This window comes from Oryctolagus cuniculus, chromosome 11 (assembly GCF_051225735.1).
Source record: "Oryctolagus cuniculus isolate XC-2025 breed Fujian yellow rabbit chromosome 11, ASM5122573v1, whole genome shotgun sequence".
NCBI classification, from domain to species: Eukaryota; Metazoa; Chordata; class Mammalia; order Lagomorpha; family Leporidae; genus Oryctolagus; species Oryctolagus cuniculus.
The window spans coordinates 46,768,201-46,839,133 of NC_142877.1; the positions used below are offsets into that span (position 1 = coordinate 46,768,201).

Below are 70,933 nucleotides of genomic sequence, written 5' to 3' on the forward strand. Positions count from 1 at the left end.
GGGTTCACAGCCCACAGCTGTTTCAGAGGTGAATAAAAGGAGTTATCACTTCCTTTTTTTAAAAGATTTATTTATTTATTTGACAGAGTTACACAGAGAGAGAAAGAGAAGCAGAGAGAGAGAGAGAGAGAGAGAAGTCTTCCATCCGCTGATTTAGTCCCCAATTGGCCGCAATTGTCAGAGCTGTGCCAATCTGAGTCCAGGAGCCTGGTCATTCTTCCAGATCTCCCACATGGGTGCAGGGGCTCAAGGACTCGGGCCATCTTCTACTGCTTTCCAGGCCACAGCAGAGAGCTGGATTGGAAGTGGAGCAGCTGAGACTCCATATGGGGTGCCGCCACTGCAGGCGGAGGCTTTACCCGCTACACCATAGCACCAGCCCCTCTGATGTGTTTAGTAGCTGGCATGAGGCTTAGTTTGATTACATGGGTATAGTATATATGCAATCATAGCTCTTGGCCTCAAAGCTCTTTTTGTCTTTGAAGGTGCCCCGTCCTAAACCACCCCAAAGCTGAGCTATCCAATATGCAAATTCAGCCGGTGAAGGGAGCTAACATTTTTTTAAATACTATTATTTGCTTATTTAAGACAGAGACAGATAGAGAGGCAGACAGAGCTCCTAGCCACTGGTTCACTCTCCAAACACCTGTAATGGTTGGGAGAGGGACCCAGTTGCTTGAGCCATCACTGCTGGATCCAGGGTGTGCATTAGCAGAAAGCTGAAGTCAGGAGCCAGAGCCAGGAATTGAACCCAGGCCCTCGGATGTGGGATACAATTATCTTAATCAGTGCCTTAACTACTAGGCTACATGCCCAGGCTGTGGTACCAACATTTTACACAATAACTTGTAATTTGACAGTGTTTTTCTTTAAAGATTTGTTTACTTTTTTGAAAGGCAGAGTTAGAGAGAGACAGAGACAGAGACAGAGAGATCCTCCATCTGCTGGTTCACTCCCCAAATGGCCACAATGACCAGGGCTGGGCCAGGCAGAAGCCAGAAACCTGGAGCTTCTTCCAGGTCTCCCATGTGGGTGCAGGGGCCCAAGCACTTGAACCATCTTCCACTGCTTTCCCAGGTGCATTAGCAGGGAGCTGGACCAGAAGTGGAGCAGCCAGGACATGAACCAGCACCCATATGGGATGCCGGTGTTGCAGGTGGAGGCTTTACCCACTATGCCACAACACTGGCTCCTATTTGATAGTGTTATAACACACCACGGATACTTCTCTGGCCCTGGGGAATTGGGACTGGACACCTTTGTCCTGTTACACAAGGGACTTCTTGGACTTGCAAACTCCCAGGGCCGCTCTCCCAGGGCCAATGCTATCTAGAGTCTGTGCTCACAGCGACTGAGGCCTGGGGAATGTTCTCTGCTGGGCTGCCCCGGGGACACGCCTTCCCTCCGCCCCTTTCTCCTTGGTCCTGAAGCTGGCCTGTCATTCCATGCCCTCCCCAATCTTCCCATCTGCCCTTAACAGGCCCGAGAGCAACTTCTGCAAATCTGTGATACCAGCAGCCGTCTCTGTCCCTTGTTAGACCCCTTCTGCAGGGCTCAGGAGAGAACTGGCAGCAAGGACGTCTATCTCTGCTTTGAAATGGGTATGGAGCCTTAGACTAGAGATGGTTTAATACAGTGGGTTTCCTAAGAGACGGCTTTACGGGGGCTTTTATTGATTCTATTTTCTATATCTTTATTCTTTTATCTTTTGAATAAATTTTTTATCAAGATCAGTTTTTTTCCATCTGCTCTTTTTTTTAAAAGATTTATTTATTTGAAAGGCAAAGTTACAGAGAGAGAGGGAGACACAGAGAACAAGAGAGAGAAGAATGAACCATTCACTGTTTCATTCCCCAAATGGTCACAATGGCCAGGCCTGGCTAGGCTGAAGCCAGGAGCCAGGAGCTTCCTCCTGATCTCCCATGCAGGTGCAGGAGCCCGAGCACTTGGGCCATCCTCCACTGCTTTCCCAGGCCATAGCAGAGAGCTGGATTGGAAGTGGAACAGCCGGGACTTGAACCAGTGCCCATATGGGATGCTGGAACTACAGGTGGCAGCTTTACCCACTATGCTACAGCGCTGGCTCCCATTACTTGTTTTTTAATAAACTGAATTAGTGGCCACATTTGCAAATCACCTAACCCATCTAGTGGATGTCTCCTGCAGTGCCTGTCTACTCAGCCTCCAGCATTTCAACTCCCCAGTCCCAGGCGAGAGTCTACCTCCATGAGCCTGGGCACTCTCTGACCACCACACACAGTCAGCATTCCTCCCCCTGTGTGTTATCTGCCCTGTCCCCTGGCGTGGGAGGCCTTGCTGTTACATAACCATGGGTGAGGGACAATCCTTGGCTCACCTGGCTCCCTAGAGCCGGGGACACACTGCCCCTGTGAGATCCATGGTGAGCGTCATGGTGTGAAGTCCACGGAGTACCTGCCAGGCTCACTTATTTGCAGGTGGGCGGGAGGCCATGTGCCTGTGCGGGGAGTTTCTTCCTCTCTACCACGAGAGGGGAGAGGAGTTTTGCCAGGAGTGGGGTCTTGTGGGTGGACCCAGCTGGAAGAATCCACTGTCCCAGTGCTGATCATTGATCCGCTGATGGCTGATTGGAAGCAAACCAAGCCCGCAGCTCTTTGCACATCTGTGGATCTCCAGTTCCCAGCCGGGATCTTTCGTTGTGGTTAAATGAAACTTAAACCTGCTAAATAAATGCGGGCACACACACACAAATTATCGGGTCTCGTTCACCCGGCATCAATCATTCCTGCCAGGGTGTTTCTCGTCTTGACAGTTTATGGTAGGGTGGGAGTCCTGAGTGCTCAGGGACAAAGGCCAGTGCAGAGAGAAGGGACAGAAGCAACGGACAGAGGAAACTTTCCAGGGTACGCTCAGGAAGAGAATTAAATGGAGGGAGACAGTTACCATCAGAAAAACAGATCCACAACCCGGCCGGAGTCGTTCTTGGCAGACTCTACACATGGGCTCTCCTTTCTCCTTTTAATTCAGGGCAATAAAAAGTTCTGCTTCACTGAGTACTTTCTGCAGCAAACATCGCCCTGGACAGTCATTCCTCTGGTCCTTCATTCATTCAACACATTCTTAGTGCTGGGAACACACAGGTGAACAAGGCCAGGCTCCTGCCGATGAAGGAGAGAGAACATAAAGACGTGAACACCTGAACACGTAACAGAGATGATAAAATCCAGCAAGGGCAGCAGGGTGGGGGTCAGAAGTCCCCATAGGCTAGAGGGTCAGAGAAGGTCTCTCTGAGGGGGAGAGTCTGGAGCTAGTCTGGAGCTGAGACCTAAAACAGCAGCTGCCATCGAATGACTGAGGGCGGGATGGGCTAGCCTAAGGACAGCAGGTGCAAGGGCCCTGTGATGTAATTGCACTGGGCAGAGTTCTGGTCTAGGGGTTGAATGGGGGTGGGGGGCTAGGGTCCTGACCTGCACAGAAAATTATGCCCATTAACATCCAGTGATTAGGAGCATCTAGAAGTCAATACCACCAATCTAAAGCCAGCATACTATTCTGCTTGAGATCAAGAGGTAGCCTTGCCAAGCTGAGTCCCTGTTGCTGCTCAAGGCTCATCATTTTTCTGTGGAATTAGCAGAGACACACACAGTCTGCAACAGGTGCAAACATGCTGATTAGGGGGATTCTCACCTGAACTCAGTCACGGATTTTTTCCCCAGGGTCTTAAGCACACTGTCAGCAGGGAAATTGAGTGAAACAGCACCCTGGTGTCTATATCAGGCTGCATCCAACTTTCTGAACCAGTGACCTAACTGTCTTAACCCTGGGGTCTCTGGGCTGTTCCCTCTGCCAGGAGGGGTTTGTGGTACTCATTCAGGAGGCAGCATGGGTGTCCCAGGCCAGCAGGTGGACACTCACGTGTGCCATCTTTCAAACACAAGTCTCTGTGAGACAGGTGTTCAGAGCTGCCTCTGGCACCTCTGGGGCAGGCGTTGTGGTGCAGCAAGTCCCATATAGGCCAGCATCCCAAATAGGAGTGCCGGTTCATGTCCCAGCTGCTCCTCTTTCCTGCTATTGTGCCTGGGAAAGAAGCAGAAGCTGCTCCAAGTGCTTGGGCCCCTGCCACCCTCACGGGAGACCCTGATGGAGTTCTAGGCTTCTGGCTTTACCTGGCTCCATCCTGGCTGTTGCAGCCATTTGGGGAGGGAGTGAACCAGCAGATAGAAGGATTTTCTCTCCGTCTCTTCTTCTCTCTCAGTCTCTCTTTCAAAGAACTTAAACATTCTTTTTTTAAAAAGTGCTACACCTCCCTGTCCTTGGCTGGAGGACTCTGAGAGCCGTTCTAGCAGGGCCCAGCCCCCGCCCTCCATGCTGGGACGTGAAGCACCACCCCGTCCCTCACTGCTTCCCTCTCCTGCCCTGTCTCATCTCCCTGCCCCTCTCTGATGCTTCCCAGGAGCACGCCCCCTACAGACTTGCTGCCCCCATCCCCTTGTTGCACAGTGTGCTTCTAGGGGACAATGAGCCCAAGATCCTGCCTTTTTAAAAAGATTTTATTTATTTATTTATTTGAGAGGCAGAGTTACAGACAGAAAGAGAGAGAAGAGAGAAAGGTCTTCCATCCACTGGTTCACTCCCCAAATGGCCGCAATGGCCAGAGGTGGGCTGATCCAAAGCCAGGAGCCAGGAGCTTCTTCCAGGTCTCCCACAGTGGGCTGGAGGAGGGGAAGGAGCCCAAGCACTTGGGTCATCTTCCACTGCTTCCCCAGGCACATCAGCAGGGAGCAGGATCACAGTGGAGCAGCCAGGACTCGAACCGGCACCCAGATAGGATGCTGACGCAGCAGGTGGAGGTCTAGCCTACTATGCCACAGTGCCAGTCCCTGCTCTTCTTTCTTTAGTACTCGACTTAAAAGTTAGCTCCTCCTGGCACCTTCCTGTGGCTGCTTCCCCTCCGCTCACAGTTGGGATCAAAAATTTTTTTTTGAACTCTTGATTTTTTTATTTATTTTTTTAAAGACCAAGTGACTTGGCCGGCGCCGCGGCTCACTAGGCTAATCCTCCTCCTAGCAGCGCCGGCACACCGGGTTCTAGTCCCGGTCGGGGCGCCGGATTCTGTCCCGGTTGCCCCTCTTCCAGGCCAGCCCTCTGCTGTGGCCAGGGAGTGCAGTGGAGGATGGCCCAAGTGCTTGGGCCCTGCACCCCATGGGAGACCAGGAAAAGCACCTGGCTCCTGGCTCCTGCCATCGGATCAGCGCGGTGCGCCGGCCGCAGCGCGCCTACCGCGGCGGCCATTGGAGGGTGAACCAACGGCAAAGGAAGACCTTTCTCTCTGTCTCTCTCTCTCACTGTCCACTCTGCCTGTCAAAAATAAAAAAAAAAAAAAAAAAAAAAAAAAAAAGACCAAGTGACTTGACAAACAGTGACAAGAGAGATAGAAAGATCTTCCTTCTGCTGATTCACTCCCCAAATAGCCACAATGGTTAGGGCAGGGCCAGGCCAAAGCCAGGAGCCACCATCCAGGTCTCCCACATGGGTGTAGGAGCCCAAGCACTTGGGCCATCTCTTGCTGCTTTCCCAGGTGCATTAGCAGGGAGCCAGATTGCAAGTGGAGCACCAACATCCTAAGGCACGGATGAATCCCCTACACCAGCACACCTGCCCCTTTCATGGGTTCTTTTAATACATAGAAGGCCATTGATGTTGTTCATGGACAAATGAGGTATTTCCAGATGATAAGCAAATGCAAGGGGTGGGACAGGAAACCAACCAGCACTTCCTCTGCCACCCCTACCCAGGTCTCTCCAGCTCCCATCTGTCCCAGCCCTGTGATTCGATTAGGATCCTCTCTCTTGCTGAGCACAAATCGGTTGGTGCTCTCCGGGAACTACTGTGCTGAGAACTCAGCTCTTCTCAGAAAAGCACAGCAAAAACAATTTTTCAGGTGTAGCCCAGCATCCATTGCTCAACGTGAGCTGTTTTTCCTGGAAATATCTGTCAGGAAAAGGGGTGTTAATTAGTGATAAAAGTCATTTCTCAGGCCGGCGCGGCAGCTCACTAGGCTAGTCCTCAGCCTTGCAGCGCCGGCACACCGGGTTCTAGTCCCGGTCAGGGCACCAGATTCTGTCCCGGTTGCCCCTCTTCCAGGCCAGCTCTCTGCTGTGTCCCGGGAGTGCAGTGGAGGATGGCCCAAGTGCTTGGGCCCTGCACCCCATGGGAGACCAGGATAAGCACCTGGCTCCTGCCTTCGGATCAGCGCGGTACGCCGGCCCCGGCGGCCATTGGAGGGTGAACCAACGGCAAAGGAAGACCTTTCTCTCTGTCTCTCTCTCTCACTGTCCACTCTGCCTGTCACAAAAAAAAATGTCATTTCTCAAACCGCAGCAGACATGTGGACCTGAGCACCCATCGGGTGGTGAACTCCAGCCTTGGAGTCAAGTCCTCTGTGTGTGCACTTGACCCTGGCAGTCAAAATATTTCTTTTTTAAAGGGATTTGTGCTGGCAAAGTGGCCCTCCTAAGTGTAAGGGATCTGAGCAAAGCAGCTTCGAGTCCCATCCCTATAGTTCAAACAGAAGTACCTAAAATAGATCTGCAGTGGTCTGAACTTGAAGTGACTATACCTGCAAACGATGTCAGATTCATTTCTTGGCCTGAATCCAAAGTAAATGGACTTGTGTTCATTGCATTTGAAGGCAACCGTGTCCCTTGCACATCTGCAATAGCTGAATGGTAGCAAAGAGCTGATAAGCCATTGACGGATTCATTAGTCATTTACAGAGAGCTTCTCTACCGGGAGGTCCATCTACTGATCAGAGCCAGCGTGTTCTCTGGGAGCTGAAACCATGTGAACAGGGAGATCCGTTACCTGGAAACAAACCAGGGCAAGACAAAAACACTCCATGATAACAACTGGGGGATGGCTTCTAGGATCTCGGGAGGGAAAGAAATATGATCCTCGATAGCTGTTTAGCTCTAGAGTGTCGGACACCGCACGCTGAGGTCTCCGCTGAATGTCCAAGAGGCAGACACTCTAGCTGGGGAAAAAACCTCTCCATGGGGGACCAGCACTGCAGCATAATAGGCTAAGCCTCCAGCATCCCATTCGGGCTCCAGTCCATTTCCCAGCTGCTCCTCTTCCAATCCAGTGCCCTGCTAATGTGCTGGGAAAGCAGCAGAAGATGGCCCAAGTCCTTGGGCCCCTGCACCCACATGAGAGACCTGGAAGAAGCTCCTGGCTCCTGACTTGGGATTGGCTCAGATCTGGCCATTGCGGCCAATTGGGGAGTGACCCAGTGGATGGAAGACCTCTCTCTCTCTCTCTCTCTCTCTGCCTCTCTCTCTCTTTGTGACTCTGCCCCTCAAATAAAGTCTTTTAAATAAATAAACTCATTCAATGCAGTGACTGTCAAGAGTTTCCCACAGAGACCAAAAGGTCAAATCACGCCAGCGGGATGCTGAGTGCGCCAAGATCCACGCGTCTGCCTGGGCACACGCACATGTGCAAAGAGACGCTGGCATTCGGGAGTGGGGTGAATGGACTGACAATAACTGGCTCTTCCACTAGCTTCACAAGGCTGCATCGGGGAACTCTCAATAGCAGGGCTGGTCATTGAGCTCAAAGCTTCCGAGGATCCGTGCATCTGTCCACAGTCGCAAGGCTTGGGGAACAGTAGCGAGGGAGAGGAAATGCCCAGGAAGGGAATGGGCGTATAGGACGGTGCCATTGTGTGAAGTGAGGGTCAGGCACTGGCTAGAGACTGCTGTGAAGGAACTCCCCGCGTAGGAGCTCAGAGATCAGCTGTCCAGAACATGATGGTCAAGCCACTGCCCGACCTGTGTAGTTGGATCTATGCAGAGGGTAGCCTGGGCATGCTTTATATGCCCTGTGTACTGGCCCAGCTGAGACTTTTCTTCCACAGAGCAGGGGCTTGATTCTCCACTCTGTCTGTTCAGAGCAGTTATGCGTTCTTTCAGAATTGGGGTGGCGGTGGGGGTTGTTACAGAAAATGGTGCAGTCACTGGATCGAGTTCAAAAGGACTTTGCCCTGACATTGGCCAGAGTATTGGGTAAGCGAGGTGACAAGGCTACCTACCGAAGCCTGGGCTCTCCCCTGTCTGACTCCACATCTCTCGTGTTAGTCAGTTGAGCACTTAGCAGAATGCAAGCTTGGTGTGGCCTTTTGCTGGCTCTCACAGAGGCCAAGGGAGACAGCAAGCAAACCTTGAAGACAGGATCTTCAGGCTAGAAAGTAGCGGCTCAGGTTACTCTTGCTCTTCAAAGGCATTTAATGTGGCGGGAGGGGTTATATACCAGAGTGCTTCAAAGTTCATGGAAAAATGAAATCAAGGGGCCGGCACTGTGGCTTAGTGCGCTAAGCCTCTGCCTGTGGCATTGGCACCCCATGTGGGTGCCGGTTTGAGTCCTGGCTGCTCCACTTCCTATCCAGCTCCTTGCTGATGGCCTGGGAAAGCAGTAGAAGATGGCCTAAGCGCTTGGGCCCCTGCACCCAGGTGAGAGACTCAGAAGAAGCTCCTGACTCCTGGCTTCGGATCAGCTCAGCTCTGGCCATTGCGGCCATCTGGGGAGTGAACCAGCAGATGGAAGATCTCTCTCTCTCTCTCTCTCTCTCTCTCTTTCTCTTTCTGTAACTCCATCTCTCAAATAAATAAGATCTTAAAAAAATAAAGAAATAAAAATCAAATCAAAAAATAAGTTTATTTTGGTGCAAAATTTTCTGAGCTCCATACATACAAGGAGTCTTCAAAAAGTTCATGGAAATTTATATTATGAAAAACTGCTTGGATTTCAATTGTCTTTTTACAAAATGCATCTTATTTTCTTTTAGTTTTTTATTTATTTGAAAGGAACATAAAGAGAGAGAGAGAGAGAGAGAGACTTTTCACTCACTGGGTCACTCCTCAAATCCCTGCAACACCTGGAGTTGGGCTGGATTGAAGCCATGATCAAGGAACTCAATCAGAGTCTCCCACATGGGTGGCAGGAACCCAGTCACTTGAGCCACCACCTGCTGCCTCCCAGGGTGCACGTTCCTGGAAAGCTGGAGTTGGGAGCACAGCTGGGACTTGAACCCAGGCACTCCATTCAATGTGGGGTGTGGCTGTCCCAGTGGAAGGGACCTTAAAAGCTATACCGAATGCTTCTCTCAATAATCCTAACTTTTAATTCCATTTTTTTTTTCCAGAAGTTTTTGAAGTCCCCTGTAGATCTGAAAAAACCCTGGAAGTTGAGATCAGGAATCAGGGAAAGGTATTCAAAAAGCCTATGGGAATGTAATAATGAAAAAAACATGCATGCATGTCAAACCATTTTTCACCAAAATAAGCTTCTCTTTTCCACAAAGTTTTTGAAGTACCCATGGATGACAACTTTTCTGGAAGACATATTACAGGGACTCTCTTCTTGCTGGGCTTTGCTGTAGCATCAAAAGAGAACATTCACAATGACCTGAAAAGACTATTGCCAAACCCTTGCCTTTTTCCAACAGCGATCTCTATGAAGCTAGCTTTTCTTCCTATACTTCAACCAAAGTAACATAACAGGTGGACTGCAGAGGCAGGTAGGAGGATCCAGCTGTCTTTTAAAAGCCAGACATAAAAGAAATCCACAAATACATAAAAAATAAAATGCTGTTCCTCTCCCTAACTGTTCTTGTTTAGGAAAATATATTTTGTTTAGGAAAACATATTTGTTTAGTAAAATATATTTAGGAAAATATATTTTAGAAAATTATATATTTATATAAGAGTGTGTTAGTAATGGTGACTTTTAATGGGTTTAGTACTTCAAGGTGAATTTAAAACAAATGTTTTATATTTTCTCCATTTTTAAATATCCATCTCAAAGAGTGTGGTGCATGTAAAATACTCTGAGTATTTTTTTTTATTTTGATCTATTTGAGAGGCAAAGTGATAGAGAGAGAGAGACGTAGACAGATAAAGTTTGTTCACTCCCCCCAAATACCTTCAATGGCTGGGACTGGGCTGGGGCTGGAGCTGGGAGCTGGAAACTCAATACATTGCTATCACGTGGGTGCCATATTCCTTGTAGTTTCTATAGGACATCATGAAACTCTTCTTGCACCAGATAATACATAGCATCTTTAGAGTGGTTGGTTGCTTTAATTCTCAGCAAAGACCCGAATACTTCTTATCAACATGATATGCATGTTTAGAAGCCATTTACATTATATGTAGGGGAAGGTGTTTATTCTAGCAGTTAAGACGTTTGTTAAGATGGCCGTATCTCATATGGAAGTACCCAAGTTTGGAGCCGGTGCTGTGGTATACTGGGTTAGACTGTTGCCTGTGAAGCCGCCATCCCATATGAGCCCTGGTTTGAGCATCGGCTGTTCCACTTCCTATCCAGCTTCCTGCTAATGTGCCTGGGAAAGCAGAGGAAGATGGCCAAGTGCGTGGGCTCCTACACACACATGGGAGATCTGGATGAAGCTCCAGGCTCCTGGCTTTGACCTGACCTGGCCCTGGCATTGTGGTCATTTGGGAAGTGAATCAGCAGATGGGAGATTTCTCTCTCTCTCTCTCCCATCCCTCTTTGTAATGCGGCCTTTCAAATAAATAAGTGAATCTTTTAAAAAAAAAGAAGAAGAAGGAGAAGTACCTGGTTTCAATCCCTAGCTCTAACCCCTAACTCTGGCTCAGTTTAGCTGAATTCTTTCCCCCTATGTGGGAGATTTGGATTGAGTTCCCTACTCTAGTCTTTGGCCTGGCCCAGCCTCTGCCATTGTGGGTATTTTGGAAGTGAACCAGTGGATAGGAACTCCTCTCTCTCTCTCTCTCTCTCTCTGACTCTCTGCCTCTTTGATGAATAAATTAGATTTTTAATAAATAAATAATATGTAAAGCAGTACAGATGGTTCCCTGATTTTAAAGGAAAGCAGACAAATGACAGAAAGCCACCTTTCTCAGTCAGGAAAAGGAACCTGGCAGTGTTCACAGTTTCACCTCCCGGGGTTCTCACAGAGTCTCGTTCATCGTGACCCCATTTTCGTGAATCTGCTCACGCATGTATTCATTTGTCCAGCACAGCACCTTCTAAGCAGTATACTGGAAGAATTTGAAAAGAATACTTCAAAACATAAATCATGTGCAATTTGATCAACTTTTTAAAAAATGTTTATTTATTTGAAAGTCAGAGTTACACAGAGAAGGAGATGCAGAAAGATAGAGAATTTCCATCTGCTGGATCACTCCCCAGATGGCTGCAACAGCAGGAGCTGCACCAGTCTGAAGCCAGGAGCCAGGAGCTTCTTCCAGGTCTCCCACGTGGGTGCAGGGGCCCAAGCACTTGGGCCATCTTCTACTGCTTCCCCAGGCCATAGCAGAGAGCTGGATCAGAAGTGGAAAAGCTGGGACTTGAACCAGCACCCATATGAGATGCCGGCACTACAGGCAGTGGCTTTACCTGCTACACCACAGCGCTGGCCCCTTGATCAATTTTTAAAGTCACAACTACTTCTTAAATGGAAGTTGGCATTCTACAAGGTAACCAGATTTTATTTAATGTACCCACTTTTGCAGATGATTGATTTTGAAAGAGGGATTTTTTTGGTAACCTGTCCAAGGTCACACCTAATTTTTCCAAGAATCTAAAAAATAAAAAAGATGCTGAGTACACATTTGTTTCCTTCATTTTCCCCCTGAATCCAAATCCTGTTTCTCTTCCATCAGATTTTCTATTTTTTCTTCTGTTCAGGGTCACACAGAATAGAGTGTTTATGATGAAGCAGACTGGCTGCCAGGGTCACGGAGATAAAAGATGCTGAACCCGCCGGCTCTGAGTAGGCGCAGGTGATGGATGGTTCCAGCTCCTGGGGATTGTGCTCAAAGGGATACACCTGCCTACAGGTGGTTAAGCAGAGGTCTGTCTCTATTCAAGGGCTGCCCATAAATCAGAATGAGATAAAAGCATTGAAAACCAACAAAGCAGGCAACATTTTTTGAGTCATTGAGTCTCGTTTTAGAAAACAAGAAATGTCTGTGTTAGCCCTTGTTTTTCAAACAGTATTCTCTGTTTGGTTAAGCTATACAAACAGCAAGACTCTGATGTAAGCAAGACATTTTCTTTTTTGTATGTTGTACATAAATGTCTTTCATCTTTGGAGGTAGGAATTTATTGGTGGAGGCTTCACGGGTAAAGTCAGCAATGCTCTGACATGCTTTTCCCAGAGAGCCAGGAGGAGGCAGAGAGAGGTCAGTGAGACCCAAAAAAAAAAAAAAAAAAAAAAAAAAAGAAGACAGAAAAAGCAGCAGCATTTGCCTGGTACCTGAGAGTGAGAGCCCAGTTGGTGTTGACCTAGCTTAACCTTGGGGCTTGGGTAATTGTAGCATGGGTCAGGTAGGGATAAAGAGACTTGAGTTGAGTGTGTCACTTGCAAATGACAGTTCATCTCTGGGATTTCAACAGCAGCAAAGAAGACAAAGCCGTCCCACCACAGCTGAAATCCCACCGCTCAGTTCTACCGCATGCGTGAGTTCTTTCTGCTTACCCTTCTCTGCCAGTGCCCCGTTCAAGGGCAATCACAGTGTCCCTGGGACCTGGGACTCACCCACGTCTCCTCTCATTTGTGGGCTGCAGAGAAGTGGTTTACAACTTGATGGTTGCAGGGGTGGGGGGCAGGAGAGGGATCAGTGAGCAAAGGTCAGAAGAAGCAGAGGCGGCTGCCCAGTGTCCCCTCCCCATCTTGTCCTGCCCCCAGCCCCTGTCCTTGCACTCTTGCACCTGCCTCTCCAGGGCCAGAGGCCACACGGAATGTTTGCAGAAGGCAGTTGGACTCGTGGCCGTTCTGCTGCCCTGTTTTAAAAGAAGGGTGAAACCTTCATGCTTAAGATACATTAAAAAAATATGATCCCCGAGATTTTTAGAATTTGCACTTTTGAAGGCATTTTTGCAAGATAACCATGAGGTGTAAACCAACGGACTAAATGTAAATGTAACATCTGGCCATTTTGGAGACTGAAATACGATCTAAGCCTGGCTAGGACCAAGTCCCTCTGAGGTGAGGGACGCGGACTTCACTCCGTGCCTCTGCCCTCACATCTGGTGGTTTCTGACCAGCTTTGGAGTTCTCTGGCTTGTGGTTGTAATGCTTTGCTGGCTCTCTGCTTTCCGGTACACAGGACGCCTTCCTTGTGTGCAGCCATATTGAACAAGGAGCCTGCCCCATCCAGCATGACCTCGACCTAGCTAACTACAGCAGCAATGACCCAATTTCCACATAAGGTCACATCCTGGGCTGCTGGAGGCTCAGTCTTCAAGGTATAGATTTGGGGGAATGCAATCCAGCCATAACAGCCACATCTGCAACAATTACCTTCATAAAACCCACAGTTCCGGGCTGGCACTGCGGCTCACTAGGCTAATCCTCCGCCTGTGGTGCCGGCACCCTAGATTCTAGTGCCGGTTGGGGTGCTGGATTCTATCTCGGTTGCTCCTCTTCCAGTCCAGCTCTCTGCTGTGGCCCGGGAAGGAAGTGGAGGAGGGCCCAGGTCCTTGGGCCCTGCACCCGCATGGGAGACCAGGAAGAAGCACCTGGTTCCTGGCTTTGGATCCGTGCAGCGGGCCAGCTGTAGCAGCCACTTGGGGGGTGAACCAACGGAAAAAGGAAGACCTTTTTTTTTCTCTCTCTCTCTCTCTCACTGTCTAACTCTGCCTGTAAAAAAAAAAAAAAAAAAAAAAAAAAACAGTTCCTGCCTGCCATCTTCACACTCCAGCTATCACTCCCAGACTTTCACCTGCAGTCACAGGTACTTCACGGGTCTGGGACCTTCGAGATGTGTTGGAGGAGCTTGAAGGCTGGGGATGGGAGTCCGGGCCTGTCGCCAGCAGATGGGACACATCGTCAGCACGAGCCTCCTTTTCGTCACCTTCTCCAAGAAACCAGTGAGATATGGTTCCTACCAGGAAGTGTAAGAGTCACAGTTTGGAAAAAATAAATTACATTTAACGAGAGTTAGATAAAGATTAAAGATTTGCAGATTGGTGAGTGTGCCAGTGTGGCACAGTAGGTAAAGCCGCCACCTGCAATGCTGACATCCCATTTCTTGGCTGCTCCACTTCCGATCCAGCTCCCAGCTGATGCATCTGGGAACGCACATTAGTGCTTTCACCCCTGCCACCATGTGGGGAGCCTGGCTGCAGCTCCTGGCTCCTGGCTTCAGCCTGGCCCAGACCCACTCTTTGCAACTATTTGGGGAATCAACCAGTGGATGGCTCTCGCTCTCTCTCTCTCTCTCTCCCTCTCTCCCTCTCTCCCTCTCTCCCTCTCTCCCTCTTTCTCTCTCTTCCCCTCTCTATATGAAACTCTGCATTTCAAGTAAATAAAACTTTTTCTAAAAAAGATTTTCGGGTTCACAAAAAGATATCCAAAAAGTTAATGAGGGGCCAGCGCTGTGGTGTAGTGGGTAAGGCTGCCGCCTCCAGTGCCCACATCCTATGTACATGCCAGTTCGAGTCCTGGCTGCTCCACTTCCAATCCAGCTCTCTGCTATGACCTGGGAAAGCAATAGAAGATGGCCCAAGTCCTTGGGCCCCTGCATCCACTTGGGAGACCTGGAGGAAAGCTCCTGGCTCTTGGCTTCAGAGTGGCTTAGCTCTGGCTGTTGCAGCCATTTGGGGAGTGACCCAGCAGACAGAAGACATTTCTCTCTCTCTCTCTCTTTCTCTTTTTTCTCTGTCTGTAACTCTACCTCTCAAATAAATAACATCTTTCAAAAAACATATTTTAGGTGCATTTTTCCACTACCGGTTTCAAAGACACTCATTTATAAAGCTATAAAATATAGAGGGAATGGGCACCAGTTCTAGTCCTAGCTGCTCCTCTTCCAGTCCAGCTCTCTGTTGTGGCCTGGGAAAGCAGTAGAAGATGGCCCAAGTGCTTGGGACCCTGCCTGCACATGGGAGACCTGGAAGAAGCTCCTGGCTCCTGGCTTTGGATCGGCGCAGCTCCGGCCGTTGTGGCCATCTGGGGAGTGAACGAATGGAAGGAAGACCTCTCTCTATCTCTCCCTCTCACTGTCTGTAACTCTACCTCTCAAATAAATAATAAAAAAAGATAAAATAAAATAAAATAAAATATAGAGGGGAGGGCATACAAACATAGCAAGTTAATGCAAAGAACTACTTCAAGTTGCACAAGTATTGTCAAGTAAGAGAATTATACAGGTTTCACACAGTTCTGTGTCAATACAGACTTTTTTTTACAGCAATATAGGGAAGGTCGTAGACACAAATACAGGAGAATTTAGAAAATTATATGAAGAATATATAGAGATCACAGAAAGAGCTGTCTAAAGGTAAAAGGTACTTAAAATTTAATGGGAGTCTGTCGCTCCCCCTCTTCATGGAGGAACGACACTAAACCCTGCCTAGGCTTCCTATCCGAGTCACGGCACCATTATGTTGCTCCCCCTCTTCGTGGAGGAATGACACAAGACCCTGCGCTGTTCTTTTGTCTGCTCGGCCCTCCCCGGGTTTGCTGCTGGTTCTTCCTGGGTTGGCTACCGTCCCTTCCACCTCCGTGGAAGGGCGGTTCCCCCTGCCGCTTTCCCCACTTCCGCGGGGGAGCGGCACACCGCCAGCCGGGCCGGCTCTCTCGGGGGCTGCACAGGTGTTCCTTCAGATAGATGTTCCTCGTGCATGTTGTCTCTCTCCTCCTTTATAGTCCTCTTCCACCAATCCCAACTCTGCTACCCACACGCTGAGTACGCTGCTCTCCTCCAATCAGGAGCAGGTCCTGCTGTTTATTGGTTGAACTGGAGGCAGCTGTGTAGAAGCTATTTCCTCCTCTCCCAGCGCCATATTGTGGGAGAGCAGATGCATAGAATAAGTCTTAATTCCAGTAACAGTCTTAGGCCGAGTTGCTCCCCACAGGAGTCCCAGCAGAAAACTACGCAAGAGCTTGTAGTAGATTGAGGGACTAAGTGAATGAGTAAGTGGATGAATGAATGAAGTTGGAGTCTGGTTTACCCGATCCTGGACAGCCTGAGCTCGGGAGTTAGAAGCTCTGCACTATGAGAGAGTGAGGTCCTCGCACCGGCCTGCAGCGCTCAGAACTGCCCGTCTGAGTGACAGGTGAGGGGCGTATGCATCCACCGGTTCTGTTCCTCCATTGGTCAGAAGCTGCCCAGACAAGAGGATTAACCATGACCACTTTATCCTGCACACCACGCACTCCTGGGTGGCTGGGAGTGCATCACCTTTGGGTTTCCGAGAATCTGAGTTTGAGACATGGACTAGGGTGCTTGATATTTGAGAGCCGACCCCGGAGGGAGGGGCAGAGCAGGGGAGCGAGGGAAGCAGTAAGGGGGAGTCTCTGGCTTGCCACTGCTATAGGTGCATAAACCCTCCTCTCCGGAGACACTCAAGAGGAACCCTGTGGCTGGGCACCTCCCCCAAGTCTCCTTACTCTGCCATCTGATGACTTCACTCCCCCAAAACTCTGGAGTTCCTTGGCTAGAGAAAAGACCCCACAGCAGCACACAAACCCCAAACCCCTCCAACCACAAACTTCTGAAGATGCCAGGCTGGGGACGCCACACCCCGGCTCAATGCTGAGGCACCAGGAGCGCTGTCACCGCCTTCCCCACCCTCTGCTCCTCCTCCACCTGGACCCCAGCGGGCACGCCACGCAGCCCTACTTACCAATCCCGCGAACTCTCTTACACCTCTCTCGAGAGGAGCCCCAGCCTCTCGGAGCTTAGCCCGTCCTCCTCACGTGGTCTGCCACCTCCTGCTCCAGCATCCCTGGCACCCCCACCCCTTTCCTGCAGTGTGCCCTGCCAGGTTAGGCTCTGCCAGTGCTGGGACGCCTTCTAGTCTGGAGAAACCCTACCTGTTCCTTGGGTGCTACATCATCCCTTAAGCTTCTCTGATCCTCTCCCTATCTCCCTACAAACACACAACAGATGTGCAAACACCATACACACACACACACACACGCACTCCACCACAAACCCACAACACACACTCCATGCACGCTCTCTCCCCCGCCCACAGCTCCCTTCTCCGGGTGCTTGTCTTGCAAGCCCCCAAATTTAACCTTTTGTTGCAGGTACCTCTATTTCCTTCCAGTTTTTTTTTTCCTTACGTGATCCTTACAGCAGGTGCTCATGACTGACCCGGTTTTGTTCGCCACAAACAAGTCACTGCTGCATGTAGAGGGGCCTCGACGAACATCAGGTGCAGTAAACTGCTTGCAATGAAGTGATAGTGGATTTAACATTGGTAAGGGGATGTGTCATTGCTTGGGGCGGGAATACCAGGGGCCGTTAGCGAAGCAGGGCTGCACTTCTTCTTTTTTTCTTAAGATTTATTTATTTATTTGAAAGTCCAAGTTACACAGCGCGGGGGAGGTGTCTTCCATCTGCTGGTTCACTCCCCAATTGGCTGCAATGGCTGGGGAGCACTGATCCAAAGCCAGGAGCTTCTTCCAGATCTCCCACATGGGTGCAGGGGCCCAAGGACTTGGGCCATCTTCCACTGCTTTCCCAGGCTGTAGCAGAGAGCTGGATCAGAAGTGGAGCAGCCTCGACTTGAGCTGGCGCCCATGTGGGATGGCAGCACTGCAGGCAGAGGCTTTACCCACCATGCCACAGCGTCAGCCCCAGGGCTGCACCTCTCCTACACAAACTCACTGTCCGACTGCATGCCGTCTGCACCGTACAACCTGATTTCAGAGCCGTGGCACCAGGAAAGGCAGGTCCCCTTGGATGGCAGCCGTAAGGGACCTGCAAGGCTGCTTTGGCCAAACCAAGAGAGAGAGAGAGAGAGAGAGAGAGAGAGAGGAGAGGCTGTGCAGCTCTGAAGAGGGCTTGGATTCCCATCGCCAGGTCGTGGGAGGTGCTCCCAGGTCTCCTTGCTGAAGTGCAAGGCTATCGCCACTGCACTTCAACCATGGCCTATTAGGCATATTTATAGCAAAAAGTCTCCCCATTTTGCAAAGAATCCAGGTATGCGGCCTCATCGGGGATTCCACACACAGCTTGATGCGCGCACAAATTCACAATTCAGAATTAATTGGTTTTTAGGCCATGCATTTAGGTCAGATCACCCAGACACTCCATTTCATGCCGTGAAAAGAAATTAAGTCAATTTTCCCCCTGCCAGACCCCGGTGCTCATCTCGCAGGCCCGGCGTGCGGCCGCCCAGCACGTGGGGCGGGGAGACAACCTTTACCGGCGTTCTCATTATTTCTCAGGGAGATGTCATTAACGACTGTAAACATGTCCCGAATGAGTGCATGTCACAAAGACAGCAAAGTGTTTATAGAATAAAAACCCAGAAGCGCCGAAGTGAGATAAAATGGGGGGTGGGGGTTGGGAGAGAGGGGAAAGAGTGAGAAAAGGAGATAGAGAGGGGAGACAGGAAGATCTTTAAGAAAAAAAAGAAAGAAACAAAGAAAAGGAAGTGTCTTTCTGACCAAGGAGCTGCACTGAAGATGTAGACTATGAAGGAAATTTGTCCAATGGCCTCTGATCACGGAGCAATGCAATGCTGAAATTGCCTGGACCAGGGGACCACGCCCCTGTCCCAGGACCCTAGCAGACATAAGTAATTGATCTCATCTGTCTTCCCATCTGAAGTCACACCTGGCAGACATCACTAATTGATCACACATCTTCCCCCACCCCTCCCCACCCATGAATTCACATCAGTCCAATCAGCCATTCTAAGCTGTAGTTTTAACTTCCTGATGCTTCTGTTTGGGGCAGGGAGTAGGGGGTGTCCATTTTTCAAGCCCAGGACACCACTGAAACAAGCCAAATTATTTCTCAACATGAGATGAACACACCCCCTTGTTTGAATACTGGCTCATAGTTTACAGTTAAAGAGACAAGGGGCTGGGAGTCAGTGTTGCTTTGAGAACCTTGAAGATGGACAGTGTGCGGGGAGAAGGTCGTGAGAGAGGCATCGTAGAGGGTCCATATGTTCATTCCGAGGAGGAATGGTAGCGTCAAGTCTCTGCTTCAGGTACCAGAATCTTTTGGCCCTCCTCCTGCAGGCTTGAGCCTGTGATTGGCAGTGGGAGGGTGTAAAAGCACAAGAACCTTGTCGTAGGAAGGTTGGGGGTGGGCAAAAGGGCTTAAGCTCCAGTGTCCTGGTGGGGTCAGGCTGGAGCTGCCCTCGGGAAAAAGTTATGGCTGCCTCTGCACCTGCCTGGCTTTCCTCACCTATTGCCCTGGGAAAGGGCTACAGAGAAGCAGCTCTTCCGAGGCACAGTGTAAATTTCACCTGTGTTTTGTCACACCTGCTCCTAGGATTCCACTAGCCCTCTTCTCCCTGCGTGTGTCTGGCCAAGAACCAGAGACTGGAACAGTTAGAGCCAATCAAATGTGGTCCCCAAATGTCCTGCGTTGCTGATCATGCCCACAAACAAATGGCTGCATGGAGATTTGGGGACAGGAAAAGCTCTAGAAACGATGTCCCTAGGGGCTGGTGCTGTGGCATAGTGGGTAAAACCACCGGCTGCAGTGCTGGCATCCCATATGGGCGCAGGTTCAAGACCCTGCTGCTCCACTTCCAATCCAGCTCTCTGCTATGGCCTAGAAAGAAGTAGAAGATGGCCTAAGTCCCTGGGCCCCTGCACCCACATGAGAGACCCGGAGGAAGCTCCTGGCTTGCAGCCCTCTGGGGAGTGAACCAGCAGATGGAAGACCTCTCTCTCTCTCTGCCTCTCTTCTCTCTGTGTAACTCTGACTTTCAAAAAGGAAAACAAAAATATCCCATGTATGAATGGACCTCAAAATTTTTGTGTGGGCACAAAAACAAGCTTATCTTTTAATTCCACTTTCTGTGAATCTTTCGAAGTAGTGTAGGATAAAAATTTGCTGAAGATACTTGAAATATCAGAAAAAAATACACAAAAATCACACTACTACTTGGGAGTTACTGCTAGTAACACTTTGATATGTTTATTTCCAGACTTTTATGTGTTTGCCTTAAAAATTGCCATAGACTCTTTCACAATCTGCTTTCATTTTACCACAAATGATGACCTCATTGTTAACTTTTTCTATGCTGTTAAGCAACTTACAAAGTAACTTTGCCTATTTTATTTATTATATTTCAGGCTTATAATAATTTGTTGTTTTAAAATGAACAGGCAGAAATTTTACCTTGAAATGAGTGTTAATGCTTGCAAAGCAATAACCCTGGGGAACTACTCTCTGTTCAAACAGAGTGAATATTATTTTTTTTAAGATTTTATTTATTTACTTGACAGGCAGAGTTACAGTGTGAGAGAGCAAGATGGAGAGAAAGGTCTTCTTCTGTTGGTTCACTCTACAAATGGTCTCAATGGCCGGAGCTGCGCCAATCTGAAGCCAGGAGCCAGGTGCTTCCTCCTGGTCTCCCATGCGGGTGCAGGTTCCTAAGCACCTGGGCCATCTTCTACTGCTATCCCAGGCCACAGCAGTGAGCTGGACCGGAAGAGGAGCAGCTGGGACTAGAACTGGCGCCCATATGGGATGCCGGTGCCGCAGGCGGAGGATTAACCTAGTGCACCATGGCGCCGGCCCCCAGAGTGAGTATTACTAAAAACTGCCTTTTGGTGTGAAGTTTAAAATTTTATGATGCTCCCAAAAATGCCTAAAATCATTGTGGCATATATGATTAAGCTGCTGCCTGTGACACCGGCATCCCCTATAGGTGCTAGTTCAGGTCTCGGCTGCTCTACTACCAATCCAGCTCCCTGCTAATGCACCTGGGAAAGCAGCAGAAGGTGGCTAAAGTCCTTGGGCCCCTGCCACCCATGTGGGAGACTCAGAAGAAGCTCCTGGCTCCATCGGCCTGGCCTAGCCCAGGCTGTTGTGGCCATATGAGGAGTGAACCAGCAGACAGAAGATTCTCTCTCTCTCTCTCTCCCCCTCTCCCTCTGTCTCTGTCTCTGTCTCTGTCTCTATGACTCAGACTTTCAAAATAAGTAAATAAATCTTAAAACAAAGAAAATAAAAGAAAAGTGACTATGGTGATGGGGGGGGGGGGTCTTCCTTTGTTTCCAGTAGCTGAAAGTTGCTCAGATCTGAGTGCTTGAGAAGACAGATTAGAGAGATGGGTACCAGCACCCACAGTCAGATTTCAACAGTGGCCAAGGAAAACTAAATGAGCCATCTGTACACCTGGCCCTGGAAAGCACAGCACCCCCTTGGAATGACATCTGCAGTCTGCTGCTTTAATTTTTTTTAAATACTGGTCTTGTTGCTTACACAATGTAGTCACAGGATATGATGTAGATTTGGGGTGCTTTCCTGCACTGGGCCTCTGCTTCGATGCCCATCTGTGCCTGGAATGCTGGGTGATGCTAACACATCTGGGACAGGGCCAGCACTGTGGCACAGCAGCTTAAGCCACCACCTGTGACACTGGCATCCCATAGGGGAGTACCTGTTCCACTTCTGGTTGCTCTGCTTCCAATCTAACTCCCTGCTAATGCACCTGGGAAATCAGCAGAAGATGACCCAAGTACTTGGGTCCCTGCACCCATGTGGGAGACCCAGATGGGGCTACAGGCTCCCGGCTTCAGGCTGGCTCAGCCCTGGATGTTGCAGTCATTTGGAGAGTGAAGCAGCAGAAGAAAGATTCTTTCTTTCTCGCTCTCGCTCTCGCTTTCTCTCTCTCTCCCCCTCCTTTCCACCCCATCCTTTTCTCTGTCACTATGGCTTTCAAATAAATAAAATAAATCTTTTTTTTTTGACAGGCAGAGTTAGTGAGAGAGAGAAAGAAAGAGAGAGAGAGAGAGAAACAGAGAGAGAGAAAGGTCTTCCTTCCATTGGTTCACCCCCTAAATGGCCGCTACGGCTGGCGTGCTGTGCCAATCCAAAGCCAGAAGCCAGGTGCTTCCTCCTGGTCCCCTATGCAGTTGCAGAGCCCAAGCGCTTGGGCCATCCTCCACTGCCTTCCCGAGCCACAGCAGAGAGCTGGACTGGAAGAGGAGCAACCGGGACGAGAACCTGGGGTACCGGCGCCGCAGGCGGAGGATTAGCCTAGTGAGCCTCGGCGCCAGCCAAAATCTTTGAAATTTAAAAAGGAGACATCTAGGGGCCCCCTCTAGTCTGGGTCAACATCCCCTGTGTGCATGTCGGTCAGAATGCAGACCTGCTGCTAGCCAGGTCATCACCAGAGCCGACCCTGAGCATCAGATGGTGGAAAAAACCACCATCCGTGTTAGCCCCATGGGGCCCCCAGCACAGTGTATTTTCCAAAGGGAAACTTGGAATTCTGAATGAAAAGGCCCGCCCCTGTATGCACACAGGAGAGAAACTGAAGCTGATCCAAGTGATACAGGGAATGACAATCTATCCCCCAGCCTCAGGGCCAGTTGCTATGGTATCAATACGATCTGTCCCCCAGAGCTCCTGCAGGGGTCCAAACGCCAAAGGTCAATGTTAAGGGTATTAAGAGCATAGAAACTCCAAGGGCTTTAGAAAGTGACTTGATTGGATAAGGTCATTAGAAGGCAACCTCCATGATTAAATCCAGTGGCTTTTTTTTTAGTGATTTATTTATTTATTTGAAAGGCAGAGTTACAGAGAGGCAGAGACAGAAAGAGACAGAGAGGTCTTCCATCCACTGATTCACTCCCCAAATGGCCACAATGGCCAGACCCCCAGGCCAATCCAAAGCCAGGAGCCACAAGCTCCTTCCAGGTCTCCCACAAGAGTGCAGGGTCCCAAGCACTTGGGCCGTCTTCTGCTGCTTTCCCAGGTGCATTAGCAGAGATTCAGATCAGAAGCAGAGCAGCCAGGTCTCCAGCCAGTGCCCATATGGGATGCCAGAGGTGCAGATGGGAGAAGGACCACACAGATGCAGACACTCGCAAATGCTCTCACCTTGAAGCAGTACAGCTCGGGAGGGTCCTCGCAAAATCCTGTGCCGGGCTGTTTAGACCCCAAAACCTCCAGAACCCTGAGACAAAACAGACCTCTTTGGTCTATAAGGCAACGTGCACAGTGCTTGGGATGGATACACTGGAGCTCTCTCATGCTCAACTTCAGCCATGAGGGTGGCACGTGGCCGTGACCCCAGATACTTGGTCTATTCCCAGCAATCATGTGCCCCAAGCCCAGCAACGTACACGGTGTTTGGGGGAGCCACATCTTGCTTTCCATCTGGAACCTGGCTTTTGATGTCAGAGCAGCCGTTTGTCACCTGGAGGTCCCAGTGCGGGAAGTCCCTAGGTTGGATGCCTTTGTTTCTTCCTGGCAGGAAGTCCCTGTAGCTTTCAGAAGATTCTAGAAGGTGTCTGTATGACTCCTTTACTGCAGCTGTAGCAAACCAGCTCAAACTCAGCGGCTTAAAGCACAAATTCGTCATCTTATGCTTCTGACACAGGCCTCCGGGCTGCCATGCAGATGTGGGCAGGGCCGCTTTACCTTCTGGGGGCTCTGGGGGAGGAGCCACCTCTGTGCTTCTCATCTCAAGGCTGCTGCCTGTGCTGTCTAGCCGGCAGCCCTCTCCTTTCACACCTGGAGCTGTGAGGGCAGAAAGTTGAGTCCTTCTGGTCCTGTGTGTCTTCTGTAGTCACAGCTTCCCCTGGACTCTCCCTGCCTGCTCCCTGTGATTACACTGGGCCCATCCCATAAGCCAGGTCATCTGCCATTTAAAGGTAAGTCGTGAGCAACCTTGCTTCCACCAGCAACCTTAATCCCCCAGGCCATACAATCTGGGCACAGACGCTCCAGAGTAGGCTATCTTGGGGGAGGCATTATTTTGCAAATCTCAGCCCCCACGAACACTCCCCTAGAGAGGAAAGACCACAAAGCATGCCGTGCCATGTCATGCATGTCCACTTATCAATCCTTTGTCAAGTATTTATTGAAATTCACTGTATGCCAGTCTCAATGCTTAAATGGTAAGATGTCATTATAAACAGGAGACACATAGAATGAAAATGATCTCAATCTTCCCAGGACATAATGACTTTTTTTTAAAAGATTTATTTATTTATTTGAAAGTCAGAGCTACACAGAGATAGAAGAAAAGGCAGAGAGAGAGAGAGGTCTTCCATCTGCTGGGTCACTCCCCAGATGGCCGTAACGGCCAGAGCTGTGCCGATCTGAAGCCAGGAGCCAGGAGCTTCTTCCAGGTCTCCCACGTGGGTGCAGGGGCCCAAGGAATTGGGCCACCTTGTACTGTTTTCACAGGTCATAGCAGAGAGCTGGATCAGAAGTTGAAGAGCCGGGACTTGAACCAGCGCCCATATGAGATGCTGGGACTGCCGGCAGCGGCTTTAACCGCTGTGCCACAGCGCCAGCCCCAGGCCATAATGACTTTCAGCACTAACACCGGGACAGTCCCAGACTGTTGGAATGGTTGGTTACACTGGGCCTTGCAAGAATTTGCAAGCCATTGAGAGGCATGAGCAAAACACAACGCCGCAGTCCTAGAGAAGTTCCCAGCTGGCAATCCGTGCTTGGGAGGGAAAGGGAAAGGGGCTGAGACAGAGATGGAGAAACCGGGTGCCCCCTCTACCTCTGCAAGGATCGAGCTCTGAGGCTGTGCCAGACGCTGCCACAGGCTACCTGCAGTGCACGTGGTCCTTGTTTCAACTTCGTGACAAGCCCCCACCCTGAGCCGTAAGTGAGGAAGTTACTGCCTGCAGTGTCCAGACAGGGAACACAGAGCAAGAGAAGCGAGCTGGTTAACGGCACAGAACACTCTTGTCACTGGTCGTGTTCCCCAGGCACCCAATACCACACAAGGATGCATAGCAAGTGCTTTCCTAAGAGGCGTTCCGGGGGCAGCCCGTGAGGCTGTCTGGGAGAGTAACGGGAAGGAGACAGCAAGGCTGAGACTGGGCTGGTGCTGTGGTGCAACGGTTAATGCCCTGGCCTGAAGCACCAGCATCCCATATGGGCATTGGTTCGAGACCGGCTGCTCCACTTCTGATCCAGCTCTCTGCTATGGCCTGGAAAGCAGTAGAAAATGGCCCAAGTCCTTGGGTCCCTGCACCTGCGTGGGAGACCCAGAAGAAGCTCCTGGCTCCTGGCTTCGGATTGGCACAGCTCCAGCTGTTGTGGCCAACTGGGGAGTAAACCATCGGATGGAAGACCTCTCTCTCTCTCTCTCTCTCTCTCTCTCTCTCTCTCTTTCTCTCTCTCTCTCTCTCTCCCCCTCTCCTCTCTCTGTGCAACTCTGACTTTCAAATAGATAAATAAAAATAAGACTGAGTTGTCAGGAAGGGCTCCCAAGAACACGAGCTATCCCTCAGGCTCCTCCACGTCCGACAGCAGGTGGGGTTCGTACCCTGGCACCCCATTAGTGGGCCGGCTGCAGGCAACTCCCAGGCCTTTCTGGCTTTTTCTGCTGTGTAGCAAATGAGGCACAGGTATGGGCTGTTGAAGGCAAACCCTTGAGCTTCTGAGATCCAGCAAGGCTGCTACCCCTCTCTGCCATTCCACCTGCTTTCCCTCTTAGGTTGTCTAAAAAACTGACACGTGTATGTTTTACATTTCTTTTCCAAACATTTCTTTTACAACCATACTGATTACCCATCAGGATTGGTTGGACACAAATATTGAAATTCAAAGTATGCTGTCATTCAAAACCAATGGGGTCTGTCGCATCCCAGACCAGCTTTCCCAGAACAGAGAGCTGGAGCTGGCACTGTGGTGTAGGGGGTATAGCCTCCACCTGCAGTGCCCGCATCCCATGTGGGCACCAGTTCGAGTCCTAGCTGCTCCACTTCCAGTCCAGCTCTCTGTTGATGGCCTGGGAAAGCAGTAGAAGATGGCCCAAGTCCTTGGGCCCCTCCACCTGCATTGGAGGCGCAGAAGAAGCTCCTGGCTCCTGGCTCCGGGTTGGCGCAGCTCTGGTGAGTAGGAGGCAGTATTGGGTCTTCCTAGAATTGCTATAGGCATGATAACTCCTGATCTCAAGATTTTGTCCTCACTGCAAGTGTGATGGTTTAGCGTGACCTTGGCTCTTTACTGTCTCCGAGAACAGATCCTTCATGGGCTCCAGATGGGAAGTGTAAAATTAACAACCCCTTGTAGATGAGCGCCCATATGTTTTCCACATACTGTGAGATGTACTTTGTTCACAGCGTCATTTATCTAAATGCGATTAACATATAAATGATGATAAACTGATGTCTCTGAATTTTGTTGTTAGACAGAAATAAAAAGTGTTTCATGTTGATACCACAAAGCCTAAGGACAAAGAAATGAATCTTCAGGCTGGCCAATCAGAACGGCCAACATTTCTTGCAATTTTATGTGTGGCTTCTGTGCGTTTGCCAAAAAGCCATTCTCATGCTCCCCAAATAAACAGGCACAAAAATGTATGCTCAACATTGTCAAATACGTATGCCTTTGTGTTAGTTAGGATCAGGTCTGACTGCAAGGCATAGAGATCCATTGTGGTGACTTACACAAGAACAAAGTTTATTTCTCGTTCCCATGAATCCGGGATTTGCTCTATAGATTCGTTGTAGTTCCCCAGTCAACCACCATAGCTCACTCTAAGCTAGGCTCTGGTCTTTATGATCCAAGATGGTAACATCACATGCCCTGTAGAGAAAAGAGGATAGGTCAATTGTCTTTTAGGGAAAGGTCCACGAGGCTGCCACTCAACACTTCTGGTTATGTCTCATTGGCTGGACCCTGATCCTATGGCCACACCCATCCCCCAAGGAAGGCTGGGAAATGTAGTCTTTCATGTGAACAACATACTGCTGACTATAGAGGGCAAGTGGTGAATGGATCTCAGGGAATCAAGTCTCTTTCATGAGCATTTATGGTCATTCCTAATGTGACTAATTTCAGTAAGGCTTATTTGTGTGTCTTTATTTGAGTCAAAGGAATTTCTTACAGCTCTCTCCATTTGTACTCAGGGTAGGAATTAAATCTGCGATCACCTATAATGTTGAATGAAGGCCTTTGAGACATGTGACCTCAATCTGCGCCGACATCAGATCTCTTTGGCAGGACTGGATTCTGTAATGGATCACTGGATCTGCCCCAGGAGCAGAGAGAGCCTCAGGGAAGATCGTGTCTTCTCTTCCAGGGAGCCCCACATCCAAGAACTTACCCACTTGGGGACATAAAAGGCAACTTTGTAGCCCTCCCTGGGACAGCACTGAAGGGTCATCCCCCCCCACAGAGGGCCCCTGGGGTGGGCTGGGGCTCCTTGGCTCTGCTTTGCAGGGTGTCGCGTATGTCCAACACTCCCTCTGACCCTCCACAGCTACTGATCCAAGGACACTTTCTGACAATTCTGCATGCTGGCTTCCTGAAAGTTAAGGGGATCCTCAAAAGAAATATTCTATTTAAAGATTTACTTTATTTTTAGAAAGGCATTGGTTTGCTCTCCAAATGGCACCAATGACCCGGGCTGGGCTAGGCCCAAGTCAGGAGCCTAGAACCCCATCTGATTCTCCCACATGAGTGGCAGAGACCTAAGCACTTGGGCCATCTTCTGCTGCTTCCCCAGGTGAATTAGCAAGGAGCTAGATATGAAGCAGAGCAGCCAAGACTCAAAACAGCACCTTGATATGGGCTGCCAGCCGCAAAGGGCATATTCTAAAGAGACTCACAGCGCTGTGACCTGTAATATACCTCCGGATGGCCAAGCCTTATGCTCATACTCCTTATGCTCGTACCCCTCTGCCCCAAGTGTATCCCTGTGGGTCTCAGACTGTGCGTGGCTGCTCCAGTTTCAGACAAAGGTTGGGTCAGTTCTTTCATCTTTTTGTGCACTCCTGGAAATTCTGCTCAGCTCAGGAAAAAAAAATCCTGGAGATTTAAGATGCTCGTTCTCAAAACATCACCTGAACCGTTGATGTAAATCTCTGTTCAGCTGGATAAGGCTGGGAGAGCAGCCCTGTCTTAAAAAGGCAGCAGTAGGGTCTCTGGGCCAGGAGTATGAGCATCCTAGTTGGGAAGGTGTCGTAGATGGCCCAAAATTCTAGCGTCCCAACCCAGACTTAACTGAAGCAGAAATTCTCAGAGCAACATCCAACAGTCTGTGTTTTCAACAGCACCTGAAGCAAGGTTGAGATGTAAGTGTGAGAGCCACTGCTGGAGAGACACAGGAGAGTTTTCCTGGAGAATCTTGCAGAAATCTTAAATCTCTCTCTCTCTCTCTCTCTCTCTCTCCCTCTCTCTCATCCTCCCCCCCCCCCCCACATATGTAGGTGCTCAGGAGTTGCCTTCACACAGTTTTCCAAAGCTGCTCTGATGGCTTTGGAAAGAAAAAAAATGCACATACTCAGGAAACAATTTAGAGTAAATACATAGCAAGTACGAGGCTTCACAAGTCTTCCCGCCCGTCTTCAGCACTCCATCAAAAATAGTGGTTGCCAGACGTGGCTGCCGACTCCAGCTGCTGAAGTTGGATCTGACCACGCCACAGGCAATAAAGGGCTCGCTAGCCTGCTTTTATTTGCTCTCTGCTCAAGATAAACATTTCTCAGCGGCTGTATTGATTCACAACCTATCACTTCCCTCCTTACACTTTCACAAAGAGGAGCGGGCTTCCCCTGGGAACACAAACCACTGTGGGGTTCAGGAGACCCCGGGGGAGCTGCTGTGGCTGTGAACTGTGAGAAGCTGGGGGATGCTTTCTCCAGAGTAATGGGGGATGCCCATCCTCATGTAGCCAAGGAGCCAGAGTCACTGCAGAGCAAAATGTACAGTCCTGGGTGGGATGCATAAGGAGTTAGTGGGGTGTGCAGGGAGTTATGGGATGTGCAGGGAGGTAGTGGGGTGCATAGGGAGTTAGAAGGTGGCAACACCATCAAATTCCTTCCCACACTACCCTCTCCTTCACCCTTTGCAAAACCATTACTCTCCTCCATTTCTACCATTGTAAATGAAATCCAACAATATACAGTCTTTGAAGCTTGAACTTTCCATTCAGTGAAATTTTCTGGAGTTCATGGGAGGTATCTCTAGTATGAATATTCTCACTGAGAGGTGTTCCAGAGTATGGATGCACTCTGTTTTACAGAAACAGTTTTGTCTTTGAAAGATGCTTATGTTGTTGCAATTTAGGGCTGTTATTAATAAGATTGCCAAATATACACACACACACACACACACACACACACACACATATATATATAGTGCACAGATTTTTGTGTGAACTCAGGTCTTTGTTCCTTGAAAGGAAAAGAAGCAGGCATGCAATTGCTGGGATATGCAGTGGTAGCATCTTTATTTTTAAAACATTTGTGTATATATACTTATTTACTTATTTCTTTATGCAGGGCAATAGAGGGGGAGAGACAGAAAGAGAGAGATCTTCAATCCACTATTTACTTCCTCAAATGACTTCAATAGCCAAGGCTTGACCAGGCTGAAGCCAGGAGCCTGAAACATCATCAGAGTCTCCCATGTGGGTGGCAGGAGTACTTGGGTCATCATCTGTTGCCCACCCAGGTGCATTAGCTGGAAGCTGGATCCGAAGTGGAGCAACAGGGACTCGAACTGGTGACCATATGGGATGTTAGCATTGAAAGCAGCGGTTTAACCTGCTGAGCCACACCACCAGCCTGGCATCTTTACTTTTAAAGAAACTGCCAAATTGTTTTCCGGAAAGGCTGTAGCATTTTTACCTTTCCACCAAGCAGCTATGAGGGATTTGGTTTCTCTGCATCCTTACCAGCCTTGAGCAGCAATACTATTTGTCATGGTTTTAATTTGCATTTCCTTAATGGGTAAGAATTTCCCTCCTCTCCAAAGACCTTTTCATCTGCTTCTTTGCCATTTGTGTATGCCATCACACCTATTTTCTAATACGATTATTTAGACTTCTTTGCTGCATTTGGAAGCATCTTTATTTATTCTACCTACCATGCTAGTCCTATTTGGGTAAGTGGTTTACTAACATATTCTCCCAGTTTGTACTTTTCTGTTCCTCCTATTCACAGGGTGTTTCACCGAGCAAAAGCTTTTGATTTTCCTCAAGTCTGGTTTGTAACTTTTTTCCCTTTGTGGGTCCTGCCTTTGGTGTCAAGTCTAAGAAGTCTGCCCAGTCTTAAATCCCTGATATTTTATCTTATGTTTTCTTCTAGAGGTTTTCTGGCATTACATTTTACACGTAAGCCCATGATCCATTTTGAGTTAATTTTTGTCTAGGATTTGGGACTTAGGTCAAGGTTCATATTTTGCCCATGAATGTCCACTCATTTGTTGAAAAGGTTATTTCCCCTCCATTGAATGACCTTTGCAACCACAACAAAAAATTTGAGGTTATATTTGTACAGGTCTTCTTCCACACTCCCTAGTCTGATCCATCAGTCTGTGTGCCTACGACTTTTCCAGCTCTTCAGAATCTTGAAATCCAATACAATGATTCCCCCTACTTTGTTCTTCTTTTCCAAAATTGCTTGAACTATCTTAGTCCCTTTGCCTTTTCATATAAATTTTTAGAATAATCTTGCTTATTTATAGTGTCTCAAACTTTATACGGTTTCAATAGGAATTACATTCAACCTGTTAATTTCTTTTTCAAGTTCTTGCCCGCACAGTGATAGGAATTCAAAACCAAGGCATAGGTACAGTGCCCAAGTGACAGCAGGGTTTATCTAAAAGAGAGATAGTGAATACACACTCAGGCGTGTGGGGGGGCCACCCCACATGGAGAGACATCGGTCATGAATGGGCCAGAGCATTCTCTGTGAGAGACCATGGGAGGAAGCGAGAGGAGGAGCCACCTGTGTGGCCCATAACCAACAGCAGAAGAAGGGCTGCTTCCACGATATCAGCGTCTTTTGTGAGATAGGGGCGGCTTCCTCACTGAATATACAAGCAGAGTGGAGTTTAGTGCACGTGAGACTTTCTGGAGGTTTCATGGTGGAGCCACGTGGAGCTTAACTTCCAGAGGCCATCATGGTCTCTCCTCCTTCCTGGTCCTGGATAAGGCATTGGTGCATCATGGGAAAGTGAGCATACTTGGATTGACAGAGAAGGGGAATAGAGCTACAATGCAGGGCTGCACAGAGCTCTTGAGAAAATATTCTAGCTCAATGCTTCTCACTGAATCTTCCTGCCTAGTTCCCCAAAATGGAGCCTGTGAGCTGGGGGAGAATTAACATCTTTGCTCTGTGGAGTCTCCCAATCCATAGAGACAGTATGTGTCCTCTTTTTATTTAGTTCCTCACTGATTTCTTTCAGCAGCATTATACAGCTGTTAACATAAAAGTTCTGGATGTGTTTTGTTCGATTTAATCCTAAGCAATTTTTTAGCAACTCTAAGTCTTATCATTTTTTAATTTTGGTGTCCGTGTGTGTGTGTGTGTTTTAAGATTTAGTTATTTATTTGAAGGCAGAGTTACAGGGAGCCAGAGGCAGAGAGAGATAGAGAGAGGTCTTCCAATCGCTGGTTCACTCCTCAATTGGCCGCAACGGTCAGAGCTGTGCTGATCCGAAGCCAGGAGCCAGCAGCTTCTTCCAGGTCTCCCACATGGGTGCAGGGGCCCAAGAACTTGGGCCATCTTCTACTGCTTTCCGAGGCCATAGCAGAGAGCTGGATCAGAAGTGGAGCATCTGGGACTCAAACTGGCGCCCATATGGGATGCTGGCACTGCAGGCTGCGGCATCACCTGTTACAACACAGCTCCAGCCCCAGTACCTGTGTGTTCTATGGAGATATATAATTAGTTTCGGTTGTTTATCATATATATATATATATATATATTGCACTGCTGAACACACTTATGAGTTCTAATTAATTATTTTAACTATGTTAACTAAGAGTGAAAAAAAATGGGGAATTTCTGTCTAGCCTAGTGGTTAAGACACCTGTGTCCCATATCAGAATTACCTGGGTTCCATCCCCAGCTCTTGCTACTAACTTCAGCTTTCTGTTAAGGCAGACCCTAGGAGGAGGCAGCAGTGATGGCTTCAAGTGGTTGGGTTCCTGCCACCCAAGTGGGGGACTCAGATTGGGTTTCTGACTTTGAGCTTTGGTCTCAGTCCAACCCTGGCTATTATGGGTTTTTGGTGAGTGAATCAGCAGATTGGGGGTACTCTCTCTCTCTCCCTCTGTCTGTTTCTCTCTGCCTCTTTTTCTCTCTTTGCTTCTCCAATAAGTAAACAAATCAACTTTAAAAAAAGTAGTGAGGGGCCAGTGCTGTGCCATAGCAGGTAAAACCGCCACCTGCTTTGTCCAGCATCCCATATGGGCGCCAGTTTAAACCCGGCTGCTCCACTTCCGATCCAGATCCAGCTCTCTGCTATGGCCTGGGAAAGCAGTAGAAGATGGCCCAAGTCCTTGGGCCCCTGCACCCACGTGGGAGACCCGGAAGAAGCTCCTAGTTCCTGGCTTTGGATCAGCGCAGCTCTGGCCATTGTGGCCATTTGGGGAGTGAACCAGCAGATGGAAGACCTCTCCCCCCCCCCCCCGCCTCTCCTTCTCTCTGTGTGTAACTCTGACTTTCAAATAAATAAATAAATCTTAAAAAATAAGTAGGGAAATCTTGTTCTCAATTTTAGGGGAAAGTGTTTAGTTTCTCATCATTAAGTATAGTGCTAAGTGGTGTAGTTTCTATAAATAGTCTTTATCAGGTTGAGGATGTCTTCATTCCTATTTTTCTGAGAGCTTTTATCATTGATGGTATTAAATTTTGTCATGCGCTTTTGCTGTGTTGATTGACATGATCATGTGACTGTTCTCCTTTAGCCTTGTTAAGATGGTGAATTGTATTGGCTGATCTTTAATATTAAACCCATATCACATCTTGGCAATAAATCCCATTTCATCATGGTATGTTACCTTTAATGAATTACTGTATTCTGTTTGCTAATACTTTGTTAAGAATTTTTTACTGTGATTATGAAGAATATAGGTATTTAATTCTCTTTCTTTTTTTTTTTTTTTTTTTTTTTTTTTTTTTTTTGACAGGCAGAGTGGACAGTGAGAGAGAGAGACAGAGAGAAAGGTTTTCCTTTTGCCGTTGGTTCACCCTCCAATGGCCGCCACGGCTGGTGCGCTGTGGCCGGCACGTCGCGCTGATCCGAAGCCAGGAGCCAGGTGCTTCTCCTGGTCTCCCATGCGGGTGCAGGGCCCAGGCACTTGAGCCATCCTCCACTGCACTCCCTGGCCACAGCAGAGAGCTGGCCTGGAAGAGGGGCAACCGGTACAGAATCCAGCGCCCCAACCGGGACTAGAACCTGGTGTGCCGGCGCCGCAAGGCAGAGGATTAGCCTAGTGAGCCACGGCGCCGGCTTAATTCTCTTGTTAAACCGTCTTTGCATGGTTTTTATATCAAGGTAATAGTACCTTCATAAAATAAGTTGGGAACTATTTCCTCTCTGTATTCCGGAAAAAATTGTGCAGATTGCTGTTAATCGCTTCTACATATTGGCTAGCATCCTCCAGTGAAGCTGTCTGGGATTAGAGATTTCTTTTTGTGAGTAGTTATTAAATTAACAATTCAGCCTCTTTCAGTTAGAGGGCTATCCAAATGATCGTCCATGTATTGGGTGAATTATGACAGTTTGTGTTTTTCAAAAAAAATTTGTCCAGTTCATTTGCCAAGTTTATGTGTTTGCAATTGTTTGTAGTATTTCTTTTTTGTCCTTTTGATCTGTGTTGATTTCTGCTGCTCTGTTCCTGATATTAATAGTTGGTGTCTTCTCTCTTATTTTTTATCAGTCTTTCTAGGGATTTGTCAGTTTTATTGATATTTTCAAAGACTAATTGTTTCATCGATGCTTCTATTCTGACTTTCATTAATTTCTACTATTATCTTTTGAAGATTTACTTATTTATTTGAGAGGCAGAGGTACAGACAGAGAGAGGGAGACACAGAGGGAAAGTTCACTCCCCAAATAGCCACAAGGGACAGAATGGGGCTCATCTGAAACCAGGAACCAGGAGCTTCTTCCGGGTCTCCCACTATCATATTTATTAGTTTCTTTCTTCTGCTTGTTTTTGACCTTTTTGCTCTTCTTCTTCTAGATTCTTGAGGTAAGAGCTTATATGATTCATTGGAGATCTTAATTCTTTAAGATATGCATTCAATGCTATAAATCTCCCTCTCAGCACTGCTTCAGCTGTGTCCCACAAATGCTGACATACTATATTTTCATTGCTATAAGGTTGACTGTTTTTAACTTGAGACTTCTTTGTTGATCTATGTATTATTTGGGAATATGATTTCTAGTTTCCAGCTCTGGAGATTTTCCTGTTATCTTTCTGTTATTGTTATTTTCTGTTACTTCCTTGTCATCTGAGAGCACATTCTATGAGATTCCAATTCGTATACATTTCTTAAGATTTGTTTTATGGCCCAGGATAGGGTCACAGTTGGTGGGCACTTGAAGGTGAGTATTCTGTTGTTGTTGGGTAGAGTGTTCCATGAATGATGATGAGATTCTGGTGGTCAACTGTGATGTCCAGTTCTCTCTCTTTGTTTTGATCAGTCTAGCTAAAGACTTATTCACAGAAAATTAATTTTTGGTTTTGTTAAATAAGTGGGGCAGGGGGAGCCATTGGTGTTAAACTAAAAGCTGAGTTTTACAGTTCAGCTATGTAAGAACATTCCTGTATGACAGTTTGATAATCATTCTTGTCATAATTGTTTCTTTCTGGGGGCCAGCATGGGTTAATCCTCCACCTGCAGCGCTGGTATTCCATATGGTTGCCGGTTCTAGTCCCAGATGCCCCTCTTCCAATCCATCTCTCTGCCATGGCCTGGGAAAGCAGTAGAAAATGGCCCAAGTGCTTGGGCCCCTGCACGCACATGGGAGACCCAGAAGAAGCTCCTGGCTCCTGGCTTCGGATAGGTGCAGCTCCAGCCATTGTGGCCATTTGGGGAGGGAAACAGCAGATGGAAGACCTTTCTCTCTGTGTCTTCTCACTGTCTGTAACTCTGCCTCTCAAATAAATAAATAAAAATCTTCAAAAAAATTGTTTATTTCTGGTTTGTAAGCAATAAATGATGCATAGAGAATTTTTATTTAACTATGATTCTTGTGCTATCTGGAAGAATTTTTTAAGGCAAACACAGGTATCCACCAGCCCACTTTCCTCAAAACGACAACTAGTTATATGCTAACAATGACATGGAAATCCACATGGGGTGAGCTAACCCATTCACCCTTGCAAGTGGGAGAGTCTCAGGTCAAGAAAATCAAAAGTGGAGGAGCTATGGGGTAGTACGCAAAGCAAACACCACCACGACCCCCCAGCCAACAGCATTGATGGATTACAGCAACCTCATCAGAACATTTGGGGTTTGAGGCCGCTCAAGTTTATTCTGCGGGGAAAGGAGGGCAGCGCCCCCACGTCCACAGCACAGCTGTGTTTGAACTGCCACTCACCGTCTCGGAGCTGAATTGGAGTAAAAAGACCTCACAGCGCCGTCCTACTTTCTGTTTAGCAAGGAATCCAGCAGAATGCGGTGTTTAGATACGAAACAGTGGCAGTCCCGTCCTGGGCCGCCCTACTGGTTCGGGTGAAATGCCTTTGCTATGGAAGCTAATGGCTGGCAGAGCTGCAGACCGATATACTCTCTGCAGACTTTTCTGCCCTCCCCTTTTTATAACTTGATTTCATTTTCTATTCATTTCTGGCGTGGACTCAAAGAGTCTTTATCGCCTCCCACTGATAATCTATGCTTTATGGCTCCTGGTGTGATTGTGAGCAGTTGAAGCCGCGTGCAACAATACAGACATATAAATATTTGAACAGGAAAAAAGAAAGTCGGCCTGATGCAGGCCAAGGAAGAAATGCACTGGAATAAAAAATGCCACTAGAGGGACCTGGACTCTGAGCTACGAGCAGGCGAGGTCAGCCTGGGCCGGGCACGGCTCCTTGCACTGTCTGGGCAGGTGCGTCCCGGAGCCAGGCCTGACTTTTCATGGCACCTCCTTCTGGCCCCATAACATGGGGTGCCAGCCCCTGGGGGGTGGGGGTTGCAGGAGGAGTGGTCCCCGCTCTGGCAGGCTTGTGATGTCACGGCTGTGGCTTGCGTATTTGGTCAGGATCACGATGATAATTCCCTTTGAGCAGAATAAATTTGCTCTTGGAGGGCGTTAAAGACCTGAGAGGTTTTAATTAGTTTACCCGGCCTTTGCATGGTGGGGGTGGGGCGGGGGAGCACCAAACGTTATTGCTGAGTTCAAAGAAGGCGATGCTCATGGGGGCCCCCTTTGCCGGTTTTGGCTTGGGGTCCCCCACCCCCAACCCCTACCTTTTGAGCCCCGCCTGTGAATGCCTGGAAATGAGTGCAGGATGACATTCGTCTTAGAGAGTGCAGCCAGGAAGCAAACCTGGGGGCAAACACAGCAGCTAATTTCAGCAGGCATAGCTCCTGCTGCCTCTGGTTGTCCCTGACAGCGCTGCCCGGCTTGGAACCACCTGTGTTTGCTCACTAGCTTTCCCCAATCTGCGAGAAAATGGCCCGGGCCGGTCACATGGCAGCCAGATAGGCCAGGCACCATGGGAATACAAAAGCTGGAGCTTTTAGCAGAGTTAATCATTAATGCGCCTTTTCTTTGTCCCTTTCAGCAGTGCTGACAAGGCTTTGATAGCCCGTATTTGCCATGGGCCGGCTGCAGTCCTAGCCAGGTACTAAGGAGCACGGCTGGGCTCAGGCTCCCTGGCAGCAGCGCCCACAGAGCCCCAACCTGGACGCCGCCCTCACACCTGAATGCTTCCTGCCCCACCTCCCCGCTAACCCCCTCCCTGCCCGCATCCCAAGGTGCACCCCACCCCGTGGGGCATTTTTCAGCTTGAGTACCGTCCACCTGCCCGGCTGCGTGTTTCTGCATATCACCTGGTCGATGGCGGCCCCAGCAGGGCTGGGAACTGTGTGATGATGGCAGCCCAACATCCTCCTTCCACTGTAACCAGAAAAGGGGAAAAAAAAAGTTAACCTGAATGTTGTTTGTTTCCGTGTAGACCAGGGCTGGATCATTTTGCTATAAGGACAACAGAGTCTCCTCCCCCACCCAACACTTAGCTTAGAGAGCCACTGCTAAGTGTATTCTGAGATTTCCAGCCCACTGCTTGAAATCCAAGTGTCCCTGACTGCTTTTTTTTTTCCCAAATGGAAAACTCCAACAGTAAGTAGCTCGTGTGTCAACATGGCTGACTTACAGTAAGTACACACACATCACAGCCTTCCTGTCCCTACCTTCCTGGGAACCAGGCAGCCAAACCCCCCAACCTGATGCTACACGCCATGAGGATAGAAATGCTACCATCTCATGGCCAATCTCCTGGGAAACCGAAACAGCTGTCAAGGTGTAAGTTGGAAACGGCCCATTGTCCTCCATGAGCAGTGGAGAAGAAGCCCATAGAAGATGTCTTTGAAACCAGCTTTTCAAGGCGTAGGGATTTCCAAGTTTGGGTCCCTTAAAGAATGAGTCTTCTCCACTCTGGGGGGGAAAAAAAAACCTAAATGAAAGATCTCTGCAAGTGAGATCCCAGTGGAAAGAACAGGTCATCAAAGAAGGAGGTACCTTTCTCTGAAGGGAGGAGAGAACTTCCACTTTGACCATGGCCTTGTCTAAATATGATCAGAGTCAGTGAACTCAGGGGGCTTCCATAGCCTTGGCAGCTCATGACAAGAGCCTAGGGTGATTACTGATGCCATAAACAAGAGTGTCAATTTGTTAAGTCAACAACAGGAGTCACTGTGCACTTACTCCTCATGTAGGATCTTTGGCCTTAGTGTGCTGTACATTGAGATTTAATGTTATAACTAGTACTCAAACAGTATTTTTCACTTTATGTTTCTGTGTGGGAGCAAACTGTTGAAATCTTTACTTAATGTATGCTAAACTGATCTTCTGTATATAAAGAGAATCGAAAATGAATCTTGATGTGAATGGAAGGGGAGAGGGAGTGGGAAAGGGGAGGGTTGCGGGTGGGAGGGACGTTATGGGGGGGAAGCCATTGTAATCTATAAGCTGTACTTTGGAAATTTATATTCATTAAATAAAAGTTAAAAAATAAAAATTAAAAAATTAAAAATTAAAAAATTTAAAAAAAAAAGAATGAGTCTTCTCTGTAGGAATCGAGCGCATGGACATTTGGCTGATAGCGATTGATCACACACAGAGGCATGGTCAAGGAGCAGGCAGGGGGTGCAGCTGCTTCTTGGGACACCTGCATCCCGGGTCAGAGTGCCTGGGATCGAGCAAGTCCTGCCTCTGTTTCCCAACCAGCTACCTACTTCAGCACCTGGAAGGCAACAGATGAGGGTCTCATGCTGGACTTCCTGCCATCCATGTGGGAGACCTGGATGGAGTTCTGGGCTCCTGGCTTCCACCTGGCCCAGCTCCAGCTGTTGCAGATGTTTGGGAAAGGAATCAGAGGACAGAAGATCTCCCTTTCTCTGTGTCACTTTACCTTTCAAAGCAATCAACAAATAATCTTAAAAGACAAAGGCACCCACAGAAAAACGTTACACAAACAGCATCATATATCATGTGTTCCTCTGTCTCCCTTTTGCCTGAGTCAAATCATCTTTGGAGCCTTTATCCAATAGATCTTTACAACATTCAGGGCATAGTGGGTGATGTCAGATTTTATTGCCTTCTTTTTTTTTAAACAGATGAGGAAGTGAAAGTTAGCTTGTTTCATCGTCTTCGGGCTGACACAAGACACGATTAGAAGCCAGAAGTGCTAGGCTGTGTGAGCAGGGTGCGAGGGCTGACTCACTGGCTATCGCCTGCCACTTTCTGTGCCTTGCAGGCGGGCTGCTATCATTCTGCAGAGAATTGCTCATCCTTCCGCAAGTTTCCTGGGCACCTATTAGGCACTACAGAGCAGTTGGCTCTAGAAGGAATAAAGATGGGGCTCACACGCTTTCGCCTGACGAGAAACAGTCAAGAACATGGACTGCAAATGACCACAGCACTTGAAGAACACTGCATGAAGTGATGCTTCAACCATCCAGCCAGAGACAGCTTTGCTCTGGATCTGAACCTAGCATTCTAGAGGAAGAAAAAGCGAGTGATTTCAGAATGCCAAAAACGAGGATGTGGATTCGGATTCAAATAGTATTATCAGTTTAAACATGATGAGTAGCTCTGTGCTGTCCCTAGCTTTTACTGTTTCTTTTTTTAGTATTTATTTATTTATTTGGATGAAGAGTCACACAGAGAGAGAAGGAGAGGCAGACAGAGAGAGAGAGATCTTCCACCCACTGGTTCACTCCCCAGATGACCACAACGACCGGAGTTGTGCCGATCCGAAGCCAGGAGACAGGAGTTTCTTCTGGGTCTTCCACATGGGTTCAAGGATCCAAGGACCTGGGCCATCTTCTATTGCTTTCCCAGGCCATAGCACAGAGCTGGATCGGAAGTGGAGCAGCCAGGACTGGAACCGGCGCCCATATGGGATGCCGGCACTGCAGGCAGCTGCTTTACCCACTATGCCACAGAGCTGGCCCCACTAGCTTTTACTTTTTAAAATGGTCTTCCTGCAGGTGACATGAGCAAGTTTTGTAACCGGTATATTTCGTTTGATCATAGGCTCATTGGCCACGGAACTGCCTGTAAGCTTAGAGCTGCCTCTAGAATAAAACAGTTCATCCTAGATTCTCCACCATGGGCCCTCTGGCTTTGGAGGAGGCAAAACTATTGTCTAAGCACATGTTCAACAAAATATACTTCAGTGTTCTCAAAGCACAGAGCTATATTGTAAAAATCATTCATTCTTTTGGGACCCAGTGTTGTTGCGTACCAGGTTAAGCCGCTGCCTGCAGTTTCAGCCTCCCTTGTGGGTCTACATCTGAGCAGCATCCCAGCTGCTCCACTTTCGATCTAGCTCCTTACTGATGTGCCTGGGAAAGCAGCAGAAGATAGCCCAAGTCCTTGCGCCCCTGCACCCATGTGGGAGACTCAGACTCAGAAGAAGCTCCTGGCTCCTGGCTTTGGCTTGGCCCACCCCCAACTATTGCAGCCATTTGGGGAGTGAACCAGCAGGTGGAAGACCTCTCTGTCGCTCTCTCTCTCTCTCTCGCTCTGTCTGTCTCTCCTTCTCTCTCTCTCTCTCTCTCTCTGCCTTTCAAATAAAATAAAAATAACTCTAAGAAAATTATTTTGTTATTTTTGAGACAAAATTATCAGAATTACTCATTAGAATAACAACCAATGAAATGGCCATCTGGGGCAGATCATGCAGTCCAAATGGATATATTGATAGCAACGTATTGATATGAATTCACTTTGACATTTTCTTCTAATTATTAAGGTGGGTTGAATCAAGAGGGGGAAATGGGTAGTGGGCAGTGCATCATTTCATTTCCTGAAAGAGTGGTGTATATTTAGGATTTCCCAAATATAGCCCCTATGTGAAATTGCCAAAGATCCCAAGAGACATGAGAAGGAGGAGACATGAGACAGGGAAGAGAGAACCCCTACTGAAGGTGTGTTCATGGCCAGGGCACTGCTGTGGGTGACTGGGGCTCAGCACCATAGGGAACCCCCTGGGAGCCTGAGCAGAGCTCATTCCAGGACTCTCCCACTAAAGGGGAAGCAATCACCTGTGTTCTGTGTCCTCCATGGTTGAGATGTCTGCTGGATCTGTCAACTCACTCCCCCAGTGTGTCAGCACACCCTCCAAAGAGATACTCAGCGTGTGGGGCTGGGCGGGAGGGTTTTCTGCAGGTGACCTCTGATGGGCTGCAGGATGCTGGCAAAGCACCTGCTGCGCCAGCCACCCAAGAGGAAGTGAAGGGAAGAAGCAAGATACCCACCCCTTGAAGGTGGACGAGATCATTGCATCTGCTATGCAGAGTCCTGATCATGGAAACCTACAGACAAGCAGAAAAGGCTGTTGTTTCTTGATTCAGTTCTTTCTGGTACCTTCTATGTGCAATCTAAGCATACTCCAGCATGGAGAGACGGGCTCCACGAATCCAGAGGCTGCAGGTGTCCGATGACTCTGCCTTTAATGCATACGAAAGCCATCGGCGGCTCTGGGAGGTCCCACTGCCAACCTGTCTCCCCATCAGCCGGCAGAGCTCTGTGGGGTGAGCTGGGGGGTGTGATCATGATGGAGCGAAGAACCAAGAAGTGGCTTTTTAAAAGCACAAAGAAATGCTTGTTGCCTTTTGTTAATGGATGAGCGTACCTCAACACGTTCGGGGGGCGGGGGGATAGATGAAAAGGTAAGTCTAGTTTGGTGGAATACATTTTGGAATCTATGTGTACAAAGTGTCTTCAGACAGTCATGAAAATATGTATTATGAAAATCCTATGCATGGGTTTCAAAGAACTTATGGGGGAGGCATGGATTTTCTCTTTCAGTCATCAATTGGAGGATAATAGTTCCTTCCCTGTCCTTTTCTGCCTGTAATGTCTGAGGCGGAAGACCTGGAGTCTGGGGGCCAACGCTGTGGCTCAGCAGATTAAGCCATATAGGAGTGCTGAGGGAAGTCTCTGCTGCTCCACTTCCAATCCAGCTTCCTGAAAATGCTCTTGGGAAGGCAGTGGAAGATGGTCCAAGTGCTTGGGTTCCTGCCACCCATGTGGGAGACCAGGATGGAGTTCTCAGTTCCTGGCTTTGGCTTGGCTCAGCCTCTGTCTGTTGTGGACATTTGGGGAGTGAACTAGTGTGTGGAAGATCTGTCGCTTTCTGTCCTTCTCCTCTGTCACTCTGCCTTTCAAATAAGTATATGAATGCAGCTTTTAAAAGGACATACAATATGGATAATCCCATGACACATCCAAATTTAAAAGTTCACCTGTGATGGATTTCAGGGGTGTTTATCAACCATTCAGTATCCTTAAGATGAAGGGACTGGGGGCCAGCACCATGGCACAGTGGTTAATTCTCTGCCTGCAGCACCGGCATCCCATATGAGCACCGGTTCAAGTCCCAGCTGCTCCACTTCTAATCCGGCTCTCTGCTGTGGCCTGGGAAAGCAGTAGAAGATGGCCCAAGTCCTTGGGCTTCTGCACCCACGTGGCAGACCTGGAAGCTGCTCCTGGCTCCTGGCTTCATTTCGGCACAGTTCCAGCCATTGCGGTCAACTGGGGAGTGAACCAGCAGATGGAATGCCTCTCTCTGTGTGTGTCTCTCTGCCTCTGCCTCTCTGTAACTCTGCCTTTCAAATAAATAAATAAATATTTTTTAAAAAAGATGAAACCTAAAAATATGAATGCATTTGTAACAACACTACCCTGGGATGGGTATTTGGTGAAGCTATTGTGCCATTGCTTGGGACCCCTGCATTCCATATTGGAGTGCCTGGGCTCAAGTCCCAGTTCTGCTTCTCATTTCAGCTTCTTGCTATTCACACCCCAGGAGGCAGCAAGTGATGGCACAAGTACTTGGGACCCTGCCGCCAGGATTGAGTTGCAGGTTCTTGGCTTCAGCCTGGCCCAGCCCTAGCTGTTGTGAGCATTTAGGGAGTCAACTAGCGGATGGAGGATTTCTCTGTGCCTGTCACTCTCAAATAAATAAATAATTCCAAAACTATCAAACTGGACACAGCCCAGTTGTCCATCACAAGGTAGAGATAAACTGCAGTACATCCATACGTGGAATACTACTGTGCAATAAAAAAGAATGAACTTTGGACACCAACAATAAGAATCACAAGACCTGTGGTTGAGTGCAAGAAACCAGGTATGATTCCATTATATAAAGTAAAAAAAAAATAGGGGAAACTTGTCTATGAGGAAGACAGTGGCAGCCTCAAGAAGGAAAGAAGCCAGATAGGATGGGGACAGAAAGGTTCTGTGTTGACTGGGAGGTGAGTTACACAGATGTCCACATTGTGAGAACTCTGCACCATGGCAAAGGAAACATCAGTTCATGTTTCAGTATGGAAATTTTGCCTACAAAAACCCCTGCAAATAAATATTGAACCAAAGTTTATAATACAATGCATGCAATAGCATACAAGGGTGACAGGCCCGGATGTGTACAATTTGCTTGGAATTGCATCAAAAAAATGATGGATGGGAAGAGGCACAATAATATGGTGGGTGTGTTGGAATTTGCTGAAAAATTCAGCCAGCTTTTCTCTGTGGCTGACAGTTTTTGTGTTATAGTGCTGGGAGAAATCACTAAAAATAAGTTTTCCCTTCTCCCCGTACTCACCTGCCCTCCCTGCTTTGTGACCCTAATCCCTGAGCCATCATGGGCAAAAGCTTCTCTTCTACCCAAGAGAAACTTTGAGACCTTTTACTTTGGAAGTACGGCACATTTTTTAAAACATTGGCACCAGCATCGAGTTTTGCCTCTTTGCTGCGGTTGTGTCAGCTTCCTCCTTCAAGGTCATCGTGAGACCTCGTGCAAGAGGCGAGGCTCTTCCAACACGCAAGACACAGAGTGCTCATCTCTGTCTCCAGTGATGAGAATGTTTGGTGGCCCAAGCTCATAGACTGCCCCATGTCCTGAATTAAGACAAGGGGCATTGTAACTGGCTCATTCTAAAGACCAAGGTTTGCCAAATGCACTCAACCTGCCCATGATAGAGACCCATCACTAGGTGACTGGGTGTCTTCATTCCCAATTCTTCAAGGCGAGGGTGTGAATGCATGTCCTGTGACAGCCCCCACTATAGATCAGGGAGCAGAGACCAGGAACAAAGGGAGGAGGAACCAAGGGACCTGGGTCCCATGTCACAGAAGTGGTGCTTAATGCCTTCCCAAGATGCTGATGGGAGTGACTCCCTACAAGGATGCTTTCTTGAAGACTTCTGGCCACAACTAGTAACCTCAGAGTCAGATCATTGCTGTAAATGTCATAAACACAGGTTTATGCAAGAAGGGGTGGGAGGGAAAACAGAGACCCCAGCGTCTTTGGAAAGTTGACCAGGGAAGTGAGAGGCAAGTACTTATGGTACTAAATATTGATTGAGCTACATTATTTCACATCACTGATACATACTGAGATCTTATTCAGTGCCAAGCCCTGCTCTGCAACACCCCCCCCCCATTTAATTCTTCACACTCACAAAATGCTATGGAACATGTGTGGTGATCACCTCCCTTTGCTGAAGAAACGGAGGCGGGGAGAGATGTGAACAGTGACAAGAGCCACCGCGTGCGGTGAGTGGAGGGAGATCCAAGTCCTGGCGGCCGCTCCACACGTTTACACTCCGAGTCTGTCTCTAAGCATCGGAGTGCTCAGGATGGCTATTGATGAGGGGCTGCCATGAAAAGCCAAACACACTGGGTCCCAAGTGATGCACCTTTTGGAAATTGGAAAGCCCCTGTGAGATGCTTTTTCTCATCTGACCTAAGGCAGGGAGGTTGAACTCCCACCAGCTAATCGAGTGTCCCAGGCATGACCCAGCAGAAGAGCCTCTTACCAAAGAGTATTTGAGATGGGGTGAGCTAGCGCCCTGGCATGAGTCACAATTGTCTAGGCAAATGGCGCTGGTCATGAACTGCTGGGGTCTGCAGGAAACACCTGCCTATGCACAAGAGGGCCCCCTCACCACACTGCCCTCCTCCAAGCTGCAGGAAGCTGCAACGGTGACGCTCTGCAAGCTTGTCCATCTTGAGAGCAAGTTCACGGCACCTCACCCTCTTGACTACAGCAGCTGCCTTTCTCACGTGGCCTCTTTGTCCTCATTTAAAAGGCGGGTGATACGGGCAGGGACAAGGGCCGCTTGGGGCACACCTGCTTCAGGTCTTGTTTACAGACCTCTTGGTCCCCCACCTCCACCGGGGCCTCCGAGTCCTCTGTGTGCTCAGCAGGTGCTTGGCCAATGCCGCTTTCAAAGACAAAGCATTTTACTTTCCTTTTCACAAAAGGTACCAAGGACACCCCACCACCAACAGCTGTTGGATGCTTTTAAGAACACATCTCCCCTGCAGACAAAGGCACCTGGAGCTACCCCTAGAACCAATACCCACCCTCCACAACCCATCTCCAGGTTCTCCCATTGCCAAAAATTTCCACCAGGAAGACACAGGAGAAAGTCAAGTTGAAGGTGTATTTCTTTCCTTTTCAGATATATTAATTTGAAATGAAGAGTTACAGAAAGAGAGGAGAAGACAGAGAGAGAGAAATTTTCCATCTGCTGGTTCACTCCCCAAATGGCTGCCATGGCTGGGGCTGGGCCAGGCTGAAGCCAGGAGCCTGGAATTCCATCTGGATCTCCCTTGTGGGTACTAGGGGCCCAAGCACTTGGGCCATCACCTGCTGCACTCCCAGGTGCATTTGCAGGGAGCTGGATTAGGAGTGGAGCAGCCAGGACTTGAACCAGCTGCTCCACAACAGGGGCTCTTGGCAGGTGCATTTCTGATGGTGGCCAAGTCCTGCAGCCTCCTTTGTGAATTCCTCATTCACCCAGCATGGGTATCCTTTGCTTTCCCTCCACGTGGGGAACCTGGTGCCTGTGAAGACCATGTTTGCCCAGGAGGGAAACCAAGAGAAAGTCTTTTCGGGACTCTTCCTTTGTAGCTTGGGTTCCCTTACTTGATCATCTTTGTCCTATCCCTGCAGCTATCCACAGAAGCCCTGCCTGTCTCTCAAGCCTGTGTGTGAAGATGTTTCCTCTGTGAATGGAGAGGGCAGTGGAGCCAGAGGGCACAGGATACCACTCCCCCTACCACCACCATCCAGAACATGAGGAATACAAAGAGACTGAGAAGGCATAGAGGTGACAACGGTGAGAAGCCCCAGGCCATTCGGCCAAGTTTTCTTATCCCATCCATGAAGGATGAGATGCCATTCACCTCCCGGCTGCACAGCCTTCTCCTCCACTCTCTTTGGAGTCCTTGCTGCTTCTCTCCATCACTACCCACTGCACGGACCCGGGGCCTCCAGGCTGTCCATCCATGATCCATCTGCCTGGAAAGCTAGGATGCAGACCCACACAGATCTCAGCTTGGGTTTGACATTTACTCAAGAAAATTAACTGAGCCCAGCGCAAGCTTTCGTTCCCATGCATGGATGCTATCCTCGGTCAATTTGCAACCGGTGCTTTGAAAAAAAAAATACAGACAATATCACAGTCATGTGTTTTCAGCCCCAGAGCTAAAGTCAGCAGGAGGTGGGGAGTAGAGGAGCAAGATGGTTCGGGACCTGTCGTTCTGAGACGAAGCCGCAGGTTTTTCACCAGGAAACCCTGTAGCCACTGTTTTGTCTTGTCATAGGAATCACCAGGAGCTAACATGTGACTCTGCTGTTGAGCTATGCTTAGGAAGGCTGCATCATAGATTGGATGGAGTTCCTTTGTTCAAGTCCCTCCTCCACTTCCCATTCCATTTTCCTGCTAACACTTACCTTAGGGGACAGCAGGTGATGGCGCAAGTAGTTGAGTCCCTGCCACCTATGTGGGAGACCCGGGTTCCAGGCTCTCTGGCTTCAGTCTAGCTCAACCCTTGTCTGTTGCGAGCATTTGGGAAAGGAAATTGGAGTTAGAGGATCTCTCTCGGGGCTGGCACTGTGGCATAAAGGGTAAAGCTGCTGCCTTTAGTGCCAGCATCCCATATGGGCACCGGTTCAAGTCCCTGATGCTCCACTCTCACTTTCAAGTAAATAAATAAATAAATCTTTAAAAAAGATTTTTAAAAAAAGAAACATCACTAAACTATTTCAAAAGTAATCACTAAAACATCACTAAACTATTTCAAGTAAATAAATAGATAAATCTTTAAAAAAGATTTAAAAAAAAAAGAAACATCACTAAACTATTTCAAAAAAAAATCTCTCTTGCTCTCCCTATCTGTCTGTTTCTATTTCTTTTTTTCTTCTTTTTTAAAAGATTTATTTATTTTATTTGAAAGTCAAAAAGAGTTACACAGAGAGAGAAGGAGAGAGAGAGAGGTCTTCCATCTGCTGGTTCACTCCCCAATTGGCCACAATGACTGGAGCTGTGCCAATCCAAAGCCAGGAGCCAGGAGCTTCTTCTGGGTCTCCCACGCGGGTGCAGGAGCCCAAAGATTCAGGCCATCTTCTACTGCTTTCCCAGGCCATAGCAGAGAGCTGGATTGGAACTGGAGCAGCCGGGACTCAAACCAGCGCCCATATGGGATGCCGACACAGCAGGCGATGCCTTTACCCGCTAAGCCACAGTGCTGGCCCCTGTCTGTTTCTTTCTCTCAGTCTCTCTGCCTTTCAAACAAATAAATGAAATTGTTTTAAAAAGAAAGAAGTTGCCTTTGACCATCTCCAGGCACCAACTCCAAGCCGTCACTTTCAATGAGTTCCTTGCCTGAAGGGTGATCCTCACTGTTCCAGCTGCACCCCCAATGGCAAAAGTCCAATTTTTGTTTGTTCGTTTTAGGTTTATTCGTTTCTCTCAAATTCAGAGTTGAGAGAGAGAGAGAGAGAAGTCTTCCATCCACTGCTCCACTCCCCAGATGGCCACGGCAGCCAGCACTGAGCCAGTCTGAAGTCAGGAGCTTCATCTGGGTCTCCCACATGGGTTGCAGGAGCCCAGGCATGTAGGCCATCTTCTACCTCTTTTCCCAGGCCATTAGCAGGGAGAGGAATAGGAAGCAGCCCAGACACAAACTGGCGCCCATGTGGGATGGTGACATCATGGGTGTCAGGTTTACTTGTCACGACAAAACACCGGCTCCAAAAGCTCCAATTCTGACCACAAATCCCGTGTCCTGTATCAGTCACTGGTGCCCTGCTTCCTGTCCAATGCAACACCCAGGAGTCATTCTTCACGCTTCTCCCCCAGGACTGAGACATGGAGGAGGGTAAACCATGTCATGGGAGACCCTGGGTGGCCCGAAAGACGATTCCATTCTCCTGCATACTTGTATACTAGAGAGCTTCCCTTGGAGTTATTTGGCACTAAAGTGTTTAAAAGGCAGAAATCCTTTCACAAGGCTGGCCGAGACATGCCTTGCTTAGCGCTTTATTTCCTGGAAGCTTTGGCTTGGTCAACTGGGACAAAACATAGTTGGTGGCTGAAGCCCAAGGTGGGGACCCCGAATTGGGGTTCACAGTCTCTGACATCCATGGGATTCTCCGTCAGTGTCGAGCGATGTGGCGACATTCTAGAGCAGTGATTGTCGTAAACCTCCTCTACACCCAAGGGGCTGGGCAGAGAGCTGGACAAAGAGCAATGTAGAAAGAGGAGTCGGGAAGTGGAGACAGGGAGCTGGGTTGGTGAGAGGAGAGGAGAGGAGAGGAGAGGAGAGGAGAGGAGAGGAGAGGAGAGGAGAGGAGAGTAAGGGAGAGGTGGGTAGAGCAGAGGTGGGGAGAGGAGGGGAAGGGGAGGAAGGGGGGAGGAGGGCAGGGAGAGGAGAGGAGGGGAAGGGGAGAGGAGAGGAGAGGAGGGGAAGGGGTAGGGGAGAGGAGAGGACAGGAGGAGAGGGGAGGGGAAGAGAGGAACAGGGAGAGGAGAGGAGAGGAGAGGAGGGGAGGGGAGGGGAAAGGTAGAGAGGGGAGAGGAGGGGAGAGGAGAGGAAAGGGGATCTACTCTCTCACTCAGGAGCTGGGAGCCACAGGTCGCTGAGTCTGGCAGCCAGCACACCGCCCTGCTGTGCCTGTAATGCTAGTGTGTCAGGTGACAGATGGGCTCCAACACTCCCTGGGACAGGGGACAGGGACATTACCCGGCTCACCGGGAAGGGCCAGCGTGGAGAGGCCTTAAGGAACAGTGATCAGCAAACAGGAAGGAATTAAAACGTCTCCTACCAGCGGAAGATAAGCCTTTTATAGGGGACAGGCTGAGCAAGATTTTTTAAAAACTTGTCCCCTGGAGAACAAAGAAGGCCTTCTTTTCCTCTGTTGCATGGTGATGTTGGGGGGGTGGGTAAGGAAGCTGGGAGCCTAAGGCAGCCTTTGAAATTCCCATTGAATTTAACAGCCAACGTTTGTGCTGTGCTTGTGTGGCATGGTGGCCGGCTGGGCAGAGAGACCCAAAAGTGAGGCTTGTGGGAAGGAACTCGTGGGAACGAGTTCTCTGTTGCAGTGCAGTGGGATTGGTGCTGAGATCAACGAGACCCCGGCTCCGCTGGGATTGGGGCATCCAGAAGTCTCCCAGCCCAGAGGCAAGAAGGTGGTCCCAGGCCCAGGCACGGCAGGCAGGTACAGCAGGTGTATTGGTGGAAAGGAAAGGGTTTGGCTTGCTCCGCCCTGCAGAACAGCACAGGAGGATGAGACCAACATCGATGGCCAGATTCAGATGGTCAGGGGCTTGGAGGTCATGGGGAAGGGGCAGGACTTGCTCTGCAGGGCTGTCCACGGCCATCCCTAGGGGCTGAGGCGCTCAGCTGTGCCTGAAAACTCAAGGCTCAGTGCGCTGTCTTTCTTGGAAGTGTGCTGGGGTCGCAGCGGTCCCACCACACACAGAGATGGAGCACCTGTCTCTGCAGGGGCTGCCGAGCAGAGAGCAGGGAAGCATGTGCCGAGCTGGGGCGTGGGAGGGGATGGATGAGACTCCAAGCAGCCTAGAGACACCTGCGGGAGCCTGAGTGTGAGCTACAGTGTGCCAAGGGCTCTGCTCAAAATCATCGAGAACCAAGTGCTGTTCTGTTGCGTCTTGGGACAGGCAACTCTTCCCACTTCTCTTTCAGCATTGTAAAAAAAAATCACTGTTTTTTAACACAAGCACATGGTGATGGGTTTGCACTATATGCACGTGCCCCCAAAGCAAGCATCCTATGGCTGCTACAGCAAGATGTTCCCATAAAAAGAAATGGGCAGTGGGGTCAGCACTGTGGCATAGCAGCTCCTGCCACCACCTGCATTGCCAGAATACTGTATGGATGCCGGTTCAAGACCCGGCTGCTCCACTTCTGATCCAGCTCTCTGCTATGGCTTGGGAAAGCAGTGGAGGATGGCCCAAGTCCTTGGGTCCTTGTACCCACAGGTGCAGGACCCTGAAGAAGGCAGGATTAAAAAACAATAGGCGCTGGTGCCGTGGCTCAACAGGCTAATCCTCCGCCTAGCGGCGCCGGCACACCAGGTTCTAGTCCAGGTCGGGGCACCGGATTCTGTCCCGGTTGCCCCTCTTCCAGGCCAGCTCTCTGCAAGGGCCTGGGAGTGCAGTGGAGGATGGCCCAAATGCTTGGGCTCTGCACCCCATGGGAGACCAAGATAAGCACCTGGCTCCTGCCGTTGGATCAGCGCGGTGCGCCGGCCTCGGCGGCCATTGGAGGGTGAACCAACAGCAAAAGGAAGACCTTTCTCTCTGTCTCTCTCTCACTGTCCACTCTGCCTGTCCAAAAAAAAAAAAAAATAAGCATTTGCTGTCTTAAAGCTTCATATTTCCTGTGAACATAAATGATTTAGATCAAGGAAAGTATTCTGTTTCCACAAGCTACTGAGGACAGCTCGGAGGATTACAACTTTCTGTTGTGCTTGCTTCCCTATCATGAGTTTCAGGGGTCAGAAAGCATTTGCTTGAATTTTCTTTTATATTCTAAAATCAATTTCGAAACTGGCATTATGAATAGATGCATAGTGCAGGAAGTGTAAGCCCTCTAGGGACCCCGCAATGTGCACATTTTGGCACCAGCCTCTGAATGCAGCTGATGTCACTGCCTTCTTAGTCACCAAGAAGGACACTCAGGTTGTACAGGGGCTGATTTTAAGAAGGCACCATGAGGCCGGCACTGTGGTGCAGCGGATTAAAGCCCTGGCCTGAAGCGCCAGCATCCCATATGGGTGCAGGTTCTAGTCCCGGCTGCTCCTCTTCCCATCTGTGGCCTGGGAAAGCAGTGGAGGATGGCCCAGGTCCTTAGGCCCCTGCACCCACGTGGGAGACCCGGGAGAAGCTCCTGGCTCCTAGCTTTGGATTGGCTTAGCTCCAAGTGAACCAACGAATGGAGGACCTCTCTCTCTGTCTCTACCTCTGTCTGTAACTCTTTCAAATAAATAAAATAAATCTTTATTTAAAAAAAAGAAGGCATCACTTGCTTAGTTCTGTGAACCAAAATATTTTCCAGATAGTGCAATCAACACGGTTTTTCTGACAGGGCTGTGGAGTAGCAGATAAAGCCATCACCTGCAGTGCTGGCATCCCATATGGGCGCCAGTTCGAGTCTCTGCTGCTCCACTTCAGATTCAGCTCTCTGCTATGGCCTGGGAAAGCAGTGGAAGGTGCACCAAATCCTTGGGCCCCTGCACCTGTGTGGCAGACCTGGAAGAAGCTCCTGGCTCCTGACTTCAGATGGGTGCAGCTCCATCCATTGCAGCTATCTGGGGAGTGAACCAGCAGATGGAAGACCTCTCTCTGCCTCTACTTCTCTCTGTAACTCTGCCTTTCAAATAAATCAATAAATCTTTTTTAAAAAATACAGTTCTTAAAAATTGTATGCTGAAACTGGTGTGATTTGCAACTGTCATTAATGAAAGCTATATTTAGATGCTAATCTGAAGTCACTGTCCTGTTCTCTCTGACTTTATGGCATACATTTAAACCAAGAACTAGGACATTTGAAGAGAAGGCCAATTGGCTAAAAGGAAACAGAATGAAAGAGCAGTTTGACAACCACAGAAATAATCCCTCTCCCCATTTGACAGATGAGAAAAATGCGATTCTTTTTTAAAAGATTTATTTGTTTATTTGCAAGTCAGAGTTACACAGAGAAAAAAGGAGAGGCAGTGACAGAGAGAGAGAGAGAGAGAGAGAGAGAGAGAGAGGTCTTCCATCGGCTGGTTCACTCCCCAAATGGCCATAATAGCCAGAGCTGTACAGATCTGAAGCCAGGAGCCAGGAGTGCAGGGGCCCAAAGACTTGGGCCATCTTCTACTGATTTCCAAGGCCACAGCAGAGAGCTGGATCAGAAGTGGAGCAGCTAGGACTTGAACTGGTGCCCATATGGGATGCCGACACTGCAGGCATCCACTATGCCACAGCACTGGCCCCAAAAAACTGTGATTCTAAGACAAGAATTACTAAGTCATGGACCAAGGTATCAACAGAGCCAAGGTTAATGCTATGTATTCTCTCCTCACTTCAAGATTTCTATTTTTAACACTTATTTTTTTATTTGAAGAGAGAGAGAGAGGGAGGGTGAGAGGGAGGGAGGGAGGGAGAGAGAGAGATCTTCTATCTACAGGTTCACTCCCCAAATGACTGAAACAGCCAGGGCTGGGTCAAACCAAAACCAGGAGCCGGGAACTCCATCTAGGTCTCCCACATGTGAGGCAGAGACCCAAGTACTTGGCCATCTTCTGCTGTCTTCCCAGGTGCATTGACAGGGTGCTGGATCAGAAGCAGAACAGCCAGGACTTGAACCACAAACATCCACATTGGATGCCAGCATTGGCATCGCAAGTGGCAGCTTAACCAACCCATTGGTTCCTTTCCTTAAGCAGCTCAGGAATGAGCTGAGTTCTCAAATTCACTTCTAAACTCAAAGAACACTAGGATCTGACTAGCCACACACACACACACACACACACACATCTATATATTTATTGATGGTAAAAAAAAATTGTAAAGATTAAATAAGATCCAGATATTTCCATGGCGTGGAGACCAGCTGGCGGACGCTGGGCCCCTCCTGGCCACTCCAGTTCTCCCCAGCACACGTGAACTGCCCGGAGCATGTTGCTGACAGATTCAGAGTAAACATTTGGGCAATGCTGTCCAATGCAAGGGACCTGGCTGGCAGGCAGGGGCCAATGTCCACATCCCAGTTTCATCACCTGCTCGCTGACCATCTAAGGCTATCCAAACACATTGGATCTGGATTGGCAAAAAAAAACAAAATGAGCCATGAAAGGAAAGGCCATTTTCTTCCTTAGCTGGAGACAGGCATGCATGGGAGCGACAGAGAGGAAAACGAAGGAGCAGCAGCAGTGAATGGCCACTGACCATGGACATGGACCGAGAGCTCCTTGGTGTCATTGTGCAGGTGCAGGCTGCTGGCCGCTGGGCTGTCTACTTTCTTCCCAGCATGTGAAAGGCAGCGTGGGGCCTGCAGTTCCGCCCTCTGAGTCAATGCACCTGGCCTGCGCGCTGGCCCTGGGACAGCAACCTGTGGAGCTTCCATCCTGAGTGTACCAAGAGGCTAACGTCCCTGTAAGTCCCTAAAAACACAGGTTCAGCTCCCCTGATCCCCAAATGCTCCGAAATCAGAAACTGTCTGAGCAGCATGATGCCAGCAGTTATAAATGCCACACCTGACCTCAGATGGCAGTCAAAATGCAGGTGCTTCAACAGTAGTATCTGGAATCACCTTCAGACTACACATAAGAGGTGCATATGAAGTGTAAATGACTTCGGTCCCATCCCCAGAGTATTTCACTGTGTATATGCGTATATATTTCAAAGGCCAAAAAAAAAAATCCGAAATCTGAAACATCTGTGGTTCTTTGGATAAGGTACCTGGTAAGCCGGTCATTGCGTTCTGTACAACTCACAGGCGAGGAAAGCAGAGCAGGAACTGCTCCCTGCTTTGCAGCTGAGCAAAGCCCCATGGTTAACCTAAAGCCGGAGAGACAGCGCGACCCAAGAGTCCCAGTTCTTTCCCCCTGCCATCTCAGAGGAGAAAGCTCTGATTGACAAGGCGCTCTGGGCTTATCAACTCACCGAATGCATCCGTAGGCAGAGAGCTGGGGGAACTTTGGTCAAGCCGGCAAACAACCAGCAGATTCAGCCCAACGTCAGCGGCCGGTGTTCTCTGCTCTCACTGATCTCTCTCTGAGCACCCAGGTGGGCTCCAGGTACGGCTGGGTGCCTGCCTTCTTGGCTTTCGCTCTGCTCCCGTTTAGGGGGCAGTGTGACAGCGCAGTGCATTAATAAAGATAAGAGAGGCCGTAGCTACCAGACAGAGCTTTCAAAAGCCCTCCTCCCCCTCCCTCCCCGCGGTTTCCCGGGCTGCACGGACACAACAGGGACACACAAGGTCACCGTTGCGGGAATATTACTGCCCCGCGATCATTGTCATTGTAATGTCTATTCAGCCGCCCCTTTGTAAGTTCCTAGAGGGCAGGGACCGTGTCTTGGGCTGCCTTTCATGAATTCATGCCTTCCTGCCTCCATTCACTCACCCTGCAAACATTTACTGAGTGCAGCCCTCGCGGGGCCGACCACGGAGCCGAGGACCAGGAGATGCAGCCAGGCCCTGGCTGCCAGCCCCCGGCCACCGCTCTGGGAACGCAGTCCCAGTGGGGCACGGGTTGTGCCATCTGCAGCAGCCAAAGAGCCCACGAGGCGACAGGTGGTCTCCTCGCCTTGCGACTTTGTTTCATGCAAACTCCGAGAGTGCTCTTGAATTTCTTGTATATCAAAAAGAATCGAATAAAATCAACTTTTAGCACCTATGCAGTTAAATCCACAATTCTACCTTTCTCATCCTGGCCTGCCCATTTGAATCATGCATGGCAGGGGTAGGGGGGTGGGGCCATTCCACTGTTGACACCGGGGCTCCCTGCATATCTGGCTGGGTTTAATGAACCTGAGTGGGCATGAAAGTGTTTTTTGTTTTTTTTTTGTTTTGTTTTTTTTTGTTTTTAAGGTCAGCAGGTGGCTTTAAGCTACCACCGATCCCATGTGAACCCCATTCACAGGATGGAAGGCTCTGGACTTGGGAGCATGAGTTGCTCCTAGATTTATTTATTTGTGCACCTGCCCAGATTGTCTGGACTCCAAGATCCTGAAACTCCAAGTCCTAAGCCCGTTTTCCACCTGCTCCCGAGCAAGCAGCTGGACTCCACACCTGCCTGCCCAGGTTGTACCGTTTTTGCCTGTGTACCCAGAACATACTTCTGTGCCTCAGCCCATGGGCCTTCCGCCTCAAAACGTGCCCTTTCCTCTGTCTCCTCAATGCCCTGGCTCTCCACTCCCTGGATTTCAGGTCTTCACTCCCTCTGCCTGGAGAGACGTCTCCACGTCTCTCTCTTCAGCGTCTGGCCTGCGTGCAGGCAGGCAACGAGAACAAAGCTGGCTCCTGGAAAACGCCATTCGAAACCACCACAGGGTCCCACATCACATGCAATGTGATGGCTATAACTCGATCTGGAGAATTCAAGTTTTGGAGGGCTGGAGGTAAACAGAACCCTTGCACGCTGTTTGTAGGAGACTAAATTGGCGAATCCTCAAAAAATTTCACATCACATAACCCCTCGACCCAGGATTTCCTCTCCCAGGTGTGTACTCAAAAGAACTGAAAACAGAGACTCTGTACAAAGCATGTCCATGGAGGCATTGTTCCCAGTAGCCCAAAGGTGGTAGCAATCCAAATGGCTGGATATATTCATGAATACTGCACTTGACACACACACACACACACACACACACACACAAGAATACATGCACACAGCATTCATGCAACATACATTTAATAGATTACCTTACAATGCATATCATTATGCCAAAATTGAAATTGAAATTGCAGGGGGAGGGTCCAGCACTGTGGCATAGTAGGTTAAGCCTCCACCTGCAGTGCCAGCATCCCATATGGGCACCGGTTCAAGTCCCGGCAGCTGCACTTCCTATCCAGCTCTCTGCTATGGCCTGGGAAAGCAGTAGAAGACGGCCCAAGTGCTTGGGTCCCTGCACCCATGTGGGAGACCTGGAAGAAGGTTCTAGCTCCTGGTTTGGGATTGCTCAGCTGTGGCCGTTGTGGCCATTTGGGGAGTGAGCTAGCGGATGGATGTTCCCTTTCTCTGTCTCTCCCTCTCTCTGTAACTCTGCCTCTCAACCAAATAAATAAATCTTTTAAAAAAAGAAAGAAATTACAGGGGACGATGAAAAACATAAAGAAATTTCTCTTTTCTGGAGTCCCCGATGGGCACCATCCATCTTCTAGAACATTCCTCGAATTGTTTCTCTGTGCCTGGAAATTCAGAATGTTGAAATCTGAACTGGTTTCCCCACCCCCATCTTTGCTCTACTTCCTGGCTTCAAAGACCTGTTGGATTTAAGGAAAACAGTTTGTTACATTCTGGTGTGCCATTTAAGTGATGATTCTGGTCCCACGATTCCTCTGAAGAGCTAGGAAGGGGCTGTGCATTCCTTCCATGAGGTCCTTCTACCGTGAAGTCATAATGACATTGAGGAGGCATCCATGGTGATGACCAGGGGAAGACACCACCCAACCTGGGCTCCCGCAGTAGGGGTGGGCCTGAGGGAGGGCGTCAGGGAACTAGGCCACAGACTCAGAAACAGGAAAGAGCTGTAAGCACAGAGCTGTTTTCAACTCTGCACGTAGTTGAGACTCCCACACATCCAACCTGGTCTTTGGCTCTGGTCAAACCCAAGTCCCCTTGGAGAGATAAAGAAATCTGTGTCCCAAGAGCCCCAGCATTGCAGGAGATAACACAACAGGCAGGGCTGGCGTCAGTCTCGGGTCTCCTGTCTGCCGGTCAGGGATTTAAGAGTGTGTTTCAAGGACAGCGTCAGTGGCTAAGCAGATACCTGTGCTAGCCATTGGGAAGGGAGTCTGAGATGGGCCAACTCCATTCGTGCTATAACAGCCGTAGAGAGAAGACCAGGGCGTCTCACCCCTGAGCCTGAAGGAACCTCACTGAACCTGGAAGAACAGGAGAAATGAATCCTTAATTGAGAATTTTGATTTATTAAGCAAACAGGTTTTTTTTTCCTTTTTACAAAAAGAAAACTACATATTGGTTTCATCATTTCTCAAATCTCGACTCTTCTATGTTTATTTAAAGATTTATTTTACTTATTTGAAAGTCAGAGTTAGAGAAAGAGAGAGAGAGAGATCTTCCACCTATTGATTCACTCCCCGAAATGGCCACAGTGGCCAGAGCTGGGCCAGGTTAAAGCCAGAAGCCAGGCATTTCTTCAGGGTCTCCCACATGGGTGCAGAGGCCCAAGCACTCGGGCCATCTTCTGCTGCTTTCCCAGGCCATCAGCAGGGAGCTGGATCAGAAGTGGAGCAGCCGGGACTGGAACCAGTGTCCATATGGGATGATGGCATTTGAGCCCCAGCTGGTACACTTCCAATCCAGCTCTCTGTTGTGGCCTGGCAAAGCAGTAGAAGATGGCCCAAGTCCTTGGGCCCCTGCACCCACATGCAAGACCTGGAAGAAGCTCCTGGCTCCTGACTTTGGCCTGGATTGGCATGGCTCCAGCAGATGAAAACTCCCTCTCTCTCTCTCTCTGCCTCTCTGTCACTCTGTCTTTCAAATAAATAAATAAATAAGTCTTTTAAAAAAGAGAGAGAGAGAGGGAGGCTTCTCAGTTAGGAACAGCTGATCCAGGAAGAACAACATCACCAGTAGTTATAGCATTTGAACGAATATTGAAATTCCCCTTACGAGAAGAGGAGCAGGCAGAAAACCAAACACCATAAGCAAGGAAGGCTTTGACAGACGTGGCGCTCTGTGAAACTGTTGGAGGGCAGACCCAAGACCCATGTACCCTTTCTCCAAATGTGCACAGGCAGAGCGGCTCTGCCGGAGGATGAGGTATGAAATAACAGGAGGCAGGCGGTGGCTTTCCCTTGCGGGTGAGCAGACAGCAGACGGGCTGGATGGGGCCATGGTCTGGACAGAGGCTTTTCCACGGAACAGGTACGAGACAGATGGTTTGTTAAACATTGCCAGCATACTTGAGCAGTGCCATTCGGCGGTCACAGCCGGGATAATGGTCACAAGGGCATTTGGGGAGCACATTGGCTGATTCCAGCCCAGTTAAAGCCGTTGCTTATCTCTGTTGGTTTTCTGCAAAGATTAAGGCTGTTTTTTCTGCTTTCAATGTGCCCCAGCTGTCCAGCACAAGCATTCTTGCAGTTGGCTCTGATTCCCGCCCATGGAGAGGGGGTCGTGCAGAAGTTGGCCCTGCCAAGACTCACTTTGTGCAAAGCAGAGGTGGCTTCCCCTCAAGCGATCTGGACCCTTGTGGATTCTCCCTTCCCTCCGGAGTTGCACTGCCCACCCTCACGCAGCTGCCGTGGGTGTGTGTTTCCTAGACTTCTGGTTCCTATTGGGACAGATGCATTTGCCACATTTGCGGGAAAGGGTAAACACCGTCGTAAATTCCATCCGCTGAATCATGGGGAGGCGGTGGTTCCAATTAAATGTGTTTGCTTTCGGAAGGGGGCCCTTGGCTTCTTATCTTTATGTACAGAAGAAAATAGAGCTCAACCCAGGCCCTGCAACCAATGGAAACGCAACTGGCCTGTCAGCTGTTGAGGCCGGTCCCTGCTGCTCCGGCTCCGCCGACTCTGTGTTTGCAGACAAAGGGAGAGGGTGTTGTGGGCAATGCAGAAGGAACCGGCCCCTCGGTGGTGCAGGGTGGGAGGCACGGAGGCACGGCCGTCTCCTGGGTCTGTTAGGAACCAGCAATGGTTTGATGCGTTGGGGCATTTCCGAGAGTTCTGATGGATTCATTTGGTTTTATAGGTGGTGCGTGGCTACCGCCTGCCCACTGCGTAAATGCTGTATTGACTTGGGGCAGCTTCCCCAGCCTGAATTAGACCATCACCAGCTATAAAATTAAGAAGCTGTGCCCAGGATAAAAGCCCTAAAACTAGCCTTTTTTTTACAGGCAGAGTGGACAGTGAGAGAGAGAGAGACAGAGAGAAAGGTCTTCCTTTACCGTTGGTTCACCCCCAATGGCCACTGCGGCTGGCACGCTGCGGCCAGCACACCGCGCTGATCTGAAGCCAGGAGCCAGGTGCTTCCTCCTGGTCTCCCATGCTGATGCAGGGCCCAAGGACTTGGGCCATCCTCCACTGCACTCCCTGGCCACAGCAGAGAGCTGGCCTGGAAGAGGGGCAACCGGGACAGAATCCAGCGCCCCGACCGGGACTAGAACCCAGTGTGCCAGCGTCGCAGGCGGAGGATTAGCCTATTGAACCGCGGCGCTGGCCATAAAACTAGCCTTTTTGACTACATCAATAGAAGAAGACAAGGAACCAAAAAACTGACATTTTTCCATTCTCTCTCTTACACACACACACACACACACACACCCCTTTGGAACCTAGGAAAATGGCTCCAGGCCTCCGTGTGTCTCCTGACCATCAGTTGTTTGTCGAGTCCAGCAGCTTCAGTTCAAGGAAGCCAAAGCTAGTTCTTCCCTTTAGAGATTTCTTTGTTTAGAGATTGGAGAACAGGGACTGGCTCTGTGGCGTAACTGGTTAGGCCTCTGTCTGGGACCCTGGCATCCATTATGGGTGCTGGTTTGAGTCCTGGCTGCTCCACTTCCAATCCAGTTCCCTGCTAATGCACCTTGGGAAAGCAGAGGAGGATGGCCTAAGTGCTTAGGCCGCTGTTACCCGTGTTGGAGACCTGGAGAAAGCTCCTGGCTTCCGGCTTCAGCCTGGCCCAATTCTGGCTGTTGTGGCCATTTGGGGGCGTGAACCAGCAGATGAAAGGTCTCTGTCTCTGTCCCTTTGTCTCTCTCTCTCTGTAACTTCCTTTCAAATAAATTTTAAAAATAAATCTAAAAAAATAAGGAAAAGAATTCACAGAACAGGAGTAACAGGTAACAAATGGGTAGAGTGTTAAACTCTGTTCCACCACATTTTTGAAATTCAGTAAGTGGGGAAAGTATAGGCTGAGACGTTCACCCCTAATTCTTTTATCCCATTTAAAGGAACTTTTTACCCCTGGAAATGTGAAGAACTGAAATAAGAATAAAGTTATGTCATGAGACAGTGTGCCCACTCAAGGCCTTTCTGCTTGTTTATTTTTTTAAAGATTTATTTATTTGTTTGAGAGGCAGAGATACAGAGAGAGAGGCAGAAGAAGAGAGAAGTCTTCCATCTGCTGTTTCACTTTCCAAACGGCCGCAACCCAGCCAGGGTTGGGCCAATCCTAAGACAGGAGCTAAGAGGTTCTTCTGGGTCTCCAGGTGGGTGCAGGGGCCCAAGCACTTGGACCACCTTCTGTTGCTTTCCCGACCATCAGCAGGGAGCTGAATCAGAAGTGGAACATCCAGGACTCGAACTGGCACCCACATGGGACGCTTAACCTACTTTGCCACAGCTACGGCCCCGCTTGTTCAGTTCTATGTATTTTGTAAAATCTCTTCCACTTTCCTCTTCACCCCAATAACCATGTGGCATACATTATAATTTTTATGGATCCAGGGAATGTTTAACATTTGATTGTTATTACAGATTTATAACTGTATATCATTGCAATCAGAGAGTACAACATGGACATAGTGATTGATTGGCATTTGTGAGAGGTGCATTTGGTTTACAAGAACTTAAAATGAGTATTCTCTGCTTGTGGTTGTTAACCTTGAGGACATCTCTGGGATCAGTCCTCTTCAACAAAAATACAATGCCAGCCACATTCATAACTTGACATTTTCTAGTGGTCATATTTAAAAATAAATTGCACATGTAAAATTAATTTTATAAGATATTTAATTTAAAAAAAGGTAGTGTAATTTCATGGTATAAGAAATACAAAGTACTCATGAAGTATTTTATAGTCTTTTACCTATATCACATATAAGAAATTTGGAATGACACAGTGGGTTAAGCCACCACTTGCAATGCCAGCATCCCTTATGGACAATGGTTCAAGTCCCGGCTGTTCCATTTCCAATGCAGCTCCCTGCTAATGTGCCTGGGAAAGCAGAGGAAGATGGTCCAAGTACTTGGGCTTCTGTCACCCCTATGGGAGAACAGGACTGTGTTCGAAGCTTCTGGCTTGAGCCCCAGCTGTTGCAGCCATTTGGTGAGTGAACCAGCAGATAGAAGATATCACTCTCTTTCTCTCTGTCTCTGTCTCTGTTTCTCTCTCTGTAATGCTGCCTTTGAAATCTTAAAAGCAACAGTAAATTCACAGACCCAGCTTGTCCCAAACATATTAAAAAGTTTCTTAATATCTGAATCAAGAATTAATTTTTAAATTTAAATTAGCCAAAATTAAACAAAATTTTAAATTCACTTGCATTATCCTCATTTTTTTAAAGATTTAATTGTTTTATTGGAAAGTCAGAGTTAAACAGAGAGAGAAGGAGAGGCAGAGAAAGGCAGAGAAAGGTCTTCCATTAGGTAGTTCACTCCTCAATTGGCTACAACGGCCAGAGCTGCGCCAATCCGAAGCCAGGAGCCAGGAGCCAGGAGCTTCCTCCAGGTCTTCCCACAAGGGTGCATGGGCCCAAGGTCTTGGGCCATCTTCCACTGCTTTCCCAGGCCATAGCAGATAACTGGAGTGGAAGTGGAACAACCAGGACTCGTACTGGCGTCCATATGGGATGCCAGCACTGCAGGCGGCAGCTTTACTCACTACACCACAGCGCCGGCCCCGCATTATCCTCATTTCAAGTGCTCAAGAGCAACACATGCTCTTGGCCACCATATCGCCCACATGGCACTAAATGACACTTGGGCAGTAATTGTTTCTCAAATATTCCAAATTATTATTAAGTATTGTCTCATTGATCAAACAGCATTTATTTTAAAGAAGTATGACGTTTACTATGATGTCTTGTCTATGATAGCTTGAACTCTGAAGCTGCATATTTTTTTATTTCCAATTTGTTTATCTGCTTCTCTGGGAGTCACATGGAAAGGATACATTCTTCTCTTTTTGAGATTTATTTACTTATTTGAGAGGCAGAGTTACAGACAGAGACAGAGAGACAGGGAGAGAGGTCTTTCATCTGCTGGTTCACTCCCCAACTGGCCGCAATGGCCGAAGCTGAAATAATCAGAAGCCAAGAGCCAGGAGCTTCTCCTGGGTCTCCCACACAGGTGCATGGGCCCAAGCTCTTGGGCCATCTTGTACTGCTTTCCCAGGCCATAGCAGAGAGCTGGATCGGAAGTGGAGCAGCCAGGTCTTGAACCAACGCCCATATGGGATGCCGGTGCCACAGGCAGAGGCTTAACCTACTATGTCACAGCACCAGCCACCCCCCTTTTTAATTTATCTATTTATTTGAGAGAGAGAGGTAGAGAGAGAATGATAGAGAGAAAGAGAAAGAGAGAGAGGGAGTGACATATTCTCAACTTGATTTTTCTGTTTCCCAACTCTTCCTCTCCCTGGCTCTCCTGAGGCTCCTGTTCTTCCTGTTCTTTCTTTCCTGCCTTGTTCTTTCCCTGTATCCTTCCTGCTACCCTGTCCCTCACTTGTGCTCTATGTCTCAACAATCACAGTTCCCCTGTGGCTGGGTGCTCCTTCTGTGGATTTCTGGGGATATTTATTAAGCTTCTCTTCACTCACACCCAGTCTGACCAAGCCTTGTTCTGTTCTCTGCTGACAATGACCCAAGTATTGGGCTGGTTTGCAGCCTCTTCATTTCCTCATGATCTCACATGCACTTGGGTACATCTGCAGCCTTGGCTGTGCACCTGTCGCTGGGAGGAGGAGCCAAGGCCAACACCCAGGCTTCCCCAGCTTTGGCGTGAGGAGTAGGGAGGGGACTGGAGTCAGGTCAGGGCATCTGTGCTCACCGTCAGCCAGACCTGTCCCACAGCAGCCCACCCCCTGCACCAGGTGACCAAGAGGTGCTGGAACATTCCTGTGGCCCAACTCTCTCTGCACAGCTGCCTCCAATAAAACCATCCCCACCCAGCCAAAGATAGAGCTGGGAGGAGGGTACTGCCTCTTGGTGTCACCTCTGCCACCCTCAGCCCACTGGTCCTGTGCCAACAGCAGGTTGGGGGGATTGACTCCTGGCCAAGGGGATGGGGCAAACCCTTACTCTCTCCAAGGATGTGTGGGAAAGGAAAGTTAGGTAACTGCAAAACCCTACTCCACCTCGCTTTGGAACTTGACCTTCCTCCTTCTCCAGTGTCACTTCCAGGGCTCATAATCAAGAGTCGACTATGTTCTACCTCCCATCTGCTGCCCTCCACATTGGAGTTTAATGAAAGGACCCCGCATCTCCATTTTGCTAGTTCTCTCTATTTCCAGGAATAGCAACCTTCAAACTATTTTCATAAAAAGCACATATTGGCCTGTGGTGTACCCCCGAAGGTTAAGCTTCCTCTTGCGATGTTGGCATCCTGTATCTGAACACTGGTGCAAATCCTGGATGCTCCACTTGAGATATGGCTTCATGCTAGTTCTCCTAGGAAGGCAGCAGAAAATGGTCCAAGCAATAGGGTCTCTGCTACCCAGTGGGAGACCCAGATGGAGTCCTGGCTCCTGGCTTCAGCCTGACCCAGACCTGGCTATTGTGGCCATTTTGGGAGGCAACTAGCAGATGGAAGATCTCTATCATCTATCTGTCTGTCTGTCTATCTATCTATCTATCTATCTATCAATCATCTCTTTCTCTTTGTGTGCTGTTCTGCTTTTCAAATAAATAAATCTTGTAGAAAAATAAAATAAAATGCATATGAAAGTGTTGGTAGAAAGGTTCAACTCTCTATTAAGTATCATTACTATCTCACCATGATTTTGAGCTCAACTCGGGAAACTAGAAGTCAGAATCTGAGAGGGCTTGCTAAGTCTTCTACCCTTCAGGCATGCAGAGGTTGGAGGGTGCCAGTTTGCATTCCTCCAGAAACACACCTGGAAAACCAGGTATGATGGTTTGGATGTGTCCCGTGAAGTCCATGTGTTGCAAACTTGATCCCCAGTGCAGTGGTGTTGGGAGAAAGGACAGCATGGGAGGTGTCTGGGTCAAGAACAGATGAACACGGTTGTCCTGGGACAGGTTCCTGAGTGTGGCAGTGAGCTCCTCACAAAACGATGAGCTCGGCCCCCTCCTCTCTCTCCTGCTCTCTCTTTGCCCTTCTGCCCATGTGAGGATGCGACAGGACATTAGCCAGAGGCCAGCACCTTCATCCTGGACTTCCCAGACCCTAAAATGGTCAAATAAGTTTCTACTCATTGTCAATTACACAGTCTAACATAATGCTATATAATACTAATATAATACTATAGTATTATATATACTATATACCATATATACTATAATATTTTGTTACTGGGGCCCAAAGTGGACAGAGCCTGAAGAATCCACTTGTAAGTAATTGATTTGGAATGTAGCCTTTGTAGGTCACCACGATGGCCACTTTGGGACCAGGCCTGCTGGGGCTCTCTGGAAGATAAGAACGCATTGCTCATTGAAACTGCTCTGCCAAGGACAGAGGGTGCTGGGCTATTTTATTCACCGACTCTCAGAAAGGCACTGACCTTAATTATTTGAATGATAGAGTGACAGTGAGAGAGAGAGAGAGATCGAGAGCGTCCACCCACTGGTTCATAATAGATGGCCAGGCCTGGGCCAGGCTGATGCAAGGAACTTGGAGCTCTATACAGGTCTCCCATGTGGGTGGCAGGGACCCAAACATTAGAGTCATTTTCTGCTGCTTTTCCAGGTGCATTAGCAGGGAGGTGAGTGGGAAGCAGAGCAGCTGGGACTCAAACTAGGGCTCTGATGTGAGATGCCAGTGTTGTGGGTGGTGGCTTAACCCACTGTGCCACTACACCGACCTCACAGACTTCTGATTTTCTTCTGATGCTGGAGACCTGGGACAGCCCCAGGCACAAAGGTTGGTGCTGCCATTAGGAAGCTGGAACAGTGTGCATGTGAGTGGAAAGGCAAAAGCCAAGAGGACATGTGACAAAGATGCCTGTTGGGATGGATCTGCACATGGAGATGCTGATATTAGCAATAGATAATTCCTATGTGACGTTGCAGTGGGAAGACAAGCAGGAGACAGTGATGTGGGGCCTCTAACATGTTTAGCTAATATTAGCATCAGCCTTTTCAAAGTAGTTTCTTTTCCAAATTTTCTATGCAGTGGAGATACCACCGTTTGTCACAGAGCTCATATGTGCCCACCCGCCTCTGCCCAATAGCAGTAATTTGCTCCTTCCTCAGTAAAATCCCACTCTGATGGGTAAGAAACCATAGGATTTTATTCCTGCCTCTTCTGTGAGAATCGTTTTCCTAAGATTTCATTTCTTAAATGCAATCCAATTCTATTGTTCCAGTGGGTGAGTTCAGCTTTTTAAAAGGAGGAAAGAATAAATCCCATTATGGACCATCGTTGTAAGCATTCTTGAATTTGAGTAGGAATGTTTGCATTAGGAGCAAAGCACCAGGGACATGAGTATAGGAAAAACAAAGAATAAAGAAAGCTAGGAAAATCCTTCACCCTTTGTGGCAACCGTAGGACAGGTTGTCTGGAAATGGAGGGTTGAGTGGAGGTAAGCCCACCGTGCTTCCTCTGGGGACATCTCTGTCCAGCTCCACCTATCAGCTGGGGTCCCAGGACAGGAAGTTTGCTAATATGGTAAGCAAACACAGTAAATGCTCACCCTTCCCTCCATATCCGTAAAAGTCTCCATATCTGAGAATTATCTTCTCAAGACTATGAGTAGAGCCTTGGAAATAGCTTAGATCCTGGGCTAAGTTCAAATTCCACCTCCCCGTGGTTAACACTGTGCCCTCGGATGGATCATTTCGGCTACCCGATCCTAACGGCCTTATCTATTAGGTGGTGATAAGACCCACTTCTCACAGCCCTCAAGGTTAGATGGGATAGGGCACCGGGTTGCCTTTCACAGCAGACCCAGCTCTGGGTCATTCTTAACCTCCCTCTATCTGGTTGCTGTGTGAAGGTGATGATCTCAGACCTCAGCATGAGATGTGGTTGGTCCACCCCCGGATCTTGCGACATGTGTCTCAGAGTGACTCAGAAATGCCAGAGACCCCACTGGATTTGGTCACTGGTCATTGCAGCCAGGAAAGGAGTGGTATAGATGGGCTTAACTCCTCTAGCTCAATACTTCTGTGATCCTAAACTTAAGACTCTGGACTTACCTAACCCACGCTCCCATTACCTGGGTTAACCAATGATCAAAGGAGCTAGAACCCTCCTACAACATTATCTTCTTTTTTAAATTTTATTTATTTTATTTGAAAGGCAGAGTTACACATACAGAAAGAGAGAGACAGAGAGAGAGAGGTCTTCCATCCGCTGGTTCACTCCCCAAATGGCCACAATGGCCAGAGCTGCGCCAATCTGAATCCAGGAGCCAGGAGCTTCTTTCAGGTCTCCCAGGTGGGTGCAGGGACCCTAGCACTTGGGCCGTCTTCTGCTGCTTTCTCAGGCCATAGCAGAGAGCTGGATCAGAAGTGGAGCAGCTGGGACTCAAACCGGCTCCCATATGGGATGTGGGGCTAATTTTAACTTAACTCTGACACCATTATCTTCTCAAGGAGGGCTAAATGTCCATCCCCAAAGCCATCTCAGCATCCTCACCCCAGAACAGCTGCTTAACACCTTCCCCTTCGGGTTCTCCTGTTGTAGAGTTCTCAAGGGGGCAGAAGAAATATTTGGGCATCCTATGGGGATGCTACTGACCAATTCCAACAGGTGACCCCTTGATCCACACCAGGGACTGCTTCATTCTCATCTGTCTACCAACCTCCAGACCACTGAACAAAGAAAAGAAAATGAGGAACATACCTTCTAAATTCAATTCATAGTCCCGAGCACCTGGAGTGGCCAGCCCCATGCTGGCTACAAAAAGGAGTGAATAAATGGGGATAGTCTGGGAAAACAGCAGACTTTCAAAACAAATGTCAGGTCCAGTGCTGTGGCGTAGCAGGCTAAGCTTCCACCTGTGGCGCTGGCATTCCACATGGGTGCCGGTTCGAGGCCTGGCTGCTCCACTTCAGATCCAGTTCCCTGCTTATGTGCCTGGGAAAGCAGCAAAAGATGACCCAAGTACTTGGGCCCCTGCACCCATGTGGGAGACCCAGAATAAGCTGCTGACTCCTGGCTTCAGATCGACCCAGCTTCGGCGGTTGCGGCCATTTGGAGAGTGAACCAGCAGATGGAAGACCTCTCTCTCTCTCTCTCTCTCTCTCTCTCTCTCTCTCTCTCTGTAACTCTGTCTCTCAAACAAATAAACAAATCTTTAAGAAAAAAAATTTTTTAAAAACATCAAATGTCACTTAGGACAGGACCGCCCAGAGGCACACTCTTCTGATGCTTTGCATGCCCCTGCCTTCAACTTTAAGACATGCTTTCTCTCCTGCATTAACCTACCTCCGCCTTTGACCAGGAGAACATATGCTAAGTGGGACGAGGGTGATCCCAGCGAGCACTATGAGTCAGGGACATATGGTGTCCCCAAGCCCTATATTTACTCTTGTACCTGGGGAAGATTAGTCAGCCAGAGGCACCGCCGCAGCCTGGATGCCATCTGGCCATTCCTGGGTGCAGGTTGGGGGTGAAAAGTCAGCCCCACATCCATCCATGGCTGGGTGAGGACCACCATCCTCAAGAGAGAGCGGAAGTTCCCGGCCACAGGCGCTGCTGAAGGTGCACGCGTGGTCATGTGGCAGGGGTGGGGCCGGGAGAAGGGGGCCAACCCTCTGCTGAGGTTCTAGATTATTCGGGGTGTGGCTGGGGTTCTGTAGTGCCCCCCCACACACTCCCTTGCCCCAGGTAAGTAGCTGCCACCTCTCTCCCAGCTCACCAGCAATTATTCGGGGTGTGGCTGGGGTTCCGTAGTGCCCCCCCACACACACTCCTATGCAGATATTCTGAGCCCCAGGTAAGTAGCTGCCACCTCCCTCCCAGCTCACCAGCAAGCCTAAGTCGTTGGCATTCTGCGTTTTACTGCTAGTGCTTCCTACGTGGAAAGCTCGTGGACTTTGGCCCCGTATCTGCTTGCTTTTCTGCTCTGGTCCTGAGGTCTTGGGTAACTTCTTCTACCTCCCTAAAGCTCCCTTTCTTTGTGAAATGACAGCGCTCCCAGGGGTGTTGCCTGGGATTAACTTATCTATTAGACCATCTGCTTAAAGCACCTGGATTTCGGGGGCGCGCAATAAAAGTGCATTCCCTTCACCCTTGCCCGGGACTATCTGGCTTTAGTCCCTTCTGCCCGAGAGTCCTCGGAGGGCAAGGTGTCATTTGCTGTGATCCTCAATGACGAACCACGGTCATCTGATGTCCCATCAGCAGGTCTGGACCTCAGAAATAATGGCATGATTACAATGGAGTTGAGGCTACTGGATGGAGAGAGAGAGCCAGACTGGCCCTTGAGAAGCCCAGATTGTTTGCCATGAACACTGGAACTTTCCCCTGGGAACTAGTGGACTTTTGTAGGCCTGCAAAACCTGTGTTCTGGACAAAGTCCCCCTGAGTCTGTAGCATTTTAGGTCCATCCCTAGGGACCATCTGAGGCACGAGGCCCCACTCCTAGCCCGCCAGCCCCAAAAGGACTCTGCACCAGCACGGCTTCTGTAACAGATCCCACGCACGGAGCTCTTCCAGCATTCCCAGACAGGAAGTCACTAGTTGCGAAGTTGCAAGTTATGGCAGGGTCGTGCTTGAATTTCCACTGGGCTAACGGGTTCTGGAATAGGACTTCTATTTGTTTCTAAAAAAAAAAAAAAAAAATTACATGCCTTCAAAGAAAGGAAAGGACAAGTTTGGTGCCGTGGTCACCACTCAGCTTGGGGGCTCTCTTGTCCCACATCAGAGGGGGTGAGTTCAAGTTCTGGCTCCGCTCTGGATTTCAGTTCTCTGCTGGGAAGCAGTGTTGATGGCTCAGGGAGCTGGCTCCCCACCACCCATGTGAAAGATCTGAATTGAGTTGCTGGCTCCTGGCTTCTCTCTGGTCCAATCCCAACTGGTGCAAGGCATTTGGGAAGTGAACCAGCAGATGGGAGATCTCTCTGTCTCTCTCTCTCTTACCTTATGCCTCTCAAATAAATCAGTAAAAAGAAAAAGCCTCTGTTCAACAGATATACCAAAAAAAAAGAGCTCAACTTCTCTATTCATCAGGGAAATGCAAATTAAAACAGCAAGAAGGGCCGGCGCCGCTGCTCATTAGGCTAATCCTCTGCCTTGCGGCGCCGGCATACTGGGTTCTAGTCCCGGTCGGGGCGCCAGATTCTGTCCTGGTTGACCCCCTTCCAGGCCAGCTCTCTGCTGTGGCCCGGGAGTGCAGTGGAGGATGGCCCAAGTGTTTGGGCCCTGCACCCCATGGGAGACCAGGAGGAAGCACCTGGTTCCTGCCATCGGATCAGCGCGGTGCGCTGGCCACGGCGGCCATTGGAGGGTGAACCAACGGTAAAGGAAGACCTTTCTCTCTGTCTCTCTCTCTCACTGTCCACTCTGCCTGTCAAAAAAAAAAAATTAAAAAAAAAAAAACAACAACAAGGTAGCACCTCACACCTGTTCAAATGGTTATTATCAAAAAGGTTAAAGACAGCAAATGTTGGTGAAGATGTGGAGAAAAGGGATTCATGAACACCGCTGGTAGGAATATATATTAATACAGGCATTAGGGAAAATCATACAGAGGTTCCTTGAAAACCCTATTAACAGAACCACCCTATGTTCCTGAATCCAACCCCTGGGTGTATAAGCAAAGGAAATCAAACCAGTTCCTGGGGCTGGTGTTGTGGTACAGTGGGTCAAGCTGCCACCTACAGCACCGGCGTCACATATGAGCGCCATTTGGAGTCCTGGCTGAGCCACTGCCAATCCAACTCCCTGCTAACATGCCTGGGAAAGCAGTGGAAGATGGCCCAAGTGCTTGGACCCCTGCCACCCATATGGGACACCCAATCCTGACTGTTGTGGCCACTTGAGGAGCAAAAAAGTAGATAGAAGATAAATCTGTCTGTAACTCTGCCTTTCAAATCAATAAATAAATCTTTAAAAAAAAAAGAAATTCTGTATTTTTGACATCATAAAGAAACTTCAGAGACACTGTGTTAAATGAGTGAGCCAGGCCCAGAAAGGCAGGTATTGTAGGATCTCCATTATATGTGCAATCCAAACAAGGCAAATTCCTGGAGGGAAGGGGTAGGGTGGGGGTTACCAGTAGAGGGGGCAGGGAGGGCCAGTGGGCACCAAAGTCCAGCCAGGCAGGAGGAAGAGGTTCCAGTGTCTGTGTCAGCATGATGAGAGTTAGCGATCATTGGCTACCCAATTCAGAGTAACAAGAGGAGGGAGTCTTAATGTGCTTCCCAGGAAGAAGCAGTAAATCAGGGGGCGGATCTACTCAATCATCAGCTATTCATGTGTTCAAACATCGCACTGAACCCCATCGATCTGTGGGCTTACTATTTGTCAGGGAAAAAATAAAATAATTAGGGGCCAGTGTTAGAGTACAAGCAGGTTAATCCACCACTTAGGACACCGGTATCCTACCTCAGAGCCCCTGGTTCGAGTCCTGGCTGCTCAGCTTCTGATTCTGCTAGTGCACCTAGGAAAGCGATGGATGATGGCCCAAGTACCTGGGCACTTGCCACCCACGTGAGAGACCCGAATGGAGTTCCTGGCTCCCAGCTTTGGCCTACCCAGACCTGGCTGTTGTCACCCTTTGGGGAGTGAACCAGCAGGTGGAAGATCTGTCTCTGTCTCTGTCCCTGTCTCTCTCTCGAAGCAGTCACTTCTGTAAGCACTGTCCCATCAAAAACCACGCGCTGCAGCTCACACAAGCTCCTGGGTGCTATTTTCTTACTACAGAATGTCCCGGACTGGTGATGGGAACATGGTGACAACATCTGGCCAAACTCAGGGAAATCAATGAGGGCTGGGAGGATGAACTTCGTTCACCCATGATATTCCAAAGAGTAGTTTCAAGCTTAAGGAACCAAGTGCCCAAAAATCAAATTCATTGATTTTTCCAAAGGGCTAGGCACAAGCAGATGGCCCCGGTAGGGGAGTCTCCCTGCAGCTCTCCAGGAGTGGAACAGCTGCTCTTCTGGGAGCTGAAGGAGAAAGAAGGAACGAGAGCTGAGAATGCCTGTGGTGCACCATGCCGAGGGTGCTTCCTGCAGAAGCCTCACACCCTGAGCACAGCCGTCCCCAGAGCTTGATTCTGGGGGCCCTGGGGCTCTGACCCATTTCTCTGTCACTCTGCCTTTCAAAAAAAAAGACCCCCACACAGAAACTTATTTATTTATTTGAAAGAGAGAGACAGAGAGAAAGGGAGAGATATCATCCACTCACCAGTTCATTCTCCAAGTGGCTGCAACAGCCAGAACTTGGCCAAGCTGAAACCAGGAGCCTGGAACTCCATTTGGGTCTCCCATGTGGATGCAGGGGCCCAGGGACTTGGGCCATCTTCTACTGCTTTCCCAGCCACATTAGTGGGGAGCTGGATCTGAAGTGGAGCAGCCGGGACTTGAACCAGTGCTTCACAAGCAGTGGCTTAACCTGCTGGGCCATCACAAAAGCCCCATCACTCTGCCTTTCAAATACAT

At 48.9% G+C, this 70,933-nt stretch overlaps 3 long non-coding RNA genes across 6 annotated transcripts; 1 reads left to right on the top strand and 2 right to left on the bottom strand.

Moving 5' to 3' along the window:
- Window positions 1-1,818: 1,818 nt before the first annotated feature.
- On the bottom strand, window positions 1,819-17,077 carry LOC149123438 (uncharacterized). Of its 2 annotated transcripts, none has more exons than XR_016216044.1 (3): window positions 16,660-17,077; window positions 6,599-6,843; window positions 1,819-3,137 (listed from the first exon to the last, which is right to left on the bottom strand). It is a non-coding gene; the product is annotated as an uncharacterized LOC149123438 (long non-coding RNA). The 2 variants fall into 2 exon arrangements; XR_016216043.1 differs by having other exon boundaries at window positions 6,599-6,812; window positions 16,660-17,070.
- LOC149123439 (uncharacterized) lies at window positions 15,287-29,013 on the top strand. Of its 2 annotated transcripts, XR_016216045.1 has the most exons (4): window positions 15,287-16,089; window positions 17,118-17,241; window positions 20,240-20,539; window positions 26,849-29,013. It is a non-coding gene; the product is annotated as an uncharacterized LOC149123439 (long non-coding RNA). The 2 variants fall into 2 exon arrangements; XR_016216046.1 differs by lacking the exon at window positions 20,240-20,539.
- LOC103348244 (uncharacterized) lies at window positions 26,124-53,635 on the bottom strand. Of its 2 annotated transcripts, none has more exons than XR_016216042.1 (3): window positions 53,393-53,635; window positions 36,743-36,809; window positions 26,124-26,525 (listed from the first exon to the last, which is right to left on the bottom strand). It is a non-coding gene; the product is annotated as an uncharacterized LOC103348244 (long non-coding RNA). The 2 variants fall into 2 exon arrangements; XR_016216041.1 differs by lacking the exon at window positions 26,124-26,525 and adding an exon at window positions 29,155-31,599.
- Window positions 53,636-70,933: the final 17,298 nt, after the last annotated feature.